Source organism: Lycium ferocissimum, chromosome 3, assembly GCF_029784015.1.
Source record: "Lycium ferocissimum isolate CSIRO_LF1 chromosome 3, AGI_CSIRO_Lferr_CH_V1, whole genome shotgun sequence".
Lineage (NCBI taxonomy): Eukaryota > Viridiplantae > Streptophyta > Magnoliopsida > Solanales > Solanaceae > Lycium > Lycium ferocissimum.
The window spans coordinates 7,726,144-7,782,551 of record NC_081344.1 but is presented as its reverse complement, the minus strand read 5'-3'; the positions used below and the strand labels follow the sequence as shown (position 1 = coordinate 7,782,551).

General features: G+C 33.2%; 3 protein-coding genes and 1 pseudogene across 8 annotated transcripts; 3 read left to right on the top strand and 1 right to left on the bottom strand.

The window, feature by feature from the left end:
* Positions 1–11,479: 11,479 nt before the first annotated feature.
* LOC132049533 (zinc finger CCCH domain-containing protein 11-like) lies at positions 11,480–18,688 on the top strand. Of its 4 annotated transcripts, none has more exons than XR_009413112.1 (10): positions 11,480–11,856; positions 11,949–12,033; positions 15,926–16,066; positions 16,280–16,380; positions 16,557–16,745; positions 16,863–16,993; positions 17,112–17,208; positions 17,511–17,750; positions 18,056–18,149; positions 18,312–18,688. XR_009413112.1 is itself a non-coding variant. In XM_059440380.1 (9 exons), exons 1-8 carry the CDS (start codon positions 11,686–11,688, stop codon positions 17,703–17,705), a joined length of 1,110 nt encoding a protein of 369 aa, XP_059296363.1. In that variant the 5' UTR covers positions 11,480–11,685; the 3' UTR covers positions 17,706–17,750; positions 18,056–18,688. The 4 variants fall into 4 exon arrangements, 1 of the variants encoding a protein (XP_059296363.1); XR_009413114.1 differs by having other exon boundaries at positions 18,285–18,688; XR_009413113.1 differs by having other exon boundaries at positions 18,056–18,185.
* Positions 18,689–22,289: 3,601 nt separating this feature from the next.
* Positions 22,290–28,537, top strand: LOC132049532 (protein REVEILLE 8-like). 3 transcript variants are annotated; one of them, XM_059440376.1, is made up of 9 exons: positions 22,290–22,505; positions 23,616–23,673; positions 24,347–24,470; positions 24,565–24,720; positions 24,829–24,954; positions 25,739–25,848; positions 26,715–26,774; positions 27,977–28,098; positions 28,181–28,537. In XM_059440376.1, the coding sequence occupies exons 1-8, from the start codon at positions 22,354–22,356 to the stop codon at positions 28,076–28,078; spliced, it is 888 nt and encodes a 295-aa protein (XP_059296359.1). In that variant the 5' UTR covers positions 22,290–22,353; the 3' UTR covers positions 28,079–28,098; positions 28,181–28,537. The 3 variants fall into 3 exon arrangements, with proteins under 3 accessions (XP_059296359.1, XP_059296361.1, XP_059296362.1); XM_059440378.1 differs by having other exon boundaries at positions 22,291–22,505; positions 24,904–24,954; XM_059440379.1 differs by lacking the exon at positions 24,829–24,954 and having other exon boundaries at positions 22,297–22,505.
* Positions 28,538–40,818: 12,281 nt separating this feature from the next.
* LOC132049531 (AP2-like ethylene-responsive transcription factor TOE3) lies at positions 40,819–44,385 on the top strand (annotated as a pseudogene).
* A 6,865-nt stretch (positions 44,386–51,250) lies between these two features.
* On the bottom strand, positions 51,251–53,986 carry LOC132049530 (subtilisin-like protease SBT3). The gene has a single exon (XM_059440375.1). The coding sequence runs from the start codon at positions 53,692–53,694 to the stop codon at positions 51,397–51,399; it is 2,298 nt and encodes a 765-aa protein (XP_059296358.1). The 5' UTR covers positions 53,695–53,986; the 3' UTR covers positions 51,251–51,396.
* Positions 53,987–56,408: the final 2,422 nt, after the last annotated feature.

Genomic DNA, 56,408 nt, shown 5'->3' with positions numbered 1-56,408 from the left:
TAAAAAAAGCGCTACATAAATTGTGACCGATTGAGTAGAACTTATGTTTTTCTTTCCTTTTCTACCTGTAGTATATTTTTTGGAAGTGTGATTGAGAATCATTGAAATTTTTTTAAGATAAGAAAAAGGAAAATAGTAGAAAGAAGAATGAAGTGAGATGGAAGAAAAAGTTTATCTGTTTTTTGCTTTTGCTTGGTATAGTAATAAAAAAATAATAGGAATAGTAGTAGTGAACTTTCAAGAAGTGACATTTTACAGCTGTTAACATCTTTTCAAGATTTTTCTCAAACCTTTATAAGCTAAACTAAATAATCTTTTTCTTTTTGTGCAATTCTAAAGAAATTTCATTAGATAAGATTTTCATTTGTGCAGGAAATTCACCTCCTAAAGACTTTTCGTTCCCCTTTTCGCTTTCAACTCACAAACCAAACAAGACACGGAAATGTTTGTTAAGAGTTGACCAAAACAATTTAAATTACTAGTAAAACACAGAGATTAACAATAATTCAGAGCCGTCAATATGGGCTAAGGCCCGTGGGCTGACCCAACCCAGCCCGTGATTTGATAGGATTGGGCTTAAATTATTGGAGCCCATTTAAGAACGAGGCTTTTTAGCCCGGCCCAAGTAAGTCCGATGCTCGTGGGCCTAATAAAAATTAAAAAATAGAAAGGAAGTGAAGATGTTAAAACAACTAAGAATGTGAAGATGTTAAGACAATCTTATCAGAAGCAGATTCAGATATGCTTGATGAAGATGATGTCTTTGGTGTTGGATACGTCATAAGTGCCATGAAAATTTCTTCGAGAAGTTTATTTTTACTTTAAATGGATAGAATACTCTCATTTCTTTTGCGTTTTATTGAGATATATTGGAACAAAGCTAGGATAATATTCTTATTTAGCTAGTTGTATTGCTACTCATTAACTGTTTAGTTTGGTATTAATATCTCTATTTGGTTCGACTGATATCAGTTATTAATATGTAAGTGTTAACAATGTTGAAAGTTATTCGAGTTTCTTTTACTTGAAGAGAAAAGGTTTGGTCCTACATGATCGTTTTCTTGTTCGTTACCAGAATTTAAATTAAAGAAAGTATTTGCGTAGAATGGTAGAAATTTCATACGAAGTCATACAATCAAATCTTTACTTAAAGCCAAACTTAATAAGCATTATTAGAATCATTTTATTTGTGAATTGGAGACTTGGTTAGCAAGTGGTAGCACCATGTAATATTGTCTTGTAAATATTTATGTTAGCCTTTTTACATTGAAATTTAAATTAAAGAATTATGAAAAATATTTTTTTTTAAAAAAAGATCGGCTAGCTAGGCCAGGCCCGTAGCCCACGTAGTGATGGATTGGGCTTGCTGTTTAAAGGCCCATCAAAATAGTGGGCTAATCTCACATGGCCGTTAAATTCCAAAGCCCGTTGTTTTTTTAATGTAGGCTAGTTTTACTTATACAAGTTAGTGAGTAGGAAAATTTTGCCCTTGGATCCCTAGGCCGTACAAGTTTTTTGGATGGAATAAAATCTTTCAACCAAAAAAAATTTTGCCCAAAGTTTACGCGCACTTTTAATTAATAATTTCACTTAAGCAAAACATAATTATTTGTATATAGTCGACTTCAATAAACATTTTTATTTTTCACTCCTCAAAATTGTTTGGAGGAAAGTTAGGTGAAAGAACACGTGCAATAGACCACACACCAGACCGGCAGTTGAGCATACCTTTTGTGTCCTACTTGAGTGAAAAACAAATGCTCCTATATTCATTATTCATAAATTAAAATAGAAGTAATAATAATAATATCAATAATAATAATAATAATAATAAATAATAATAATAATAATAACAACAATTATTATTATTATTCTTTCTCTGCTCATGTTCAATTAATTTGTCCTTGATCAATGCTAGTTTCATCTATTTCAATAAACTTTATTGTGTTGAAACATATCTATATAGATGAAAATCATCAGTCATCACATAACCAAGATATATTATGTCAGGATTATCTAGAAAATAAACTAAACATGAAGGAAAGAAAATAAACTAAACATGAAAGTATACTTTACTTCATTAAGAATGACTAGACATGAAAATATTCTTTACTTCAATAATGATTAGATTCTTCAGTCTTGAGGTTCTTGACGTTCCAAATCAAAACTTATGAATTTTAGAGAATTAGACACTCTTCTTTTCTAATAATGGGATCATAAGAAAATAAGACATAAGCATGATTTAGGAAACCGTGATTCTATTCATACATTTTCTTTATTTTTAAATTTAGGCCATCGAAATAAACTAAAAATTATACATCAAGCTATCGACACGCAAAAGCATATTATTTAAAAGTGGTGTTCACGTATTTATCAAAATTCGATTGGTGTGAGATTATCGACAAAAAAGATTTGTTTAAGTCACTTAAAATCCTTTTTTTTCAAGTCATTCTTATCATTTTTTTTAATAAAAATTCAAGTTGATTTTCTTTTTGTCAAAAAAACAATTTTCACTTCCTTTAACATTGTGTGAGGTTCGGAAAACCGGTGAATTCGCCTGAGATTTCTCCGATAATGGAATATCCACTCCTATGAATGTTTAAAGTCACAAAGCATTTGGTTAAGGAATAAAACAAAAAACATCTTTATCAAAGGGCCAAAAATGCAAAAATATGAAAATGCAAAATAGACAAACTAAATAATTCCTATTGAAATCACCAAAGAAGTAAAATACCCTTATTGCAATCAAAAGGGAATCTTTTCATTAAACAATTGGCATTGATTTTTTTTTTTTTTATCAAAATTAATTAAACTAATTAATTATGGATGAAATAATTGAGGATATATCTTGAAATACCAAATCACGTGGAAAAAAATTTTTTTTTTGAAAAAAAAAGTTGACTTTTTTTGATTTTTAACTAAAGAAGACACCTATCGATGATGACGAAAAAGAACCCCCCAAGAGGGAAATGCAAAAAAAAAAAAAAAAATAAGAAATTTTGAAGAAATAAAAAAAACATTTAATTTTTTTGGGGTTTTGAAGGATTAGGGAGATGGGTTTTGGGGGGCGTGGGAATTTTGATTTGGGGTTGGGGGGAGGGTGAGATGGGGTTTTAGGTGGAAAAAAGTCAAAATTTTTTTTTGAAACCAAAATAAATTAAGGTGGTTTTTTTTGCGTCGGTGGGGGGGGGGGTAAAGTGACATGGGGGGGGGGGTGTGTAAAATTGGGTTTGTGGGGTGGGGTGACAAAAAAATATTTTTATTAAAATATTAACCCCACCCCGCATTACCTCCCCGTCAACCCCCCCCCCCGAGGGGTATAAAAAAAAAATTAGGGGTATATTTTGAAAAAAAAAATTGACGAAGGGTATATTTGACCCTTTTTCGATAAACCCAGGGGTATATTTGGCCCTTTTCCGTTATTTAAAAATGGTGTTCGATCGATTACATATTAATCAAAATTCCATTGATTGGTGTGAGGTTATTGACAAAAATTTTTTGTCTAAGTCACTTTGTTTCTTTTTTTTGTTTACGCCACTAAAAAAAACCCGAAAAAAAAAAACGTCAACTTCTTTTTTTTTCAAAAATATTGCTTTTTTTTTGTCAAACTCACTTCTTTTTTACTATGTGAGGGGGAAAATCGATGAATTCGGAGATTTTTGCATAGTGGGGGTATCCACAAAAAAAAGTCAACTGTTTTTTCGGAGGAATAAAAAAAATAATAGTTTTCGGAGGGGGGGGTCGATAGTGGGGGGGCTTGAAAATCTGGTATATTTTGAACAAAGTTAATTAGGTTTAATTCTCTCTTTATAAGCCAATTGAATAGATTTTTTGCTTTGGTGTTTTGTCAAAAGATATCCGAAAGAAAGGGTATTTTAGCTATCCCACCTTTAGACACATTTTGCTTTAAACCTTAATTATATGATCGCTTTAATTTTGGGAAAAATATTTTACAATAGCAAATATCATGCTTTTATTATAGTTCGAGGGTATTTTTCCACGTCTTTTCTTGTGAAATAAAAATATTAGGTTTTTGGTGTACTGCTTTAGATATAGTATTTATGACTTTTTGGAGGATTTTGGCTTTGAAAATCGGTATAGTTTCTTTTAATTCTATCGTTTTGATAGAATCTCTCTCTCTCATTTTTGCGTAAATCATTGAATAAAAAAAAATAGTTGGTTTTTAGTTAATTTGTTACTAGAAACCAAAGGAGAGAAAAATAAATGTTTGGTTCGGCTAAGGTCACCTTTAGACACATTATATTTAATTATTTTTAATGTATATAATAGCTTTAATCTTTTGGGATAGCAAATATCATGTTTACTTTTTTATATTATACAAACGTGTATGAAAAATTTATCGTTCCATTGCTTATTGGTCTATTTTTTCAAATTTCATTCAAATCTTAATATTGTTGAAAGTCTCAAAGACGTACAAATAATATGGTTGCACTTACTGTTTCGGTTTTTTACAAATGAATATGGTTGCAGGATTTTTAGAATTAGCTATTTTTTTACTGTGATAGAAAGATAATATGTTCATCACTAACTTTTATATATTAAATAGAATAAAACGGGGGGGGGGGGGGGAGGTCGCGATAAATTGAAATCAAAATCAAACAACCAAGTTTTGGTATGAAATTACAGATACTAAAATATGATGTATGTAAGCAAGTTATTATCAAATCAGCTGTTATACATGACACGCTAATTAGTATTGGATATTGTTTAAATAACACCACAACTGCAAATATCAAGATATCAGTAAAAATATTCAAATTACTTTTTTGTTAAGGATATTATGATTGTTCCCAAGAGATTTTGGGTTTAAACTATTTTAATTTGTTTGGATATTCTATTAAATTTTGGTCTAATTCCTCCTTCATGGAAATTATTATCCCTGGAAAGCAGACATAATTTGAAAGTGTTATGTCATCTATCTATCATCCGAGAAAGGCCTTAAAAGCCAGCCTTCAGTGGCTTCACTGGCTATCATCGTTATCTACCTCCAAACTTCTTGTTCCTTCTTTGTGGTCGTGCTAAAATTTCTTCCACGTTACACTTCTTGTGAGCTGGCCCTTATTAGGTTTTTGGTGTATTGCTTTAGATAGTAGTATTTATGACTTTTGAAAGGATTCTGGCTTTGGTAATTTAGTTGGTCTTTGGGTTTCTTTTAATTCCCCGTTTTGATAGAATCTCTATCAAATTCGTCGATTGCGTAAATCATGCGGTAAAAATTGACTCATTTTCAATAGAAAATGAGTTGGTTTTTTGTTAATTTGTTACTAGAAAACAAAGGAGAGAAAAATAAATGTTTAGGTTGAGGGGTGTTAAGAGCAGTTTTGTCAAAAAACTAGCTTTAATATATATACAAGGTGACAATTATTTTTAATGTATATAAAAGGGTATAACGTTTAGTTTTAACGTTATACCCCAAATTTTTTTTTTAAAAAAAAAAGATTTAAGTGTAAAAACTTGTCACCTCCATTGCTATCAAAATTATTTCTATTGGAGGTGTAATTGGATCCACGTTATCATTCAAATCTTAGTATTGTTGAATCAGTCTCGAAGATGTAGAAATGGATATGGTTGCGGGGTATTTGATGGAATTAGCGTAATTTTTTTACTGTTTAGAAAGGTAATATGCTCGTCGCTAACTTTTATATATTAAATAAATTAGCAATAAATTCTTTACTGTATATATAGGAGAAATATATAAGGTGGAAGGTTACAAATTGCGTTGCTCGTATCGTGTGGCACATAAATGAAGCAAATGACTTAAGAGAATGTGACATTCTGCTGTCCTTGCCTCAATGAATCAATCATCTTCTAGTCTCAAATCTCAATACTTTGAATTGTTGAATATAATTTTAAAATCCATTAGAGTCACATAAACTTAAAAAGAAATTCAAAATCTAGGATTAAACGATCGCCAATTTTAAAGTCAAACAACTTATGGTTAATATTTGGAAAAATGAAAATTTTATGGTAAAACAAGTCTTGAAATTTTATTTAGAGAATCCCGTTTAAAGAGATACATTAAAAGGTACATGGAGAAGACAAGAAAATATACAGTTAGCGAAAAATAATTCCAACATCAGATTATGTTTTTTTTTTAAATACATTTGGAAAAAAAAAGAAAAAAATATATATGTCTCTTCTTAAATCCCCGATTAAAACATGGCCCAAAGCATATCGTCTTTCCTTGTTAATCTCAGTCTGACTAATTGATATTCGAGACCTAAATAGCATCGGGAAGCTCTAAACCCAATAATTCAAACACAAGTCTTTCATGATGATCATAGGAGAGGGGAAAATATTTTTCAATGCTAAAAATGAAGATCGAGCAGAAATTAATACAATCGACACATATTTTCTTGCAGGACACGATGGAGTCCTCTAGGCGCAGTAATAGAGTCCCGCAACTGCCCAAATACCTGGACCAGTACGTGCTTCCACATTCCAAGGGAAAACAGCCCAAACCGTTAGCTACCATTGTGGTCACATACCATTGTTATTCCTATATAAAGGGAGGCCCCTCTTTGTGGTCTGACAACCATTAGAGACAAAGGATTCTCTATCAATAATGGGAAAAAAAAAATGTAGTCCAATTGTCCAAATGGTTTCACGGAATACATGTTTTGTACTACAAACTTATACTCCTTCTAAATATCTTCACAAATTACAGAAAGGTGGTATGTGAATCCAAAAGATTCTGTCTTCTTCCTAGGTAAAAGCGAAAATATAAATGAAGCACTTGGTTAGATGTGACATTCTTTGTCCATTCTTTCATATATTACTTTGAATTGTTGAATAGAATTTTAAAAATTCATTCGAGTCACATAAACCAAAAAAGAAAAGGATTCAATGTCTAGAATTAAACGATCGCCAATTTTAAAGTCAAACAACTTATCCTTGTATTTGGAAAAATTAAAATATACTCTCTATTTCACCATCCATTTTAAGTAAGACCGTACTGTTATGCCGTATCATAAGTGTACCCATAATTTAAACAGAAAATGACATGTGGCATCACATGAACATAAAGCTCATCCCCAAATTTAATCTGTAGATCCAATTGAAATCCACCCCTAATTCTTGAAATTAAAATTACTAAGATATGTGATGGATTTTTCCTAGACATTATATTGAGAAAAAAATTAAAAAAATATAATTGTAAGCATGTTGTCCTTTTGTTTTATTTCTTGTTCAAAGTGATGACATGAAGAATCAAAAGATTTAGTAGACTATTTATGACCATAGCGACACGTGGCATCACATTAAGTGTTTTAAAGTCATCCCCAGATTTAATCTTTGGATTTAAAAGAGATTGTTTGAATTTTGTGATTATAAATTAAAGATATGTATGGATTTTTACTAAAATTATATTTCAATTTTAAAAAAAATATATATAATTTTTTTAATTTGTAAGCAAAAGTAATGACTTTTTCCATTTCTGGAAACAATGTATGACATGAAGAATAAAAAAAAGATTTAATAGTCTTTTTTCAATTGGATAAAAAAAAGTCTCAATTTAAGTGTTTAGCAAATCAAGAAAGAAGTTTGACCTTGTTTTTCAGATTGTTTGAATTTTAAGTGTTATATGATCAAATCTCAATGCCTATTTAATTAGGGGTAGTTTAGTCAAAGTACCTATTAGGAGTTAGTAAGATTTTCTTTTAATGCGCAAAAAAAATGACTTTTTTGATGGAAACAATGTACCTTTATAAAATGATTTATAGTCATACAAAATATAATGCTCCTGTCCCTAAGCAAGCAGCTTGGATGGTCAGGAAAATTGTGGCAGACATCAGGGCAGACTCAAATGCTAGACACCAATGAGCTAACTATCAGACAGCTTTATCTCAAGTTGGTGGGAACTCGACCTCAAGTTGGATGGAAGTAACAGTGCTAGGCCAAGAGTTATTTTTACTATGTGGATGCAACTACAGAACAAGCTTGCTACTACAAATAGGTTGACTAAATGGGGCATGACAGTGGACAAAAAATGCAAGCTATGTAAAGTGGACCTGGAGAACAGAGATCATCTTTTTGTGTTTTGTGAGTTCACCAAAACAGTATGAAAGAGACTTCTCAAATGATCAACAAACCAGTTCATAATGCTACTACATGGGAAGACCATCTGACATGGGCAATTACTAGTGCAAAAGGAAAATCCTAAATTGCACAACTGTTTAGAATACTATATGCAAAATGCACTTATGCTTTATGGGAGGAGAGAAATCAGAGAACATTTGAGGATAGAAGTCGGCAATGTGAAAGAGATTGCTTTTATGTGTAATATGAGAGCTCCTTTAGGACTTAGAACCAAGTTACAACACCTACTATTTTGAAGATTGTTAGTATTAGGTACTGTAACTTTTGAGTTTTCCTTTTTAGATAGCAAGTTGTGATTAAGCTTGCTATGGCTTTGTAATTATCTCCTTTGGTGATTAATTTCACTTGGCAAATATATATATATATATATATATATATATATATATATATATATATGTGTGTGTGTGTGTGTATGTATAGGCCTCATTTTACACCACAAGTTCAAAAGTTTTCCCTTTTTTCTTAAATTGTGTGCCCAGTCAAATAGGTTCACATGAATTGAAACCGATGGAGTGTCATTTAAATATTGTGTTCAAATTTTATACAAACTTGTTGGGGGATAGTAAAGAGTATAGAGATCTAGTGTGCAGTGAATTAGTCAAGCAGGGGCCAACAGTAAAGTTGGAACAACAACATCAACTTATACAGCCTGTAACAGCAGAGGAAGTAAAGAAGGCAGTATGGGAGATACAAAGGGATAAGTCACCCGGACCAGATGGATATGGGAGTCAGTTCTACAAAGATAGCTTGGACATAGTGGGTGCAGGTGTAACAGAAGCAGTTCAAGACTTCTTCAGGTCTGGGAAACTGCTGAAAGTTATAAACAACACCTTTATCACCTTGATACCAAAATGCAATCATGCAGAAGAAATGGGGGACTGTAGACCTATAGCATGTTGTAATACTATCTATAAAGTGACCTCCAAAATTTTATGCAATAGAATGAAACCAGTTCTACCAACTCTAATATATGCTAATCAGAGTGCATTTGTGGAAGGAAGAACTATAGTGCAGATTATACTAATATGCCAAGACCTGGTAAGACTGTATAAGAGGAAGCACACAACCCAAAGTTGCCTACTTAAGAAGGCATATGATTCAGTGGAGTAGGCATTTGTGAAGGAAATGATGGAAGCTCTAGACTTTCCTGAGACATTTACTGGATGGGTTATGCAATGTGTAACAACAACACAGTATAAAATTGCATTGAATGGTGGTGTGCATGGGAGTATCAAGGGAAGAATATGACTTAGGCAAGGGGATCCAATATCCCTTTTATTATTTGTAATTTGCATGGAGTACCTAACAAGAGTGTTAAATAGATTTGGAGATGTGTCTGGTTTAAGTATCACACTAAGTGCAAGGGCCTCAAGTTAAATCATATCTGCTTTGTTGATGGTATGTTACTCTTTTGTAAAGATAACTGCCAGTCAGTATTATTGTTACTCAGAGGTTTGCAAACATTTTCAAACACATCTGGTTTACATGCAAATGCTGGAAAATCAAATATATTTAGTGCTAACATGGAGAAACAGTGCTTGGATGATATATGTGTTGTTACAGGGTATCAAAAAGGTTCATTACCTTTTAGATACTTGGGAGTCCCAGTTTCAGCTAAGAGAATTAATGCATTTGACTGTGAATGTTAATAGATAAAATGGGGGCTAGAGTAAGGGCCTGGAGTTCTAGGAATTTGTCTTATGCAGGCAGAGTTCAATTAATCAACTATGTTTTTTGCATGTGCATGCATAGTGGTCCTCTATATTCATCCTACTAAAACAAGTAATTATGAAGAGAACTATTGCAATCTGCAAGAATTTTCTATGGATGGACAGGAGGTATCCAAAAACCTCCTTTGGTGGCTTGGGATTTGGAGTGCAGACCCAAGAAAATTAGGTGGGGAGGGGGCTAAGGATAATGGATAGTGTGCTATGGAATGAAGTAGTTGTAGCAAAGTATACATGGAATGTGGCACAAAAAGCATATAATCTGTGGGTGAAATGGGTGAATCACTTATACTTAAAGGACCAGGATAGGTGGCAGTATTCTCCTCCAACTGATTGTTGTTGGTACTGGAGGAAAACCTGCAATATAAAATAAAGATATAAACAAGGATAATGTGGAGGATGAATGGTTGAAAAGAGATGGAAAGTACTCTATTCAGAGTGGGTGCTATTGGAGGAAAGGGGAAATTGAAGTCTGTCCTGAAAGCAGATGGGTTTGGAACACAGTCAGTGCACCTAAACACTGCTTCATTAGTTAGTTAGCAGCTAATAATAAGTTGTTAACAAAATAAAGACTCCAGAAGATTGGAGTAGTAGATGATACCAATTGTCCTCTATGTGGTGATGCAGAAGACATTACAAAAAAAGATGCAGAAGAAAGTTTTAAAGCACAAATTACTCAATTTTTTTTTTTAGTGAGAAAGTTGAGCACATTTATTCTTTGAGTGTAAGTTCTCAACAGCTTGTCTGGAAGATATGATGCAGTGGATGGGAATAGGGGTCCAAAACATAGAATTTCAAGGCATTTGGAGAAGGATGACTAGGAACAGAAGGACTAGGAACTGCAAAAGTTTCATCACAGCAGTCTTAGTGGCAATGATATACCACATCTGGAAGGCTAGAAATGAAGCAGTGTGGCAAATGAAAGTTCCTTTACCAAAGATGATCTATGAGCAGATAAAGCAAGATGTGTACATAAAAGAAAAGCACAAGAAGAAGAAAACGGACAGTAGACAAGGTAGGAGATGGATAGAAAGTTTATACCAAAATGCATACAGAGATTACATAGATTATTTTGTTCTTTATTGTTTTAGATTGGAGACCGAAGGTATTCCTTAGTCATATAGATTGAATAGAAATGATGTAAAGTTTTGTCGGGTGATCAATAAAGCTTTCTTTTCATAAAAAAAAAAAGTTTGAATCGTCAACTTACTAAATAGAGAAAATGATTCTTTTTTGGAAAAAAAAAAAAAAAGCTAAAAATAATTTATTAAGTAGGGTTTGTTAAGTTAATATATTCATTTTATTAAAATTTTTCCTTTTATATATACACTATAAATTTTTGTTAAGTTGTATTTCAAATACCAAAAACTCAAAAACTTATTTTTAGAATTTTTTTCACTTTTTTACAACTATTTATCAAAAATGCTTTTTGAAAATTAATAGAGAAAAAAGAAAGCAAAATTTCAAAAAAAAAGAATTTTTTTTGGGGTTTTTATGGACAAACGGGGCCTAAGATGGAAGGAGCATTTCCTTATTTTATATGTCACGTCATTCTTACAAGTGAATGTCCACTTAAAATAAAATAAAAATGTTGACAACAAATTACGTACTTGCCAAAATCACGCAAACCCAGTCCAAAAACACTAGTCATTACAGTTTTGGACACTCACAAGCACCTTCTCGAAGCCAAAGCAAACCCAACCATCGCTTCTAATTCCGACCAACTGTGACTTCCAATCCTCAGTTCTTTCTAAATCCGACAAACACCATAATCACACAATTAATCAAAGTTTCCTAAAAAACCCATCAAGGGTGATTTATAATTGAATGAAAATAAAAGATGCCACCGAAGCAGCAATCGAAAGCAGATTTAGCAAAGAAGCAGAAGATCATCGAAGACAAAACCTTCGGTTTAAAGAATAAAAACAAGTCCAAGAATGTCCAAAAATACGTTCAATCCCTTAAACAATCTGTCCAGCCTAAAATTGATCCCAAAAAAGTTGATTCCAAGGTTCCAGCTTTACCATTTTCTTCATCTTCTTTGTTTTTGTGTGTGTAATTGTTTTAGATTGTTATTGATGATTGTTGAGTTGAATTGTGCAGAAAAAGAAGGAAGAAGAGAAGGCTAAAGAGAAAGAGCTGAATGAATTGTTCAAGGCTGCTATTAGTCAGCCAAAAGTCCCTATTGGTAATTTCTTGTTTTTTCTCTATAACTGATTTAACAGATTTTTTGTGCCCAGTTGATGCTATTAGTATCAATCTTAACTAGTCATTATCTCTTCATTTTGTTAGTTTTCTTTCCTTTTGGATTGGGGCTGAGCTAAAGACAGTGCACAATGGAAGAAAAAGATCCATATAGGGATAGCTACTAGTTGAGGATAGGCATTAGACTTGTCAGAGAACTACTAGTGTTGTTGTTGTTACTATTATTATATACTATATACTTAAGGTGTTTCTTTATTTTTTTTAGAAAACTGGTAAGTTGTATTCCTCAGCATTAAGGATATGCTGGAGACCTCCAAAAAGTTATCCACAAGGAGCAGTAAGATAAAACTATTTATATGCTTCCTAAAAAGTCTACCAACTGTTCTGCTGCCTCTACATTTGCTTCTTTACACCAAAAATGAAAATTTGCAATACAGTTCCACTTAATTTTCTGCAGAGTATTAAATTTATCCTCAAAAAACCTCCCATTCCTCTCCTTCCAAATTGTCCACCAGATGCATGATGGAACTACTCTCCACCATTTCTTTTGAGATTTTCTTCCTCCTCTTCTATTCTAGCAACTTAGTAAATCAGCTGTGTGTTCTGGCATGGTCCAACTGTTTCCAGTGAGGCTGAAGAACAGTGACCAAAGATGGGCTGTCACTCTACAGTGCAGAAACAAATCAACTGTTTGTTTCTGCAGTCTCATTGCAGAAATAGCATCCAGAGACCAATTGCATTCTCCTCTTCTGTAAGACTTCATGGGTGAGACAGGCTTTTCTGGTCACAAGCCAAGTGAAGCACTTGATTTTGGATGGGACCAAACTTTTCCACACCTTTGTCCATGGACCTGTTCTTCCTCCTGGTTGCTCCAGCACTTCCAACTTGTGTATTCTTTTGACTGAGAAACTCCCATCACTGTGATGTTTCCAGATGTATAGTTGATTACATCTGGAGTTGGAGAAGTCCCTCTAAACTTATCAACTTCCTTCAAGAGCTCAGCCACCCTGCCAATTTTTCAATCATTCAAATTTCTTTTGAAACAAATATTCCACCCTTGTGGAGTCCAGGACTCTGCCACAGTAGTATCAGGGATGCTGCAAATGGTAAATAGATCAGGAAAAGTGTTCATCAAAGGAGCTTGCCCAATCCAGGCTTCCTTCCAAAATAGTACCTTAGTGCCTTCACCCACCTTACAAACTATATTTTCATTTAGACTTGGCCACAAGTTTCTTATAGTCCTCCAAACTGACACACTATAAGTACTGACCGCCTCATTAGTGCACCACTAATTTGTCTGACCATACTTATTTCTGATTACATCCTTCCACAAAGCTCGATCTTCATTCACATATCTCCATAACCACTTTATCAATAAGCTATTATTGTGAAGTTTCAGATTTCTAACACCAAGACCCCTTACTTTCTTATCAAGCTGAACCTCATCCCAATTCACCAAATGAATACCCTTACTTTCCCTATTCCCATTCCAAAGAAAGTCCCTCTTGAGCTTATCTAGTTTGTCCACCACCCCTGCTGGAATAGGGAACAAAGACATCACAATAAGTGCGTAATTAATCTAACACTGCATTTATCAAGGTCTGTCTACCTCCAAGGGAAAGGTATTGAGACTTCCATTTTGAGAGCTTCGTTTCTGTTTTCTCTATAATCCCATCCTAGATGCCCACCTCTTTGTGCTTGTAACCTAAGGGCATGCCTAAGTATGTTGTTGGTAGTTGGCCAATCTTGCAACCCAGAATCCCAGCTAGTCCTTCTATTTGAGTCACTTCTTGAATAGGAAAAATGTTGCTCTTCCTCCCGCTGACCTTCAGCCCAGAAGTAGCTTAAAAGATTACAAGTATTATTCTTATAAAACTGATTTGAGCTGCTTCTGGATCACAAAAGATGATAGTGTCATCTGCGTAGAGTAGATGACAAGTTTCCACATTTTCCTCCTGTCTGGTGCTTAATTGAAAACCCTTCAACCATCTCTTTTGCATAGCTAATCTTACCATACTGTTGAGTCCTTCCATGGCAATGATGAATAGGAAAGGTGAAAGAGGACCTTGCCTGAGTCCTCTTTCAGAAGGGAAAAAACCCACAGGTTCTCCATTCACAAGTATGGAGAACCTGACAGTTTTGATACATAAACCCATCCACTTCAACCATCTTGCTCCAAACCCCATTTGCCTCAATAAACTCAGAAGATAATCCCAATTAACATGGTCATAAGCCTTTTCAATGTCTAGCTTACACATATGCCAGGTTTTACACTTTTCATTCTTGAGTCCACACATTCACTTGCTATGAGTGCTGCATCCATAATTTGCCTCCCTTTAATAAATGCCATCTGGTGTTTGTTGACTAGCTTATGCACCACCTTTTTAAGTCTTTCTGCTAATACCTTAGCAATTATTTTGTAAATACCACTTATGAGACTTATTGGTCTGAAATCTCTGAGTTCAGCTGCACTGTTCTTCTTGGGGATTAAAGCCACATAGGTACCATTAAAGCTTTTTTCGAAAACCTGATGCTGGTGGAAATGTTGAAGGGTCCCCATGATATCAACTTTCAGCAAATCCCAAAAAGTTTGATAAAAGCTCATTGTAAACCCATCTGGTCCAGGAGCCTTGTCACTAGCATATAATTTGATACAACTAAGAAGTTCCTCCTCTTCGAATTGTCTTTGTAGCCATTCCTGCTCCTCATTATCAATAACAGCATTTCCGGTAAGATTAAATCCAGGTCTCCAATCTTCTGTTTCACTGTACAGCTTCTGATAAAAACTCAGAATTGCCCCTTTGATCTGTTCTGAATCAGTAACTGTGACTCCCTTTATATCCAAAGACTCAATAGAATTGAATCTCTTATGAGCTGTGGCCATCCTGTGAAAGAATTTGGTATTTTTGTCCCCACTTTTTAGCCACTGAATTCTCGACCGCTGTCTCCATGCTATTTCGTCATTCCTAACTACCTCTTCAAACTCCATAGCAAGATGAGTTTTTTGAAGTAGCTCATCCTCTGTAAGAGATCTCTGTTCCTGAATATTTTCAAAACTGGATATCTGGTTCAAAATGTCTTCTCTCCTCTGTTTCCAGTTGTTTCTGTTTTCTTTGCCCCAACTCTTCAGTTTTTCCTTTAGTAACTTCAACTTAGATGCCAAAATGAAAGGAGGTGTGCCATCCACAATGAAAGAATTCCACCAGTCTTGCACTTTGTCCCTAAAACCCTCCACTCCTAGCCACCATTGTTCAAATTTGAAGTATGACTTCTTTAAATCCATGTCTCCACATGTAAGTAAAACTGGATTATGATCTGATTCAACCTTGGGAAAAGTTGATTGTTTGATCTGCATAAATATTTCCTCCCATTAACTGGAGTACAGGAACCTATGAAATGAACCTAAATGAAAACCGGGATTCATACGGCCAACACCAGCTTGTTTGGGACTGTGGCATAGTTGTTGTTGTTGTTGTTTTGGGTTGGATTGGGGGATGTCTAAGCAAAAGGTAATGCATTTATAGTACAGAAACATTTGTGTATATTTTTCTCTGATATGTTCAAAATTTGTCTAGTTTTTATTGTGTAGCTTAGATGCTCGGAAAAAATGTTCTTTGGCAAGTTCTAAAGGAGTTCAACGTCTGCAGGTAGCTTATTTGATGTTGGCTATTGATTTAATTAAAAAAAAGATCCATTTTTTGTTGATTATAGTTGTTCTCTCTTTATAAGGATCATCATTTATATTGCTATGCTGCTTTTTTGTCAATTTACGACACTATATTACCTCTGTTGGGAAGTTCTAATCTTTAGCTATGCAAACATAGCTGCATACCTGATTCTCTTGGAGTAAATGATGATTGGTATCTTATCTTCAGGTGTTGATCCAAAATCTATCTTGTGCGAGTTCTTTAAGGCAGGGCAATGTGCTAAGGGTTTTAAGTGCAAGTTCTCCCACGATTTGAATGTTCAGAGAAAAGGAGAGAAGATTGACATTTTCAGTGATAAGCGTGATGAAGGTTGTTAAGCTGGATCGCACTCTTTGATATTTACAGTGATTCTTTTTTATATGTTGAACTCAGCCCTAAAAACCAACCCTCTTCATAGGGGCCAACAGTGGCTTTTCCCACTATTCCCCTCCTTGGTGATTCGAAACTCCCAACCTCATGATTATCTTGTTTACGGTTTTAATTATCTTTTTTTTTTCTTTTTTTTTTTTTTGTCAACAAAAGAAAAAGAAAAGGGAACGATGGAGGAGTGGGATCAGGAGACTTTGGAGAAGGTTGTGGCATCAAAAAGTCATGAGTATAACAAGAACAAACCTACTGATATAGTAAGTACTTCTTCTTTTCTTTTCATGTCCATAGGCATTCGTGGTCTAACTTTCCAAAAGTCATATTCAGGACATGATTTAAGCGTGTTGGTTCAGTTAGTCCTTTTTTATTTGGATTTAACACTATATTTTAGCTCTAGTAGCTATTCTGTGCTTAATGATTTAACAATTTGCAGGTATGTAAATACTTTTTGGAAGCTGTGGAGAAGAAGCAATATGGTTGGTTTTGGGTCTGTCCAAATGGTGGTAAGGATTGTCACTATAGACATGCTCTTCCCCCTGGATATATTCTAAAATCACAAATGAAAGCTCTCTTGGAAGAGGAAACTGATAAGATGCCTATTGAGGAAGAGATCGAAGACCAGGTGATTGTTGTATCTAAGCAATCATTTTGCTACTACTGATTGCTAATAAGACTTTTATATTAACATTTTCATGAATGAACTTTCTTCAGTGACTCATGCTTTCTGCTTTGCTTGCAGCGTACAAAATTAACTTCTTCAACTCCTTTGACCCCTGAGTTGTTCATGAAATGGAAAAAGAAGAAGATGGAAGAACGAGAGGCCAATTCGGCTAAACTGAGGGCAGATAGAGCCAAAAATGATCGCATGAGGTATTATATGTTGCACTCATCATTCTAGTTGAGCTCATTATATGTGCTAATTTTCCATGAATCTCACTTAACGGATGCATGTAATTGTTAAATAAACATGTCTTCTCTTTTCTTGCAGTGGTCGTGAGCTGTTCATGTCGGATTCTAGCTGGTTTGTGGATGATGTTGGGGCCTATGACAAGTACGAAAGGGAAAAAGAGTCCGGCGAGCCAAAGGTGAGTATGTTTTCCTATAGCATTTTGTCATTCTTTTTAAATATGATTCAGGAAGGCATCATGGCCTTTTCTGATCCACCCATCACTGTCATAGATCTGGAGTGGGGTACCACCTAGCATAGGATAGGATGAAAAGAGTGGAACTTCGCTAGTTATTTTGTCTATGCGTAAGGCATTTGAGCAATTATTAGGTTTTAGCTAAAATTATTAAGCCAACCTTTCCTGCTTCTGTTGAGGTTACTGAGTTTTTCAACACTAAAGCATGTTCATTATTTTCTTAGTACTTGGTTGATCTTTTTCAGATGGATCAAGATTCTGCTAAAGGCCAGCTAAACACCTTAACAACATCCCAGGACAGTCATGATGGTAAAAACATTCCTGGTAATGATGAGTTGGATGACGAGGATGATGACCTGGATGTGGATGAGTTAAATGAACTGGAAGCAAGTCTTTCAAAGACGTCATTGCAAATTAATGAACCTGCTGGTCATGCTTGATCCTGGGAGCTAAGTGGCCTGAAAGTCCATGCACAAGACTGTTAGGTGCATGCTCTTTAATTCTCTACAAAATGCAGAATACCACCAGATTCATTACCACATTCAAAAAATTGATGGGAAATGCGAGCATGTGTGTGTCACGATGCTATTAATAAATTAACCAACTATGTTGTTAGGCTTAGCGGTCGTGCAACAAGTTGGACTGTTGATTCTGCTTTTTGTTACAATTTAAAAATTGATCTTTGCTAGATGTTCTTTTAGCCAGAGAGTGCTATCATTGTTTTATATAACCCCTATGTTTGGATCATGGGGGTGAACTTTTTCCACCCGTGAAAATAATTATTTTGCAGATTCTCCAGGGACCTCATTTGTCAAAGCTTGCTGTCACTTCCCTTGATGGTTTGCTATAGATCTGGATCTCTCTGGAATCTGGCAACATTCATAGTAAGTTTGACGTCAACTTTGATAAAAGCAAACTGTGTAAGTTATGATTTCGGTCTTGAGTTTTTCTCCCCATTATCAATAAAATTATTTTACCATATAAAAAGAGAGTTGTATTCGGTCTTAAATATTTGGCAGCACTTTCTGATCTATGAACTGACATAGGAACTAAGCAAATGGGAACTAGCAGAAGGAAGGGAATGCAACAATGAGCCATGATGAATGCATCTAGCCCTCTATGCATGAAAAATGCTACAAATTGAACCTTTTTCAGAATGTGGAATCTTTGGTAATAATAAGCACTTTATGTGTCTTAACGTCAACCAATATATTTATGTGGTTAAGTTAAAATGGTCCCTTGAAGTAATATATATTGTCTCAAATTACTTTGTTTTGTGCTTTGATGCATTGACCTTCAGATATGCAGTGCTGATTTCCCGCATAGGCAAATGCATAGGTCAGGCCCTTAAGTTTGGTAGTGCTGAAATTGTTGCACAGGGGGATTGTCTAGTGTTTGAGATATGGAATATATGTTGTATCTAGCTTGGGTGTTTTGAGTTTAGTTTAGTTTACTCTTTTGACTTGAAACTCTTAGTTGGGTAGATGGCGAGGTCGAATTTTTTCAAATTAAGGTCCAACTGGATGACTGAATTGGCTTTTCTTTAGATATGAACTCGGTTGTTGCTCCAAGCTCATGAAGAACAAATAAAAGTATATTCGGACACTTGAGAGAATCACTTTCATATTGTGGCATGCAAATTCGTATCTTGTCTGATGCAGCTCCATTATTTGACTTTGAAAGGTGAAAATCTTGGCAAGAAAATACGCAGTGGATAAATCTTTAGTGAGTGGATATACTTCTGGGAATTGAGGGACTTGAACCCAATTTTCGATATGAGCTACAACACTTGATATAGAGTCATTACCCAACCTTTGGAATGATCCCCATGACAATATGTGCTTGGATTGAAATGCCCAATGGATTAGTCGAATTGGAAAGTATAACAAGAAAGTGAAAAATTAACCAGCAAATGTACATGCTTTGTCAGAGACGACTGATTTACGCTAACTTCACTAAGTCACCCTGAGGCATGTTGCAACACCATCCTTATATAGTAAATGGAAAAGAAAAAAAAAAAAAAAGATAATTGAAGTGCCTAAATTTGGAGAGGTTAAAGTCCGAGAATTACAGACGGTTAATTTGCGTTAGCTTCGCTCAGGTCATCGTGAGGCATGTTGGAACATCATTCAAATATTGTAAAAGAAAAAAGAAAAGAATAAACTTGAAGTGCCTAAATTTGGAGTGATTAAAGTTCGAGGTAATTTATGTTTAGCTTTGCTCAAGTCATTCTTTAGGCTGTTGATTAAACTTTAAGGGGTCGCTCAAGTCATCGTGAGGCATGTTGGAACATATTCAAATATTGTAAAAGAAAAAGAAAAGAACAAACTAGAAGTGCCTAAATTTGGAATGATTAAAGTTCGAGAATCACAAATGGCTAATTTATATTTAGCTTTGTTCAAGTCATTCTTTAGGCTGTTGATTAAACTTTAAGGGGAGGTTTGGTAATATTGTATAATTGTTTGATTTTCGTGAATTTTCTCCATCCTAGAAGTGCCTAAATTTGGAATGATTAAATGAACCATGGCTAATTTATATTTAGCTTTGTTCAAGGATTAAACTTTAATATTTGGTAATATTGTATAATTTTTTGATTTTTCGCAATTTTTCCATCCACCTTTTTTATATGAGATATCTAATCTCATCTTTTTAGTATAAAATGTATTTTGCAACTAATTAATATCATAACTAAACGGAGAATATTACAATTTCACATTTTATCTTGAAATTGTAATCCATTTTCCTACCAACGTCGCTTGGTACATGGGATAAAAATTATAATTCCGATATAATATTTGAAATTAATTTTATTCCATGTTTGATTTGGGGTGTATTAACTAATTCCAAGATAACTTTTACACCAAATTAATAGAATTAGTTATCTTATATAAAAAGTGAAATAGCTAAACCAATGAGATATCGACCGTTATACCAAACAACCCCTTTAAGAGAGAAGGCAGTCGACAAAGTGGTAAGCAAAAGAAAAGAGAGAAGGCAAAAACTTGGAAGTACTTAAATTTGTGTGTGGTTGGCAGGCAAGGAGCGATAAGCAACAAAACAATGTTGGCCTTGTTGAAGTTGAATGGATGATCTCATTACAAGTGTCACCAAATACCTTTAGGCCATTGTTAAAGGGTAAATTATTCACCACACAGAGTAATGGCAAGTGTGGGGCCATGAGTGATTCAAAATTCAATCTGAAATGACACATCAGAGAGATTAAGAAAAACACAATCTTTATCTGCAAGTAGGAAATGACACCCCATATGGACAGAATAAAGCCCACCTTAAAACTTGTGGATACAATAGAAACATACGTACCGTCCACAGTAATCAAGTCTTACTTTTGATTGCTCCCGATTCCTCGCCCATTTTATAATTAATCGCTCCCTTATGTCTCTGTCTCGCATTAACATGTTGTCTAAAGAATGACACTCATTCAAGTCACCAATTTTTTTTTTTATAAATATTTAAAAATAATTTAATGTTATTTTTGGTTAAATATTTTTATAGAAATTATTTGAAACTACACAAACATCTAATCTTATTTTAATATATAGATTTAAAAAGAAATTTCTTTTTGAAATAAATTAGACGAAGAGAGTAGAGAGTTTACTCTACTAAAGAAAATGTCAATAAGCCAGGAAAAAAAGAGAGGGTGAAAATGTTAGCACAACTAAAAATTCATATAAAAGATTAAAAGAAAAATAAAACGTCATACTAAAATGAGTCATGAACTAAAGTTTACTCTACTAAAGAAAATGTCAATAATCCCAGGAAAAAAAGAGAGGGTGAAAATGTTGGCACAACTAAAAATTCATATAAAAGATTAAAAGAAAAATAAAACGTCATACTAAAATGTAAATCATGAACTAAAGCGATATTTATTATACTAGATTTTTCTTATGACAAGGAAATTTAATAATTTATTTATCATCCCAAAATTAACTTTTACTTATTTTGTACAGTATAATTTTTCTACAATAAAATTCAAGTGAATCATTTACCTTAACTTAGCTCGGTCCCTATTTACTGTGTAGGATAAATCAAAATAAAATGACATGGTTGCGTGATGTCCTTAATGCTTGTGTATGTCCTTACTTTTTGGATTTGTCTTTTAAGATTCAAAAAAGAAAAATAATAATAATCATACTAAAATGTAAATCATGAACTAAAGCAATATTTATTATACTAGCTTTTTCTTAAGACAAGGAAATTTAATAATTTATTTATCATCCCAAAATTAACCTATATTTTATTTGTACAGTATAACTTTTCTACTATAAAATTCAAGTGAATCCATTTACCTTAACTTAAAATTTTCTTTACTTCCACCACCCCTATTTAATGTGTAGGATAAATCAAAATAAAATGACATGGTTGTGTTATGTCTTGATTTTAATAGCTTTGTTTGTTGTCCTATACTCTTACCTCATAAAATTTTTTTTGTGATTTGTCTTTGAAAATTTCTATAAAAATAATAATAATAATTTTCCCTCTATGATAATAATTTTCCTCTAGAATCGTTGCATTCTTAATTACTTTTGATACTTTTTTTTTTTCTTAGTCAGGGATAAAAAATTACACATTTCCTTATTTGGCAATAAGTTAGTTTTAAACTTTACCTTTTATCTTAACGAGTTAATTTATAATCACATAAACTTTAACTTATTTTAGATATAACGAAGGGTATATTTGGCCCTTTTCAAAAGCAAAACTTTTTTTAAAAATTTATCACATAAACTTTATTTTTTAAATTTCTTTTTTTAGATAGATTTAAAAATTACCTTATTTTTAAATTTCGTATCCAGTTAAATTACACCACATAAATTGGGAGGACGGAGCAATATTTTATAGTTTTGGTGTCAAACTAATTGGCAATGCCGACAACTAAATTAAATTTGAAAAGTTGCCAAATTAAATTTCAAATAGTCAACATCCGATTAAATCGTCAGTGCTGGATCTAGCGATTAATTGACCGGCTTCAGTTGATTTGTCCCCAACACAGTAGACCCCACATCCCGCCCCACTATTATGTCTCTCTGTGTATATTTTCCTCCACACAACTCATAGAATAGTTTTGAAACCATGAATTCAAGCTCAGCAAATTCAGCATCCATGGCTAACAACAATTCTACTGATGCTTCTGCCAAAAAGGTTAGGAAACCTTATACTATAACTAAGTCAAGAGAAAGTTGGACTGAAGAAGAACATGACAAGTTTCTTGAAGCTCTTCAACTGTACGTTATCTCTCTCTTATCTTCTTTTTATTTACTTCTTTTAATTGTGAAGGAATGTGATCTTGTTAATAAAATTTAGTTAGTTCTTGATTTTACAGTATACTTAAGTACACCTGCATAGAAAGATATGGAAGTCGTTAGTAGATAGTCGAGCATAGTCTAGTTTTCTTAACAGTATTATTATTATTATTACTCTCCTACTATCTTTTTCTTTCGATTTTATTGTTACCTGTTGTATTTCTTTTGCTTCGGTTATCCTATTATTTGTTGTTGTTAATAGTGTTCTTTTCTCCAAGATTTTTAAAATGGCTTCTGTACTACTGTATTTCCTTTTTCAAACCTGTTTTGATATGCTTTACTTGAGCCGAGGGTCTATAGGAAAAAATCTCTTTACCTTCACAAGATAGGGGTAAGGTCTATAGGAAACAATCTCTCTACCACAAGGTAGGGTAAGGTATACGTGCAGGCCTCACTTATGGGATTACACTGGGTATGTTGTTGTTATTAACATGTACGAGTACTATACTTATTCTAAGATATGTGTCTAATAGTAATTTATAGGTTTGTGCTCAATTGAGGCATTTTCTAGGTAGATGTTTGGGAGTTATTCCTGTGTTCAGTGGCGCAGCCAGTATTTTCACTAAGGGGGTTCAAAATACGAATAAGTGAACACACGAAGAAGCCAAAAGGGGTTCAATACCTACTATATATGCATAAAAAACAATTTTAACCATGTATAAATAGGGTAATTTTCCGTCTAAGGGGTTTCGGATGAACCCTCCTAGGACTAGTTGGCTCCGCCCTTGCCTGTGTTATGAGACAGGTAAATTGTTCATCCTTTTTTTCTTTTCTGCTATACGGGAAATTAGAAAGCTCTATAGTTGGTCTATTCTAGTATTGCCTCTGCATTTTATGTTGGAATTTCTATCTTTGTAGTACTAATTTGGATTATTTTGTGGCAAGTTAGCTCCTTTTGCGTTGTCTTTGTTACCTATTTTTGGTTAAGGTTTATACATTTTCTGAATCTTAAAGCTGCATCATTTATATTCGCAGTTTAGAAAAATGTTTTTTCTGAAGCTTTGCTGTTTCTTCTTCGTTTGGGTTATTCAGGTTTGACCGTGATTGGAAGAAAATTGAGGATTTCGTAGGCTCAAAGACAGTAATTCAGGTGCTAATTTCAATTGCTTCTTTCTGATGAAGTTCACAAAGACTTGTTTTTCGTGCTTTGTGTTTGTCTTTCTGAAGTACCTGAGCTGCCGTTTGCCGGAAAGTATAAAGAGAACTTAAGAAAATGTACTGATAGAGATATTACTTGTTACTTTTATGCTGTTTGTATTCTTTGTCTTGCAGAGATATTATAGTGGAATATGCTGTATTTACCACTGAGTTGTTACTATTATAATTATATGTGATTGACGCATTCCTAATTATTCAAAGGCCGGATAAGTACCAATTTTCTTTGGATATCATGAAATGCTAGTCAGTCCTTTGAGTATGGTTCTATTACTTAATGCGTATTGTGTGTTGTCTGTTGCATGTGCAAAGCTTTTGCTTACAACTTTTAGCTCTTTGAAGTTAATTGTTGGTGTATGACATGCATTCACAGGTACCTGATATATAATCTAGAACTGACCTATTCAATGGGAATTTATTTTGGCATGTGCTAATGTATGCGATTTTAGTAATTTATTAGGCCCTTTATATTGTTCGATTAGAGAATTTCTTTTAATTCCTTTCGTTCAGAGCACTTTGCATAATATAATGATGCATTAGAGTATCTTCCATATGTCTACATGGAGAATCTGTTTATAAAAACATTTGCCTAATATTCTGGGTTGTAGATTCGCAGTCATGCCCAAAAGTACTTCTTGAAGGTCCAGAAGAATGGTACAACGGCACACGTGCCACCACCTCGGCCCAAGCGTAAAGCAGCTCATCCTTATCCCCAGAAGGCACAAAAAAATGGTTGGTTTGCATTTTCAAAGTTGTCTTACGTCTAATTTGGTATATCTTATTTCTCATATAGCTTCTTGTTTTTTCTTGGAACTACTTTGTGCAGTGTTAGTACCATTGCAAGCATCCATGGGTTACCCTTCTTCAATGAATTCCCTTCCACCTGGATATCCATCATGGGATGACACTTCTGTACTTATAAATTCTCCAACAGGCGGAGCAATGCCATCACAAGATGAATACCATCTTCAAAGAATTCAGGGTGTGTAACTGACTATAACATGGCACTTTATCTGCATACATTGTAAATCTACTTCCTTGTTGAGGGATTTTTCTGCACTTATTTCAATGTACGACATTACTGATTCAGCTGATATTGGATCAAAGGGAGCTACATTGATTAGTAACAGCAGCATCACAGGCATAAGAAGTTCCAACAGAACAGCGCCAAGTTCTGAACTGCCAGAGCAGAGCAAACGAGGTTCTGTTCCTCATGGTAAGGATCTCTAGTGTACATTTTTGAACTTAGCTCTACGATTCATTGCTTGAGGAAAACATGGTATGATCTCTACACATTTCGCCTGCTCTGTCATAAGGCTTCTCAATTCAGCATGTGCATTATGTAGCTTTTTCATTCTTGGTTGTCCTATTTCTTTATTTGGCACCACATGTCATTTCCCAATGGTATACACAGCTAATATTGTCATGGTTATTTTCTTGCTCATGCACGACATTTTACTTGGCTTTTGATATGTTGCTAGCTCAACCTAGAAAAAGAAGAATAATTTTCCATCCACTTGCCAAATCCGAGTTCTTAAGGAAAATCACAACTTTGATCCCATGCTTAGTGTAATTCCAATTTTGGTCCTTGGCTTATCCAAATTTACACAACAAAACTTTTTATCATGCCAATGTCATACTTATGGTGCAATAACAGAAGGAATGGTTTCCAAGAAAAGGAAAGTTACTTGAATGTTGCTTGCACAAAGATTGCCCAAAGGGGGCAAACTCAACTGGGTTAAAATGGTATTTCTGTTATCTATTTTGTGAGTTCTCTTGATACTGAGAAAAACATGTTGCGAACTTTCTAAATTAAAGATATTTTTAAAGTTTAAGAAACGAAGTTATGTAATTTATCTCATAAGCACAAAATTATGTAGTTTAGGGTAGCTAGAAATGCAAGTAAATGTGTGTATAAAGTTCTAAACGTCCCAACTTGAGGACAAAATTCATAATAACAGTAGATTTTCCACTTTGATGTTTATTCTCTTCCATTACAGGTATACCCGACTTTGCAGAAGTCTATAGCTTTATTGGGAGTGTCTTTGACCCAGACACTAAAGGTCATGTACAGAAGCTGAAGGAGATGGACCCTATTAATTTTGAAACTGTGAGTTTTGGATCCATGGTTAATTAAGCATTTTACATTTGCTTCACCTGTGTATGTAATTAACCAGGACTATATAGGATTAACTCTGACTAGAATCCTATGCGATGCGAAGTGTTTTTGCTAATGGCTGTGAATGATCTAGTTAAAGAATAGACAGTTGATTTGATTGATAATTACTTCAATTTGCATTCACCTCTTTATTGTTTTCCTAACTAATCTCGACCTGCTGGATGAACCTCCAGCAGGCAGCCAGGAAGATTAGTGGACATTCATTTGAAATATATCTGTGTAGAATATTTACAAGCAATACTCTGCATCATGATATTTTAATTTGTCAGATTGAAAGAGCACTCTCAGTTTTACTTACTTCATGCTTGCTAAGAACTCATGAGCTTTGTTGCAGCTGACTGTAGCTTTCTGAGTCAGGTTAATTTCAATGCTTATGCTAGGTGAAATTAATGTTATTATTTCCATGATGTCTTTAATTTTTTTTCTTGATGCCATTTTTCTGTAATCCCTAGTTATAACTGGGCAGAATTCCTTAATTTAACTCGCACTCAAGCAATAGAGGGAACATATACCAAAGGTTAGGATCATCACTGAATTTAGTTAGCCTGAATTACATTTTCTTAATTGAAATCCTTTTCTAAAGGAGCTGAAAGAAGTAGCAAAAGATGGTTAATTTGTCTGAAGTATATATATAAATTCTGGATAGGGAACCTTTTACTTCAATTATGTTCAGCCAGATATTCATTTAAAAATCTAGAGGAATGTGTCGATGTATTTTATTCCTTCTTTCTGGCCTTGAAGAAATTTAAATTGGTGGATTTGCAAATCATGATCATCTGTTTCTTCTGGACTTGCAGGTTTTGTTGTTGATGCGAAATCTTACAATGAACTTATCAAACCCAGACTTTGAACCCATTGTGAGTGTGCTCCACTATACACCGAATGGATGTTTTCATCGATGTAGCCTACTTTTCTAGTATACTTGATTTCTTTTTCTTTAAAGGGAAGCTTTTACATGAAGATGAGAATCTTTATTCATTTTCCAATATTAATCGCATTCTGTGGAAGGCATATACAGGGGAATTATATAAGTCAGTTTCAGAAGAACAAGTTTACCCTGTTTGGCATTGAATTCAGTATATCTCAGTAGGTGTTCTCCTTTGGTCTTGCTTAGGTGTTAACTAGATTACTTATCCAATAAGGCTGCTGTCATCCTATTGTGTCATATGACAAAATTACCCAATGCCTTAGTTCACCTCGTGGTGTAAAATTCCCAAACCTGGATGTATCATTTACTGTTACATCATAGTATATTTCTTCACAGCTTTCTGCCAGTGTGTAAGAAAAAGAGCTTGAAATTCATTGGGTCCTGAGCTGTTGTGTCCCTATATGCAATTTCACATCCTTAGTGACTTACGCAAAAGATTTGGTCTTATAAAGACATTGCTGTCATTATCTGTCGGTCTGTGTCCAATACTAAATTTTGGCATCAGCACCAACTACCTTGGCTGGGAAAGAACATTCAATTTTGCTCTCCATTGTACATTAGTTTCCAATATTGCAATATTAGCCTGCCTCCCCTTAAGATTTGAGAGGCAAAAGATTATTTTCTTCCTGTAAACAAAACTTTATTTGGATTCTGAGTTTGTTTAGGTATCTTACTGCTGTTCTACAGCTATTGTACCTGTTTAAGGGACTAAAAGAACTATTGGAGGTAGTTCAATTGGATGGAGAGCTGTTGATAAATGAGTCGCAAAATATTGAGTATTACTTGTAAATTTTTGTTCTACAATCTATAGTTTGATCATGTGTTGGAACAATCCAATGCTATGACTTGGGATTGCAATCTAGTTTGTCCCAAGGATATACCTCTTTTCATCTCTTCAATAGGCATGATTTGGCTGAAGTATCAGGAGCAGTAGCACACCAATTTGGTTACTAATTTTTTGCTTGAGGTTCTCTCAGAAAAGTTATCTCAAAGCATGGGATTATGTTAACTTGAATAGTGGAGCATAGTCATGGACCTTTTCTCTAGATGAATGTGCTGTTCACATTATTCACATTATCTACCTTACAGGTCCTTCACAACTGACTCCTCTTCTTGCCATTTTTTGTGCAGAAAAATGTAATGTCAACGTATGATCTCGGTACAAAAGTTGTGGGCCTTCCTACAGGTAGTGCTGCCAATAACCCCAATGATCTATCATGTCGGACAATATGATAGAAGCTATAGCTATTAAGGTTAGTATCTTTTCCTAGCTCATTTTTCAAAATTTTCTTATTATTCCTTCGTCATACTCAGAGAGTTGATCCTCTTTTTCAGCATGTTTGTCGGTGAGACTCTCCAACGGTGCATCTTTGCGCTCATGCTTTGAGAGCTGAAAAAACTCTTCTCTAGAAAGAGTCTCAGAGTTGTGGCATGTGTAAGAGCATCTTCCTCTGCTTTCTTCTTGATGCTCGGTGGTCATGGAAGATGCTTCTTTCTGAAGTTAGCTTCTCTTAGTGAGAAGTGTGCCGACATTATGGCAGCTCTTGTTTTTTTTCCCTAGAAATGTATATGCCCTCAATTTTGTGCAGCTAGTATTTGGTCCTGGTGTAAAATTTACAGCTTTAATTTAGTAGGAATAATAACAAGGAAAAAGTTCTTGTACCTCATTGCCTTTTGAAGTATGGATCCAGGCACTCACTTAGGCTGTGTATATGATATATGGTCAATTTGTTGCATCATGAGACTCGAGTTGAACTGTTGATCGTCTATTTGTTTGTTGTCTGCATTAAGAGCTGTTTCTACGGCTAGTAATCCTGGATGTACTTGCTTTGTGTCCATCGAATTTTCTCAATCGACGTATCAACTGGCTAGACGGGTAATCATGTGGTGACAAAAAAGAACTAGTAAATTTCTGTTTGGTAAAACACAGCACGGTGACCACCAGGATTTATTTAGCACTTGTGGCTGAAAATTCGGGCGGTCCGTTAGGATTTATGGTCGAATTTTGGTTACCACTAACATCGTGTTTTATAGAAAGTCACTAGCACAGTATGTTATGGTGGTCGCTAGGAGTTGTGGCTGAAATTTTGGCGATTTGTGTAAGATTTGTAGCCAAAATCCTATCGATCGTCATAACCTTTTGAACAGAAATTACAACAACACGTTGTTGCTTCAAAATTGATCTTAATTGTTTCAAATTAGCTTTAAATTTGATATTCAATCTTCTAATGACGGACCCAATAATTTTCAATTAGATTCAATTCAATATATTCACTTTGTCTTCTTCTACAAACAAATTAAATAAACCCAACAATGATGTTCTTCAAGTTTTTTCAACCAAAACCTATCCAAAATAATCATAAATAACCAATGAGTTTTTCAATGAAGAAATTGAAGAGCAAGAAGCAACATAAGGAAGAGGAGAAATTCTGGCAAATATATATTTGCACGACTTTTCTTAACAGAGTCAAAACTTAAAGGGATGTCCTTAGAAAGGATATCTCACCTAAATTTCTAGGTGATTTACAAGAATGACCTTGGAAATGGATGGTCTCTGAAGTTTTAATCTTGCTTGACAGAAACTTTCATTTATTTGCGTGAATTGTCCTTCAAAGTTGATGGTCTTTAATTTTTGCCCTTCGCTTAAAAAGTGGTGAAAATATCACGAGGTTACGGGTTCGAACTCCGCCTCAAAAAAAAAAAAAAAAAAAAAAAAAAAACAATTTTGGAAAGTAAGTCTTTCATGAAACCTCTGCTTTAAGGCCTAACTTTTGCCCGAATAAGCCTAATTTTGGGCAAATGTTAGGACTTAGGCCTTAAGACAGAGGTTTGCCTTAAGGTCTAATTTTGGGCAAACCTCTGCCTTAAGGCCTAATTTTGCTACGAAATTCTGCGTTGCATTTTTTTTTTTTTATTGAGCCGGGGCGGGGTATCAGGTGAATGGAAAAAATGACAGACCACCCGCGAATAAGGCCAATCGTGCAAATTGCCCAAAAACTTGACTTTTGACTTTGTGCATGATAAGTTCGAGACCACCCATTTCAAGATTTCAAGATGCTCATGGGTTTGTAATTTGCCAATAAAAATGTAAAGACTGCCCTTCTTTTGGGGTGGTCTTTAAAGCCAGTCATATTTGCGGTCTTTAAATTAAGGAATTTGAGGTCTTTAAGTTTTGCAACAACGTTGGATACCATTTTGGGTTCGAACCCCCGTCAAGCATAAAATAAAGAAATAAGACATATTTTATGGGATTTCTTAATACCCTCCGCATGAAAACATTCGATTTCCAAAAACTAAAGTTATGTCTAATTAAAATATTTTATTAGAAGTTGAAATATGGTTTTGTTCAAGCGTTTAAATGGAATATAAAAGTTTAAGGGATTGGCAATCACATCAAACGATTCAAACCCACAAGAAGGATAGTCAATAATTACCGTTCAAATATGTGTTGGTTTGGAAAAAAAAAAAAATGTGTTACTCCTATTTACGATAACTTTTTGACGTTATTAATTATAATCGGGAGGGGGCAAATTTTATATATAATTTTCATTTTATTTTGATTTTAAAGGGTAATATTTTTTTTGAAAGAATAGTAAATTTTAATTAGGTCTTATTTTTATTTTATGTATAACCAATTAGTTTTTTTATTTTAAACTATCATTTAGTGAAAAGTTTAAAAAAAAAAAAAAAATGTCTCAAGGCAAAATCTAACTTTCTCTTTAATTAGTTGTCTCTTTTCATGGAAAAACTAAAGAAATGAACAGACACAATTATCAACATTTTCCTCAAGGCAATATAATTTCAGTTTTTGCCTTATGGGCAAAATTTTTCTAAGGAACTATTTATAAAATTTTTAATTATTACAAAAGTATGCAATTAACATAAAAGTGTGCCTTGAAAAGTTAAAAAAAAAAAAAAAAAAAAAAATGTCTCAAGGCAAATACTTCAAATAACAACGAGAAAATTAAAGAACTTATATAATCTTTTCCTCAATTTGTTGCATAATTTAGTTTTCTTATGGGCTCATTTTTTAAGGAGTCCTTTAGTTTGATAAGATCATACTTTGAATTAAGGCATAAAAAAAGTATGCCTTAATGGCAAAAGTGTGCCTTGAAAAGTTAAAAAAAAAAAAAAAAAAAAAAAAATGTCACAACCAAAGTTAATCTATGCATATATGGTTTTTCCTTAAGGATTAAAATACGATCCCATACACTTTATCGATCACTAACGCCTTCGAACGGATAATTATTTTATTTTATCCTAGCGGGGGTTGAATATGATTGTATCTAGTCTCGTACGATTGTAAAGAAACAAATGTATTTGCACTGTAAATTCAGAGAAAACAACCCCAAAAGAACGGGCAATCCGTGCAAAAAAATGTAATTTGCCCGACATAAAAATGTAAAGAAGATATTATGGGCTTAAGCCCAGTAAGCAACAACATAAGGAAGAAGAGGACGAAGCAACAACGTAAGGAACACCATTGTGATTTCTGAGTATAATTAGAGAAGATAGACATATTTTATGTGATTTACTTAATTACCAAATAAACGAATGAAAACATACACATTTTCAAAGAACTAAAAGTGTCTAATTAAAATATTTTATTAGAAGTTGAAATATGATTTTTATTGGACACTTTAAATGAAATATAAAAGTTTAAGGGATTGGCAATCACATCAAACGATTCAAACCCACAAGAAGGATAGTCAATAATTACCGTTCAACATATGTGTTGGTTTGGATAATACACAAAATAGTGTTACTCCTATTTACGATATTTTTGACGTTATTAATTATAATCTCAAATTTTATATATAATTTTCATTTTTATTTTGATTTTAAAGTGGTAATATTTTTTTTTGAAAGAATAGTAAATTTAATTAAGGTCTTATTTTCATATTTTATGTGCGCAACATATTAGTTTTTTTATTTTTTTTAATTTTAATTACTGTTATCATTTAGTGGAAGCAAACTGAATATATTGTGAATCTAACTTTCTCTTTAATTGAGTTGTCTCTTTTCATGTCAAAGACAGAGAAATGAACAGACACAATTATCAACATTCGGATCAGCAATAGTAAATTTCAGCAAAGATTGAACCTGACATGGACGCACATCATTTCTAAGAATTTACTAAAATTAAATAATTATTATGTGAGTATCAATCAAACATGAAAAATGTCTTTTAAAAAAAAAAAATGACTTTCGTCGTATCGAATACTTCAAATAACAACAAGAAAATTAAAGAACTTATATAATCGATATCAATTTGTTCGAAATATGTTTTCGATCTCATGTTTTAAGGAGTCCTTTAGTTTGATAAGATCATATGGAATGGCGGCAAAAAAAATTCACATCGGATGTTTACACAAACCAATAAACCTATGACATGCGTTGAAAGATACACAAAGTCACAACTACTACACAACCATAGTTAATCTATGTATATTTTTTCTTAATAAAATCACTCAACTATGATATTTTTTATCGATTTAACATAAACATTCAATACGGATAAATATTTTCAGTATTTATCCTATGTTGAGATATGATTGTTTCTAGTCTCGTACGATTGTCGAAATTTTCAAATGTATTTGCACTGTACCTTTCAGAGAAAACAACTTTCTTGAACGGGATATGAGTACAACAAAACTAATCTATAATTAAATATTCCCTAACCTAGTTTGGAGGATCTACACAAAGTTTATTAGGTTGAGTAGGGTGACCTTCTGTTTATCCTATAGATTAGCCATTTTTGAAATAGAAACCAAGTATTAGACGACACTAAAATTTCTCTTTTGGATCTCCTCGTTGCATCATATAGGCAATTATTGATTTAATTATAGTAAGAAGTCCCACTAATACATGATATTTTATTGGACACTTTAAAGCAAACATATGATTACTGGTTAATTCCAAGTCACAACAAGCATTATTCCTCCTTAAAGAAGAAAGCGAGATTTCACCTAAATACAACGTTGTTCACAGCTAATTGCATAAATAATTAATGTCTCAAAAAAGTAACTATATAAATTTTTTGAAGTGACATTAGTAGCTGTTGTAATTTTTTTTTAATGCAAAGTGGATGCGACGTTCCTAGGCCAATTATCTTACTTTTATCACTTCCCTTTGACCTTGGTCTGAAACATCAACTATCATCTTCATTTTTTTACTTTCTTTTATTTTATTCTCCCTCTTTTGAGGTTTTCTTTAATATTTAAAATAATTTTCTGTCCTTCCTATTCTTATTTAAGAAATTCCAACTAGAAAAATCCAAGATAGTTTGTGTTCAACATACGATGAACCTACCTATTGTGTGCTTCCGCAAGACGGAAAGAGTATTACTACCTCCGGATCAAAATAAATTCACTCCAAGAAAAAAAATATGTAAATTGACTAGACACCCCTTAATAAACTACTCACTCCAAGAAAAAAAACATGTAAATTAACTAAACTACCCCTAATTAAATAAGCATTGGGATTTGATCGCATAACACTTAATAGGGGAAAATCTGGAAAGATAAGATTAATTATTTCTTGATTTAATAAGTGGATACTTTTTTTGACCCAAAAAAAAGGGTAAGTGGACATTTTTTTTTATCCAGAGGGAGTAATTGAAAAGAGAAAAAAGTTTTAATTCATAGGCAGCTCCTTAAATATTACTAGAAAATTTAATTTATAGACTCTAACTACAGTTTGTTCTAATTGAGTAGCGTAGCACATGATAAAGTATTTCAATTAAACACATTCAGTTAAAATTTTTGGAAAAATTTGAATGCGTAATCTCAAACGTCTTACCTAGTAAATATGTCATTTCCTTTTAATTATCGCATCAGCATCAATTAGAAAACGTATGGGTTTTATGACTTATTAAAGCAAATGTGTATAATTAAAAGAGATGACATATTTTATGTGATTAATTTAACTTAACTAACTAATAGACTCTTAAGGACACAAGCAAGTATTTACAAAATTTAAACTGAACATGTCTAATTGAAACATTTATCATGTGTTAAGGTGTCCAATTGAAATAAATTGTAATTCGAGTGTTTAAATAAAATTTAAGAACACAAGCAAGCTTGAAACATTTATCATGTGTTAACAATTGAAATAAATTGTAAAGTTTAAATAAAATTTTATTTATTAGAAGTTTAAGGTGTCGCCTATAAGTATTACTCCCTCCGGTCCAAAGTAATTGAGATTTTATACATGACCACATGGATTAAGGAATTCACTTACTCATAAAAATTAAGAGGTATATTGACTAAGATACCCTTCATTAAGAGGGGCTTTGAAATTATGACAAGCATTAAATTTGTTCATTGAACTAAGAATATATCAAGGGTAAATTTTAAAAGAGAATAAATTAACTTTTTGATAGATTAAAATCTCAATTATTTCGGATCAACTTTTAGAGGCTAAATCCTTAATTATTTTGGACCGGAAGGAGTCAACCAGAAAAAAAAAAAAAAAAAAAAAAAAAAAAAAAAGAGGAGAAGGGAGGGAAACAAGAATGTAACCGTCGATTAGTTAAATGTGTTACACAAAGGCACCTGATTTCATCCCCATGTGAAACTCTCTTTAGTTTTGTTTTAAACAAAAGTTTAAAGAAGATTTAACTGGATACGATATCCAGATAATAATATCCCATTACCATTTACAATTAAATAAAGAGACTCTGAAACCTCTTTTATATTTTATTTATCGATTTCCTGTACTCTATCAATTTTTTGGGGAAAATGGTCATCATATAACTAAAAGAACAATGTCATTGTAATTCGTCGGTTTCCAATTCCAGGTGGAGGTAAAAATATTATGCGGTTTCTTTCCATCCGTTAAGTTTTGGTAGCTAAAGTTTTTTGGTACCTCTCTGCTAGTGGCAAGCTAGCCTAGACATCACAATTCTACATATAAAAAAGTCATTACAATTCAAACTCGTTACATTATTCATTTATTAAGTTTATTTTTGGTTATAAGAAATCAAAAAGCTTTTTATTATAATTTAGAAAAAGCTCTTTTGGGAAAATACTTTTTTCTTCTTTTGCAAATCGAAAATATGTTTTCAAATCCAGCATGTAATGGGTTGGTGAAAACCTTTTCTAAAGAATGTTTTTCTTTTGTAGTGCAAATGTTTTTCTTTTGTAGTGCAACAAATTTTTCTTTAAGTTAAAAAACTTCTCAATTGTTTTCTAAAAATAAACCAAAATCAAATAAAAAAAAAGTATAGTTGGTGGTTTTGGCAGACAATTAACAATCTTTTAATTCACTGCCCAAATTGAAATCCTGATTAATTCAAATTCGTGTGGTATAAGATTTACTAAAAGGAGAATCCTCCCTATCATAATTTTTTCTCATAATCAAAGGTAAAATTAAAAATATTTAATTAACGACGAAGGAATTAATAACTATCTCACCAAAATGTTCGATGGATTAACAATCTCTATCCAAAGGGCATAAGTATATGTGTATTATTTCCTCTTGTCTATAATTCAGTCATTTCTTCCTATTTCTCCTCCTTTTTTCTCTCTTTCAGTATCACTGGTCACTTCACTAAATTTCTTTAATTTTCCCATCATCTACAGCAATATTACTATACTCCTACTATTATATATACACAATGCACACTACTGTTGGAGGTTGACTGATTTGCACATAAAGCAGCTGGATCAGATAATAGGAATAACTTTATTAATTGGAATGAAGCAAGGAGTTATTAGTGAATAAATTAAGAATGACATTGATATTGTCAGATGACATTGATATTGTCAACTTTTTTGGGTAGTTTATTATTAGAGCTAATCTAAAGCTGAGATATATTCCATTGTAGATATTTTATCTAGGGGGTGAAATGATTTTCACCTCTAACTATATTTTAAAAATCACACTCCCTCTCAATTTTGAACAATAGACATTCTCTCCCCTTTATTCTAATTGACTTTTTTAAATGCCTATTTTATCCTTACATTGTCAACTTTTGTCTTCTTTTTTACTTCTTTAAGATCATGATATTTTTCATTTTTTTAATTTATGTAACAAATTTCTTATAAAAAATAAATATTATCTTCTAGGCGAGGAAAAAAGTGAAAAATACTAATTAAGTATATAAGTTAATGATGTTTTATAATAAAATAAAATAGCAGAATAAACAAAAACTTAATTTTATTAAAAATAATCAAAACTTTAATATTTGTTTATACAAGTGAAAAATAAACAGGTCAAAATAACTTTATAAATATATTCTATGCTGGTAATGCAAAAACAATTAAAAAATAGAGGCGAATTTTTAAAATTGATTTATTTATAATGTAAATGTATTTTATTATAATTTAAGATATATTCCATTAGTGACAACCAAAACTTGTTTATTTATAAAAAATCTATATATAATTTAAAGCTAGGCAAAGATAAGGTGATGTGGCACCTCTCTATGGACACCATTCCTATTTATTTATTTTTCTCATTTTTTTTGACATTTCTCCTATTTTTCCTAGCTCATGTGCTATTTTAAAAAAATGCAAAAGTCACTTCTTAAAACAATTCTTAACCTATGTTACTCACATTCTGCAATTACTCAATATTAATTATCATTTACTATGTTTCACTCTCTTTACTGTTTAGTAACCTTTAAGACCATAATTATTAACATTATGGCAAAAGTGAGGAATGAATATATGTTCTATCTGATGCACGCAGACCTTTTAGGAATTAATTTTTTTTTTTTTAAAAGTGCAATTAAGTAGCCATATAATCACGTTCATACACTGCCTAGCAGAAGAGAAATTTTAGGAAAAATAATAAATAGTTATTAATGAGGAACAAATTTATATTTGCTGCAGTTTAGGATATAGTTATTCCTCTTTCACAGATTTTCCATCCATAGGTTTCTCCAGACATGTAAGCTTCGATTAGTTTAATATTTCAGCTTTTTCTTTTATGAGCATTGCTATAAGGTGTTTCTTGAATAGCATAATGGTAAAATACTCTTCCCGCTCTTCTTCTTTTGTGTTTGGTTGTTTGAAAAATTAGAGTAATTTTTATTTTGTAATTTTATCGCATTCTTGTGTTGTAGGTTATACAAAAAAAAAAAAAAAAAAAAAAAAAATCATAGCTTTTGTTAAAGTTTGATGTGACGTTATTTTCAAGAATTGAAAGAGGCATGGTTATTAGTTACAACTTGGTGACTTACATGATGAGTAGCTGATGTTGAATGCTAGATTGAACTTGGAGAGTGCTGCAGTTTAATCTCAGTTTAAAAATCTCATAACGGTTTTTCGTTAGATAGTTGAGTGAGTTTTATTGTTCTTCAAAGTCGGTGATTTGCATTTTTTTTTTGCTTAAATGTTCGAAGACCCGGAATGATTTTATTGAATAATTTATTCAATGCTTTAACGTAGTTAAACATCACAAAGATTTGAAGTCTTGACAGCCTTCAAAATGGTGGCTTTAGTCATTACGGGAATATTACTACATTTATAATTGACTTAATTTTTTCGTTTTCTTTTGCTCATCGTTGGGTATTATTTTTTACAAATTTCTTTATTTTATCTTTGGAGTTGTAGTTTTTTGGGGATTTTAAGTCTATTTATTTTCGTATCAGGCAAATACTCCCAACAAGAGGCTCGAGGTTAACAAACACATGTTATATTCTTATGGTTGATAATCAAATTTAAAGTATCTCATGAAGAAATTCTCATAGGAAATCTTTTAAGAAAAAGTTGGTGAAGAACTGATAGTTGATCATGAACTTTGAAATGGAGGTGAGAGAAAAAAGAAAAACAGGTAGTCTGCAAGAAAGTTACGATTCTATTATTGATAGGCCAGAGTTTAGCTTTGTATCGCCATCAGATGTCTTGTGTCTCAAATTTAATTAGGAGTTTCAAATATGTGGTGACTAGAAGTGAAATCCAGGCTTTGATATCACTCAACCCCTAAATCACAAAATTTCATGTCGGTTTAGATCATGAAAAGATACTCATTCCCGTCTATTCAATGCCTCCGTTGGTTGTTTAGTAAATGCAATCTTCCTTTATATTATGTTTTACTCTCTTCTCTGTTTTTCTTTGCATTTTTTCATTAGCCAAAGGACTAAGCTAATATTTCAATGATGATCTGAAGGTTAAAGATATTGGAAGAACATTTGTGCTTGGCAATTTCCAATCAAGATTATCAATGACTTAACTTTGTCATAATCTTATGGTAATGTTATGAACGGGTCCAAAATTCTATGTTCTTATTGATGATAATAAAATCGTAGTTTTAGTTACTACTGGAGTAGTACTATTTTTATAATATGCCTTTACTTTTTTCCCTTTCGTTTAGTAATCAACAGGTAATTTCATTATTATTCTTAGATTTCTTTATTTTGTCTTTGGAGTTGTAACTTTTTTGAAATTTTAATTTTAGTTGTTTTTGTATCAAGTTCATACTCCTAAGGAGAGGTTCGAGGCTAACAAACACATGCTATATTTTTATTCCTTCTTTTTTTCTCCATGTTTACTTTCTTTCATCTTCAACATAACTTCAACTTCATGCTTATTAGATGTTAAGTTTTATTTTTCATCATTTACGTTGTAAAATTCCATTTCCTTTGGTAGGACCAATTGTTTTAAATTAAATGTAGGAATTTTATGATTATTCCAATTATCTATGATACATTTATAATTTTCCTTTTCATTAAATATTTTATATATAATTGTCAAAGAAATATATTTTATAACCGCGTAAAGCGCGGACATATCCAGTAGTACAAAATAAGAGAAAAGTGAAACTTAAATATACACACATACATACATAAATAGTAAATACATACTTACTGCATATAATAGTGAAATAACAATCATAAAAATAGCACTAAATTTTGTTACAAATTCATAAAAGTATTATTCTACTTATAATGTTAATGAACTTAAATAAGAATCTATAAGTACCTAAATTAAAAAATATATATTATATATAAATAAAAATGTATTACATGAATGGAGGATTGAAAAAAAACAAGGGTGAAATAGTGATTGCATAGCATAAAGGGGAGAGCGTGTCTATTGTTTAAAGTTGAGGAGGGAGTTTAATTTTTAAAGCAAAGTTGGGGGGAGCGGGGTGGTGAAAATTGGAATGAAGCAAGGAGTTATTAGTGAATAAATTAAGAGTGTATATTAATGCAGCAAGTGTATATCATGATTAAGTGATTTAATATAGTAAAAATATGCATTAATTAATCATGGTTAAAGTGTATATACAAACAAATATTATTCATCAATTCATATGTTATATACCCGATTAGCATGAATATTTACTCAAAAAATGAAGTACTTAGGAAAACATAACATTAGAGTTTATGTATAGGGGATTTGGACTGTTTTTCAATTATTTTACTGTCAATAAAATAGCTTAGTGAGTGATCCATAAATAATAATAAAAATTGGCAGTTAAAAAACATATCGAGATGTGAACCTGTCATTATTGTACTATTCCAACCTTCACTTTATCATGACTAAACTTTTTCGAGATAAGAGTTTAGGCATGTTCAGATAGTAGTTAGGAGAGGACAATCGATTCGATTCCTTTTAAGCATTTTCATTATGTTTTTAATCCTTAAAAGCTTTCTGTATAATATTTCTTATCATTGTCACAGGCAAATGTTAGTAAATGAAGTCCAATTTTGACAAATCATTTAATGCATGACTTGTAATTAACAGGTGTTGAATATTCCTAATAAGGGAAAAAGGTCCCTACTACTTCTATCTATCATCGGATCACATCTTAGGAGTGACTTGATAGTATCATTGAGCTACTTCTCAATTTGGTCAATACCATATAAGCTTGTCTATAGATTTTCATAAATTTGTGAAAAATTAATAGGCGTTTGGATATGAATTTGGTGATATTTCTTTTACAAAAAAATTATTTCTTCCGTCTTAATTTATGTAACATTCTTTTTTTTATAGTCCCCAAAAGAATCACTTTTTTTTGTATATATAAATTTAGTAACAATTTAACTTTAAATATACTTTTTTACCTCTATGAAATGATTTGTAATCATACAAATTTCTATGATATGTTTTAGACTATAAAATTTAAAAGTCTTCCTTTATTTCTTAAACTTCGTGCCCAATTAAATATCCTCATATAAAATGGGACGGGAGGAATAATATTTAAATTGAAGTTGAAAAAATTGCTTGAAAATAGAACATGCATTTCATTTGAAAAAATAATGAAGTTTTGTGAGAAAAAAAACTTTTTTCTACTAAAAAAAGTAGTTTAAACCAGTTTTTCAAACTTGAAATCTCACCTTCATATAACCAGATAGTTATTTAAAAAATAAGTGAAATATTCGTAAGTCCAAACGGGCCTTTAAAATCATTCGAGTGAGCATCACGCTCTACGTCGTGGGAGTACAAAAGAATTTCATAACACTATATAACAGGAAGCGCCCTCTGCTTTTGGAAGTCACATCAGGAGCGAAGCCTGGATAAAAAATTATATGTATATATCAAAATTAAAATTTTTTTATATATGTGTATATATATTTTTTATTAAACTTTTGTTTTTTTTATATTTTTCAACATATTCGGTGAAAATCAGGCTCCGCCACCGAACCACACTGTTATACTTCCTAGGCACCCAACAAAATTTCCAATTATTTTTTTACCATTAGAGAGTGACAAAATTCCTTGTTACCACTGTAATCTCCATCTTTTTTTCCTCCGAAAACAAATGCAATTCTCATTTCATCACACTTTTTCACTCTCTCACTCTCTCTCTCTCTATATATATATATTAGAATGTGTACATACGCAAGAAATGCCTTTGTGTAGTGTGTGAATGAATGGAACATTCATAAAGTCGAATTTGTTTTCAAATTAGTGCTCATTCATTTTAACACGCGACTAAAAATATAGGTTAAAACAAATTAAACCAAAAACAGAGTGTATATATATATATATATATATATATATATATATATTCTTTCTTCTTCATATCCATTAGCCATTTTCCTGTATCCCTGGAAACCCAACTGATCAAATTCCTCATTCTTTAATTAACTTCTTTCCTTTCTTAAATTCTCGTTCTGTAATTAGTAAGGCACCCATTTGATCAAATTTACTGTAGTGTGTAATTTTGAGATGTTTGACCTTAATCTTACTTCTGATGATGTTCCTCTAGAATTCACTCAAATGGAAACCTCCAATAATTCCTCCATTGATGAGCATTCATGTTATGCATTTGATATACTGAAATCCAATAATGATTACGAAGAAACTGGGGATCATGGTGGATTTGTAATAAAGGAGTTGTTTCCATTAGTGAATGAACAGAGGATCTTTAAAACTCCTGAGCTGAAATTACAGGTAAATTTTCACTGATGATCACATAACTATGACTTTTTTTTTCCATCAAAGTCACTTAACTATGTTTACTAACATATACGTTGGGTAATACTTTTTTGATAGGCGAAGAAAAGTAGAAGAGGACCAAGGTCTCAGAGTTCTCAGTATCGTGGAGTTACATTCTATCGAAGGACTGGAAGATGGGAATCTCACATCTGGTTAGTCATCATCACTTTGTATTTCAATATTCTAGTGGTTTACTAGTCACTCTTTAGTTCAATTCCATTATGGTATTTTACTAGTATCTTTTTTCAAGATTTATGCGAAAATCAATCAACTAAAGACAATCACAAACTTGTTGAGGTGGATTATAGATTTATATGAGATTCATCACAATGTAACTATTTTTATGCTAGTCTTCAACCTACCACAACCCTCTTCATAGTCCTCTTAACATACTGAACTTTATGCTTGAGATCCTCTTGACCTAGTCATGCTTAGGACCCAGTAGAGCTAGTGTTCTTTCAATGAAGTTGTCTCCGTATGACCTATAAGTCACGGGTTCAAGCCGTGGAACCAGCCACTAATGCTTGCATTAGGTTAGGCTGTTTACATCACGCCCTTTGGGGTGCGGCTCTTCCCCGGACGATGCTTTGTGCACCCCGCTGCCCTTCTTTCGATATACCAGCCGTCAAACCACTGCAGCGCTCTTCACTTATCCATGCTTAAGGCAGGACAGAACTTTTGTTCTCTCATTTTTTAACATACTGAACTTATGCAGTTATGAACTTATGCAGTTATGCTAACACCTACACGGAGTTGCTTAAAAAAATTACTGAACATTTTAAATAGCAGTTGTTTCTTGGGTTTATTAGGTCTATCTAGCAGCAATAATGAGCTGCTTTTTAAGTTTGGATAGCAATTCGTAAATGTTTTATTACCACTCTGAGCAGCTTTTTTATGGACTTTACAGGGATTGTGGGAAACAACTTTACTTGGGTAAGCAACTATATTTATAATTAACCTCATGTTTTATTGGTATAAAGTTTATTCCAGCTTTATTCATGAATTGATTTGCTGACTGCTAGCTTTGTTTTTGCATTTGGGACTTGTATTCACAGGGGGTTTTGACACTGCACATTCTGCTGCTAGGTACTATATAATGTAGAATGAGTTTTATCTTAACTCCATTTGTTGGTTTTTTTACTTCTCAAGAGAAAGAACTTGGATAGTTATAGTACTGAGTTTTTCTTTAAAAATTGCAGGGCATATGACCGTGCTGCAATTAAATTCCGAGGACTTGATGCAGATATCAATTTTAACATCAGTGATTATGAAGAAGATCTGAAGCAGGTTGGTTGAAGTTGCTAATCCCGTCATTACTTCAAGTTGAAGTCCTTTTCTCAATTAGGAATATGATTGCTGTTTAATGTAATTTTCTTTGACTGGCATGTAGATGAAGAACTTTAGCAAAGAAGAGTTTGTGCACATACTTCGTCGTCAGAGCAATGGCTTCTCTAGAGGAAGTTCAAAATATAGGGGAGTCACTCTGCATAAATGTGGTCGATGGGAAGCAAGGATGGGGCAGCTTCTTGGAAAGAAGTGAGTGATCACGTGTTTCAACGTGGCTTAGAAATGTCGCACTATTATTAATATGGCTGTTTCAAGTTTCTCACTGTCTAACCATATGATAGACTGATCTTTATAAGCTAGAGGGAGTATTGCTAACCAGTTACCTTACATTATGTGCCTGCAGGAATATCTATCTTGGAGTGTTTGACAGTGAGATAGAAGCTGCAAGGTCCAATGATCATGACCTGACTCTTCATTCCTTTTTATAGTATATGGTTAACCTCTCAACATTGACTGAACTTGGTCTTTGGCGCTTGATCAGGGCATATGATAAGGCTGCTATAAAATGCAATGGGAAGGAGGCAGTCACCAACTTTGAACTAAGCACATACGAAGGGGTATTGAGTTCTGAGGCTGATATTAGAGGTAATATCAAGTCTTACACACTTTTCCAGACACCGCCTTTATGTTTGTCTCTTTTTCTTTTAGCTCTGCTTAGCTGGTTGAACACTACCAATCTTTACATTTGATGCAGGCACAAGTCATAATCTTGATCTAAATTTGGGTATATCTCCCTCTTTCTATGCTGACAATCAACATGGAAAAACTAGCCAAATTGGGAACTTTCAGCATATGCAAACTCAGTATCCCCTCCATTGGAATGGATTGAATGGCAATCTCTTACCCACATTTAAGGTATTCTTGTTAACACTGCTTGGATTATTTTCAATTCTTTTGCATATAAGGTTGGTACACTACTCGAGTACTCGTAGCCTTCATTACCTAGTTTCATCTACATGTTGCTTGTTTATGTTTAATTCAATTTTGAAGCAGTTACCTTAATTACTGGATACGAAACTTGCAGTCAGCCTAAACTCCGTAATTTCCCAGTGATTTCGGAAGCATCATCTTTAATAGCAATTACAATTAGATTAACCTCCTGTATATATGTAGTTTATAGTCTGGGTCAGATAAGATTCTCTTTTCCTGCATGGTAAGTGTCAAGTTATTATCCACTAGCTCAATGTATATGTGGTTGTCTTTGAATTTAGTTAGCACAGTTTACCTAATAAACATCCTATGATGCCTCCTCCAGGGAACAGCAATAGAGAAGGGCATGGAAGTTGACACCTCCTTAAAATGGATGGGGCAAGACCAAAATACTTATGGTGGGAGTCCCGCAATGCCACTCTTCTCTACTGCAGCATCATCAGGATTCGGAAATTCAGCAATCAATGCACCCTCAGCTGCCACTCATCAACTGCCCTTTGGAAGTGGAGGGCTACCTTACCACCATTCACCGTCACTCACCAACATGAATCTTTCACATCATTATTGCAGGAGCTGAAATAGTTGGTTGGTAAACCTATAACGACCACCCAATATCTTTTCTTGGTTTGATCACGATGCTTGTACCAGTAGGACAGCACATCTGACTACTACAAATTGAGTTTAGTTCTCTTAGTTAGGAGATGAAGACTGAGTTTTTAAACAATTTTTGCTTTGCAAAGTTTAACTAGGCTAAGAATCTTAACAGAGATTAAGTGTCTGCAAGGTGCTCATTGGCAATTTTCTTATACATCATGTATTGCGGGGCCTTGACGGATATGACTATTATTGATGAGAACGTTTGGTTCATTTTCAAATGTCTTCCTTCTTTTATGTGGCTTATTAAACCTTCTAAAGAGGCTTCCTTGATCAAACTTGGTTCTTGAAATTAGCAAGAACCGCTAATGAATTTGATCTCTTTCCCCTGCTGAAGCACACGGTTGTCAGTAGCACTAACTATGCAATTTGGACATCTTGTCAAAATTTGTGTTCTTTGGCGCGACTTTTCCTTGTAACTTAATATGGTGATAACTAGTTGTTAATTTGTTGCTGCAGCTAGTAGAATCAGCCTAAATACAGCTAGAAGTATGTTAATGAGTTGATTTTGACCTTGTGCATTTGACCAGGGCACTGAGTGAATGACATGAGCATTAATGTTTTTTTCTGCAATTTGGAGAATTTGAATGAAGGGAAAAGAACTGATGAAAGTGTTTTAATGGTGAAAAATTGTTTTGTTGCTTTACATGGTATTGGAAGTACTATCATACCTCAGCCTTGATTTCTGAATCAAATACTAACATGATTTTTGTCCATATTTGTAAGTGTTAGAAAGTAACGACAAAGTGTGAGAAGAAAAGGCCAAGCTTGCGATTTGTACCCTTCCTCCTCAATTATTTGGAAGTGACTGTATGTCAATTACCTCAACAACTTTTTAAGATTTGCACATCAGGAACTATTTTTCGGCTTATAATTAACCTCCTTGCAAAAAGTCTAAACGACTCCCTCGATAAAAATATAGTGTGTGTATATGTCAAGTAAGTAAAGATGCATGTCATGTATCTGCACGTATACTTTTTTAACTTAACTATGGTTGGTTAAAATTATCACCTCATTAAATTATTTAATTATGTTAGGTTAGCAAAGTTCGGTGTGAAATACATAATTCAAACACATGTCATGCATCTATTGATTTGGTGTAAGCATCGGGTGCGAAGAAGTTGTTACCTATATCACACCATATGTATTCTTAGCTGGAAGTATGTCTGTGATTACAGAAATCAGAAAGCTACTATACAGTTCCATTTATACCCACAATCAAGCTCATAAGCCAAAGCAGTGTTAGGTTTGTATATCGTACAGTAATGATCTTGGTGGTCTTATGAATAATTTAGTAGGCGTTTGGCCATGAAAATCAAACATTTTTCACTTTATTTGGTATTTTGGAGTTGGAGTTGAAGATGGAGTTGTGTTTGGTTATAGTTTTGCAAAAGAATATTTGATTGTTTGAATGTATTGAAAATGAAAAAAGTAAAAACAAGCTTTTTTTTTGTTTTTCAAATTCCAAGATAACTCAGTTATATATTTGAAATTTCCATGCCAAACGTTGATTTTCAAATAGAGTGAAAATGTTTTCCGGAAAAAAATGAAAATTTTTGATGGCCAATCGGGCCCTAATCACCTGTCAACCAAACATTCAACTACAAACACATGAATGCATGTATGACAAAATGACTAGAATGTGTTTAAATAAATAAATAAAATATACATACTCCTCCTCTGTTTCAATTTATGTGATACACTTTACTTTTTAGTATGTCCCAAAAAAATGATACATTTCTATATTTAGAAAAATTTAGCTGAAAACTTTCACTTTAACCCTTAATGAAATGATTTACAATCACACAAATACTTATCATTTGTTTTAGATCACGAATTTCAAAAGTATTTCTCAAATTCTATGTCTAGTCAAATTATATCACAAAAATTGAGACAGAGGGAGTATCATGTATTTTATTTAATTGCAATAGGATTAATAAATACAAGAAATTATTTATTAAGATAATAGTCTTTGTCAAAAGAGTGCCTTGTGTTTCCTTAACACATTATTTATACCCACTAGGCAGGCAGAAGTACAAATTGTCAGCTCGCTTACAAAAGAAAAACTTCGAAATACCCAAAGAATGCTGTTTGCATAGTCCAAACAGAGATAAATCTGTACACTACAGTAAAAGTGCATTTTTAACAGTTAACCACAATCTTGACTCTCCTACTATTTTTTCATGTAACTCCTGTACTTATCTAGTAACGAGTCCTTTCCACTGTATGGCATCTTTTTTTTTTTTTTTTTTGCCGAATTTTTGATCCGATAATTTGAATTCACGTCAAATAGAGTCACTTCCAAGCTGTTGGATATAGATTTTTTTTTTTCCAACATATTGTTTCATTATGCATTGGATTGATTTGGTTAGTTTTTTTTTAATTAGTTTTTCAAAACTTATAATTTTTTATAAAATATTCTGAGATATTTTCTAGAATAAGTAACATAAAAACTAACAATTTTCTTTAAAAGGAATGAGATTGACATGAAAAGACATTATGGAAAACACCCTTTTTATTTTTACAATTTTTTTTGCTAAGACTAATATTTTATTATCATTCCTTTTACAATAGTGATATTGTGATTTGAATTGGAATTTCTTGATTATTAAATATATCTAAAAAAATTAATAAGATTTATGTTCAAAAAACTGAAATGGCTGATTGACATTGCACGCGCTATAAGGAAAAGAAGAAGGGGCGTGGTAATGTTAAGCAGTGTATAAAAGCAAAATCCTCGCCCAATGCTATAGTACCTCTAAATGGAAAGCCCACTGTAATACACAATACTCTTACTCGTCAAAAAGATTAAGATTTTCGCGTTTTTTACCTGTCCAAAAAGTTATCTCTTTCTATATTTAAACAATTTAACTTTATGAGATGATTTACAACCACATAAATATCTAAAGCTTATTTTGGATTACATTTCAAAAGTTTCTTTATTTCTTAAACTTTGCTTAAATTAAAAGAGGACAATTTTTTTGGGACGGAAGGAGTACCATATTTTATTTTTGCGCGGATTGGCCTTTAAACGCATTAGTCTTTAATTTTTGTGTCTGCCGTTTATCTAATGAAAATATCCAGATATGCTTGGTCGACATAAGTTTCGTAATATTTTGTTTTCGGAAATTGAACTTTTGCCTCATTTGGCATAAGTTCTGTAGGGATTAAGTTATGTAACAATTTGTCCAGTATTTTTCAGATTATATTGAATGTTGAAAGTTTTGCCTTTTTCTGACGTAACTTGTGTGGATGTGATACTACATAAGCTGAAGCTAAACACTAACTATGTCGAGCGAAATATAAACTTATGCTTTTTTCAGATTATGTTGAATGTTGAAAGTTTTGTCTTATCCGGCATTACTTGTGGGATGTTACGATACATATACCAAAGCTAAATGCCAGCGATGCCGACATAATTTAATTTATACCGCGTCAAAAATGCTATAGGACAAAAATTGAAGACCATAAATTTAAAGGGAAAAAATTAAAGACCACCCAGAAATTGGGACATTTGTGCGCATAACCCCATTAGCAATTTAGCATATGCATATAGGGTCCTTTTCAGGGTCTTTTTTTTGTTTTTCCTGTTTCTACGTAATTCTCATGATGCATTCCAGTCTTACTTTCCCCATGCCATAATAGACTCCTTCAAGATCTTTTAGGTCTTCCATTGAAGCTTTGGTAAGTCAGCTTTTCATCTTTACACGTGAAACTCTTTTTTTTCTTTTCTTTCTCCAAGTTTTTCCTGAAAATGTCATATTTTTGTATTTGAAAAATAATACTCCCTCCATCCCAATTAAAGTGTCTTAGTAGGCGTTTGACCATGAATTTTGAAACCATGGTTTGAAACCCCAAATTATCCAAAAAGGCATGATTTGAGGTTTGAAACCATGGTTTTAACTTTTTAAAATATAAAATTTAACCATAAATTTATATTTTGTAAAAAAAGACTCATAAGTTGGTAGATATTTTTAACAATTATCCCCAACAATCATTTACCAATCTCATTAACTTCCACCAAATTTTATTTGTGTCTATCAACCTTTTAATTTTGTAAAAGAAGACCCATAGTTTAATTTTATTTATTGAACTAAAATTTGATCAACTAATGTTGTATTTTTAGAAAGGTCTTCTAGTATTAATTTTGAGCCGGTTGTTATGAATTAGCGTATTAATTTTGTTATGAACTATGACTTGCTCATTTGATAAGATTGTATAAGAATTGAGAATATTTTGATAATTTTTACAACTTGTGGGGTTTTTATGTCTATAAGAGAAAATACTCTTTAAAATATCCAAATTACATGTCCAAACGTGATTTCAAACCATGTCCAAACGGGGCCTTAGTTTCTGATTTGGTTTGTCAAAAAAAAATGTCTCTTTCTATATTTAGTAAGTTGACAGTTCAAATATCATAGATAGAAAGTTTATAACCACAGGATTCAAAGTACATTTTAGTACATTATACAGATCTTTAATTTAGAACCACAAGATTCTAAAGTCTTTCTTCATTTCTTAACTACATGCCTATATAGTCAAAATAATACACTTAAATTGAGACGGAGGGAGTATGATCTTATTGTTTTTATTTTACTCTCACTGAAATGACTTTTGGTACTTGATATAAAATGAAGTTCGCATTTTATAGGAGAGAAATATAAAAAAGATGTGTAAATCTCATCACGTCTTTAGTTGTGGTAAGGAAAATTTTGATAAATCATGTATATTTAGCTTACTTGCTGAAGGTCTTCATCTAATTTTTTAAACTTTTTGCTTCATCAAACACTGTTGCATAAAATAAGAGAAAAAAGTACAATTTTGGGATTGTGACCTAATCTATTGGGTTGGTTGGTCTACATATATAAAAAGTTAAATATTTTTACACGTATAGTCGACCAAAATTTATAATCTAGTGATATGAGTGGTAGTTTCTCACACAATAAATGTGGATACAATTTTTTTTTTTTTATAATTGTGATGTTCGGGCTAGCTTGTACGTAACTCGATTAATTCCACGGGCTACCTACTACGCCTCCCAGCAATAGTTCGATTCTCACTGTCCCTTTTCCCACATCTTATGTAATAGAAAATACTAACAAAAAATATAGACCATTCCAATATTCTAATTGATGATGCACAGAATTCTCATAAGCGTTTATCCCTTTTCCCCTTGGCTCAGAACATGATTCAGCATGCAGCTAGCTAGTCATCTAGAGTCTACTGTGAAAAAAATCTTTGTATTCTGTATAAAGCGTGTAACTTTTGTAGTGTCGTTTTCTAGCTGAGTCTTTACTGCTGTTAGTGTTTTGACTATTGACATGATAGTTGTTGTCTCTAGATAACTTCCTTTCATCTTTTATCACTATTATATTTCCTTCTTGATATGGTGAAGTGCATGCTTTTGCTGCAGAAGGGATCTTTCTATCCTGTTTTAGGTTTCCCAAGTTAATATGGAATTATTAAAGATCAGTTGAATATTAGTTTTTTCTTAACTGTGTAAAAAATATTTATATCGTCACTCAGGGCTGAATGCTCATCCGAATCCTTTTCGCCGTAAAATTAGACTATATATGTATATTCAACTGATATTCTTTTTATGTGTATATAATAGATGTTGAATTATCTTAGTTTTTTTGCGTTTACTTCTTTATATTTTGAAAATCCCCTTAGTGCCGTCATTATTGTCAGTACAGACAGGATGGTCATACTCGGGTGTTAATATACAAACTCAGAAGAGGTGGCTACATTGCAAGTCTCATTATTGAACAAATTTTGGACAATTCAGCTTCTACTGACTTTCCAAAGGGAAGAAACATTAGTTACATAGTGAAAATAAATGTGGAAATCTCTGCTTTCTTAAAAACTTGTGGGTTTCATGTAATGTTAAAGAAGATAGACATATGGCTAAATGTCAAAAGCATTTTAAGCACAAAAAAGATGATGCCATTGGTAAACTGGAATTTCTTCTAAGAGAGTCCTTTAGTTGGCCAGCTTAATTTAAGATGCTATTGCTTAGCTCCACTTTATACTTATGGGATGGAACAGATTAGGTTGTGATCCAATTGTTTTTCAAGAACCTTAGGCTATGATCCAATTCTTAGCTATTGTTGATAGGAAGAATTTTTGAGTTTTGGCTCTGAAGGTTGTCAATAACATGGTTGTCTTTTGTCCTGTTGATGAATCTCTTGAAATTATGTTATTGATAGCTTTTGATCTGTAGGTGATGTGTTCAAACATACCTGAGGTCAATGGATATGTACTGAAAGGATAGCTATTTCCAGGTGTTGTTTGATCATCGCTAACTTTTAATCAATGCAAGATTTTTTATGCGATAATTTCTTGTTGACAAGGAAATACTTGCGCGTGCAGTCTCCATGTAAAGCCTACTGTATGAACGTTGCTACTGATTAATGACCCCTGTTACCGTTCTTGGCGGCTAGTAAAGATCTCCCTTTAATGTCTATTACTCTATTAGCAGAAATGGAATAGAAACCTCTGCCCTATAGTCATACTTAACTACTTATCAACTAATGCAATAGTGGTATGCACAGTTTAGAGCTTCAAACTAGACTTTAATCTGTCAAGGTACTACTATAGAACTCAGTACTGTATGTTTTCCCCTCTTCAACCCATATGACTGAACCAAAGTTCATTGGTTTTCTGTTTTGGTGTAGCTCTGCTTGTAATAAATGTCTGGGAGTGCAAAGAAGCTATAGAGTTGTAAGCGCTACAAATTTTCTAATTTCCTCGTGTGAAAGTTTATTAACATATCATTTGTTGGCTAGGGCAAGGGGTCTACTCAATACTTGTCAGTTAAACACTTCTTTGCATCAACATACTGTATTGTTTGCGCGAATTTGAAAATTACCTTTAGTTTCCCTGTATAGGTCCAAGATAATCTTTTCTTCCTTAATCGGATTAGAATTTCAGTTATACTAGCACTGCATATTTTATGCAGCCATAGATTCTCCCATGAGTTCAATAAGAGGATATACTATTTCATGGTGATATCTGCAGAAAACATCTAATGATGTGAAACATCTGATGACTTTCGGTTCTGTGTAACAACAAAATGTTAAAGAGCAAGAAAGCCATGCATTATTGATGACCCAACAAAGACATATATGTCATGAATTGTCAACATGTTTCCAGCTACTATAACAGAACTCTCTTAGAGCGTTACAAACTTACTAGTGCAACAGTTTTGTCAACTGCAGCATTTCAGGTCCAGGCGTCAATCTCTGGAGCTACTACTATAGGACTTCTTACAGTGTGATGACCGTTCTCTTCCACCCAAGTGATTGAACCAGATTGTGCTTGGTCTTCTGCATTGCCTTTGTAACGTATGGTCAGAGTGTAGTCCTTCTTCTGATTTTTCTTCTCAAACACCAAGGTCCGCGGTGAGATAGAAATTGTCGTGTTTTTTGGTTCTCTCACTTTTGCTTTATACTTAACTGCACCAGCTCCAACATTCGTGACTGTCCTCCTGAATTTCTGCTCCAACCAAGTGTAGTTACCAATTGGGCTAAAGAGAGCAATAAATGATGGGTAATTGATATCAGTGGATGGATTTGAGCAGTTGTGCTTAGCTGATGATCTAGCAATGGATTTGAATTGTGCTTCTGTGAAATTCATAGAGCAGAGAAGGTTCACGTAGTCTTGTGGAGTGGCATCATATATCAGGCCTGGATCAACAGCACGGTTTGGATCAACGAGTCCAGCTCCCATGGATAATGATGTGGCATATTTCTTATCATCCGCGGCTTTGATGGGTTTTGCAGTATTATCCAAAGGGTTGGCAGTGGTCATCATGGCAGACCGAATAGCTGACGGACTCCAATCAGGATGTGCTCCTTTCAGCATTGCAGCGATTCCAGCAATGTGAGGAGCAGCCATGGAAGTACCTGATAAAAGACGGTAATCACTATCTAAAAATGTATTGACACCAATAACAGCAGCTGAAACATTCGATGGCCAGGCTGCTAAAATTAACACTCCTGGTGCCACAATATCTGGCTTTGCAACTTGCAGATAGCTTCGTGAGGGGCCTCTCGAGGAAAATGCAGAAACAACTGGAGCTGGCTTTACATCAATATGTGTTTCCTGGAAACTGATGCTGGCTTTAGGTCTAACACTTTTGGTTGCATAGTCTATCACTCGTTTCCCTTCCTTGGTGCTTATCACAGCTCCACGATTTGTAAAAAAATTGGATGTCAATACATCTGGATCATCAGAAATATAGATGGCTCCTCCAAATCTTGACTCTGAGATAGCCGCCATTTGTTCCTCTACTTCTACTGCACTGCTATAACAAATTATGATGCTACGTTCAGCATTAGGGATTTGGGGTAATTGGTCTGATGAATCACAAGTGGATAAACTTTCATTCTTAACGAAAGCAAAATCCTTGATGGTGGTTCTTACCGGAAACAAGCTAAATCCAGCAATCTTTAAGCCATTCCCAAGAGTTAAAGTCCCGGAAAATGATCGGTCAGTGCTGCATGATGCCACGGTAAAGATCCAGGGGACTCCATTGGCTAAAGTTCCCATTTCAGGACCATTATTTCCAGCTGAAGCAGAGACTAAGACACCCTTCATCATGGCACCAAAAGAAGCTATTGCAATAGAATCTTTATACAATGGAATATTATCCCACCCATAAGAAATTGTTATTATGTCAACACCATCTGCAACAGCTTGGTCCATAGCAGCAATTAAATCAGAAGTAAAGGTTCCTTCTTCAAAGCTAAACTTATACACAGCTATCCTAGCCCGTGGGGCCATACCTCTTGCTGTTCCAGGAGCATATCTGAAATATGAGACTCCTTTAGCAAAACTACCAGCAGCAATGGAAGCAACATGAGTGCCATGACCATTAGTGTCTCTGGCAGAATTCATAGAAATCTTCACAGTAGGATCGCTAGCCAAAAGTCCCTTATTGAAATAATTCGCTCCAATGAGTTTCCTGTTGCACATTGAAGAATTGAACTGTGTTCCTGGCTTGCAAATTCCCTTCCACTTTTTGGGAACTTCAAATAATCCATCATCACTGAAACTGGCAGATTCTGGCCAAACACCAGAGTCGAGTACACCAACGATCACATCTTGACCAAAACCAGAAGCCGGCCATAGCCCAGAAGCAGGATTGAGCTTAAGAAACTCAGAGGTATAAGTTGTGTGAGCTTCAACAGTCCTATCTTTATAAGCCGAAAGGAAACCTGCTGAAGTCTTGAGGGATTCAAGCTCATCTTTAGACAAGACAGCACTGAATCCATCAATGACATTGTCATACGAATAAAGAAGTTTTGGAGCTGGATGGTGATCATTTTTTGAAATGGGAACTTCAATCTTGATGGTATCAATAATGGAAGAATGCCAGTTCTGATGACTAGCAAAGATTTTAGGCATAGAAGATTTGTCCAAGTGGACAATGTAAGTAAACCTCTCTGCTGAGGTTCCTAACAATAAAGAAGGACGAAAAAGAAACCAAGAGAACAGAAGAAAAGGTACTCCTAGCATAGTTTTTTCTCTGAACTTTGTGTTTTCCTACCATAAGAGAGCCTCCTCTTAATATACAGCCATAGGTTGCTGGTTTGGTGAAATAGATAATGCAATTTGACCAATTGGTTAGCTGTCATTTTCCAAGACTTGTTACTTTCTTTGAAAGAGAACAATGGAGTACTAGGAATTAGTTTCAGCCAGTGGACCTGAGGATATATTTGCTAGTCTATTAATGTTGTGTGCTTACTGTATACACACTAAACAGGAAAAATGTTAACCATATTTTTAAGAATCTTAACAGAAACTATGTGACTGTGTGCTCATTGGCAATTTTTTTCTACACCACATATTGCCGGTGCCTTGACAGTTTTGACTATTATTGATGAGCAATTTGGTTCATTCTCAAGTGTCTTCTTTTACGTGGCTTATTAAACCTTCTAAAGCTGGCTTCTTTGATCAAACTTGGTTCATGGAATTAGCAAGAACTGCTGAAAAATTTGATCTATTTCACTGCTGAAGCACAAACTGTTGTCATTAACACTAACAATGCAATTTAGCCATCTCGACAAAATATGTCTACTTTGGTGGCACCATTTAACCTTGTAACTTAAAATGGTGATAACCAGTTGTTAAATTTGTTGCTGCAGCTAACAGAATTAGCCTGCATGTAGCTAAATTTTTAATGAGTTGATTTTGTTAGTCTAAATTAGAGTTTTTTGTGCAATATGATGGGGCTTGAATGGAGGGAAAAAGTAACTGATGAGAGTGTTTTAGTGGTGAAAGTTTGTCCTGTTGCTTTACAGGGTAGTGGAAGTACTATCATATGCAATCCTCAGCTTTGATTTTAGAATCAAATACTAACATGATTCTTGTCCCTATTTGTAAGTGTTAGCAAGTAGGGATGAAGTGTGAGAGGAAAGGCTCTTTACAATGACTCTCTATTTGTACACTTTCTCCTCAATTATTAGAAAGTGACTGCATAATAATTACTCCCTCCGTTCCAAAAAGATTGTCTTAGTTTGATTTGACACGGAGTTTAAGAAATAAAGGAAGACTTTTGAAATGTATGATCCAAAACAAACATTTGATATTTGTGTGGTTGTAAATCATCTCATAAAGTTAAATTGTTTATAAATATAAAAATGTGTCAATCTTTGGGACAAACTAATAAGAAAAGTAAGACAATCTTTTTGGGACGGAGGGAGTACCTTATTACCATATCGTGGGATGGATTCCTCCAAACTAGGGGTGGCATCATGACCTGTCCAACCTACTCAAGTGACTTGCCTATTTTCGCCCAATCCATTTCCTTTCATCTAAAAATTGGGCCGATATGTAGCCTAAATTGACCCATAGAAACTTTGTCAAAAGATTTTCAAAAAGATTTTTTTTAATTAATATGTTATATATAGCCATAATAAGAAGGAAAAAAATAGTTTTATTAGGCACTTAAGAAATTATAAAAGAAAAACAAAGAAATTAAAACTTACTAAGAATTGGGAGGGTTGTGTTATGACCCGCATTTAGCCAATTTTAACCCAACCAATTACAGCCCAAGTAATAAATTTTGGGTGAATCAATAACTGACTCATTTATTAACACAGTCCATTTTGACCGCCCATGACATCTCTACTACAAACTTATCAAGAGGTCTCGGGTTTGATCCTGAGAATGAAGTTTTTGTTGGTAGGGAGTGTTTCCCCTACAATAGAAGTTATGCCATGCGAATACGCATTAGTCGGGATCCAAAACGAGTACCCGAGTGGAAAACCAAAAAAATTACCTCAACACCTTACTTGATTTCTACATTAAGAACTAGTTTTCAGCTTATAAAACCCTCTCACATAAAGTCTTCATGACCTCACTAGAGTAGCGGAAATACATAGGCCTCAAGGCGATCAATTGAAAAAATAACTATATATGTGTCAATCATTTTTTTAAATATATAATATGGAATTAAATCTTGATTATTCTTAGTAAAATTCTTGATTTCGGCACTGGTCACATCAATCTTGATTATCCTGGGTGAAATCTTGATTTTGCTCAACCTCGACCTACACAAGTGATTTTTTAACCCACATTTTGAAAAGTTCTTGTAGTTTGAATTGTAATCTCCTGGTTATTCAATTGTATCTTAGAAATTAATTAGATTTATGATTAAAAAAATTTAAATGGTTGATTGAATTGCCAACTCATTTAATTGCATTAATTTTATATGGACTAGCAATACAGGTGGCGCCCCCTTTAGTATTGGTTTTGGCCGATAACGAACGTGTCTGGAATTACCCAGATGTTTAAATGGAATAAAGGTTTGAAAGAAGTTCGGGTGTCTGTGATGGAGTTTGGCTAAAAATATAAGAAATATATAAATAACGAACGTGTTTTTGAAATATACTAATATATTTTTTTTTAAATAGATTAAATATATATGTATATATAGTGTTATTTTTCAACGAAGTGGGTTCATATGAACCCACTTGAAACCACATAGGACCGTCCCTGTGTTTATTCACTTTAATTAGCAGGTCTTTAAGGTTTGTATTTTGAAAATAACTTTTAAAAACATTCTAATTGTTATTATATATAACAACATATAAAAAATATATTTTATGTACCATTACTTTAGTTATAATTAGAAAATGGAGTTTAAAAATTAAAAACATATGATGGAATTAAGTCTTTGAGATGGAAAGAGTTGGACTTTTTTCTCATTTTCATGATAATGAAAGTTG

What these genes read in the sequence shown, in the direction of transcription:
- LOC132049530 (XM_059440375.1), bottom strand. Translation starts at nt 53,694, where the DNA reads ATGCTAGGAGTACCTTTTCTTCTGTTCTCTTGGTTTCTTTTTCGTCCT.
- LOC132049532 (XM_059440376.1), top strand. Translation starts at nt 22,354, where the DNA reads ATGAATTCAAGCTCAGCAAATTCAGCATCCATGGCTAACAACAATTCT. An exon ending in GCTCAAAGACAGTAATTCAG is followed by an intron (nt 23,674 to 24,346) that starts GTGCTAATTTCA and finishes TCTGGGTTGTAG; the next exon opens with ATTCGCAGTCATGCCCAAAA. An exon ending in ACCCAGACTTTGAACCCATT is followed by an intron (nt 26,775 to 27,976) that starts GTGAGTGTGCTC and finishes TTTTTTGTGCAG; the next exon opens with AAAAATGTAATGTCAACGTA.
- LOC132049533 (XM_059440380.1), top strand. Translation starts at nt 11,686, where the DNA reads ATGCCACCGAAGCAGCAATCGAAAGCAGATTTAGCAAAGAAGCAGAAG. An exon ending in CCAAAAAAGTTGATTCCAAG is followed by an intron (nt 11,857 to 11,948) that starts GTTCCAGCTTTA and finishes TGAATTGTGCAG; the next exon opens with AAAAAGAAGGAAGAAGAGAA. An exon ending in CAGTGATAAGCGTGATGAAG is followed by an intron (nt 16,067 to 16,279) that starts GTTGTTAAGCTG and finishes TGTCAACAAAAG; the next exon opens with AAAAAGAAAAGGGAACGATG.